The 72,089-nt window shown below is 43.9% G+C and overlaps 1 protein-coding gene across 3 annotated transcripts; it reads right to left on the reverse strand.

Annotated features, from left to right (window-relative positions):
- Positions 1-1,970: 1,970 nt before the first annotated feature.
- On the reverse strand, positions 1,971-32,012 carry LOC135324301 (hsp90 co-chaperone Cdc37-like 1). 3 transcript variants are annotated; one of them, XM_064500287.1, is made up of 7 exons: positions 31,848-32,012; positions 12,284-12,565; positions 11,438-11,531; positions 8,706-8,821; positions 8,271-8,393; positions 7,265-7,423; positions 1,971-6,454 (listed from the first exon to the last, which is right to left on the reverse strand). In XM_064500287.1, exons 1-7 carry the CDS (start codon positions 32,010-32,012, stop codon positions 6,356-6,358), a joined length of 1,038 nt encoding a protein of 345 aa, XP_064356357.1. In that variant the 3' UTR covers positions 1,971-6,355. The 3 variants fall into 3 exon arrangements, with proteins under 3 accessions (XP_064356357.1, XP_064356358.1, XP_064356356.1); XM_064500288.1 differs by having other exon boundaries at positions 8,751-8,821; positions 12,284-12,586; XM_064500286.1 differs by having other exon boundaries at positions 12,284-12,586.
- Between the last annotated feature and the right edge of the window lie 40,077 nt (positions 32,013-72,089).

A 72,089-nucleotide genomic window follows, 5' to 3' on the forward strand; every position in this document is an offset into this window, starting at 1 on the left:
AAAGTTTCATGCCACTGGTTGCTACTGAATTGAGTTCTAATAACTGCTGCTATGCCAGCAATAAGCCATTTCTTGGGCCATTGCTGTTTCAACAAATTGGAAGTGAAAGGTACAGTTAGAGTTGCCACAGTGGCCATGTTAGGACCCTACCTGTTTGCTCAGTCCTGAAAAATCTCTTCTGTTGGCTTTTATGTCATTTTTTGCACAGCAGTCACTGTATGATTGTCACAGACCAGCAGGCAAGAGTCTCATGGATAGCACAGCCCTGACTACAGCAGGGTGTGCTGGTGCATCCCACCAGTTGGCAATCACCTGGGGTGTCTTTGGCCTGAGGCACCACACTGCAGAGCTATGTGGGAATGTGGCAATAAGAAAATGAGATGACACTGCAGAAACTCTCAACTCTGGTAGAACGCTGGGAAAATTAGTGATAAAGAAGTAAAACAAGGGAGTTGTAGGGAACAATGAAACCTGATTGGATAAAAATGCAATTCGGCTTGTGATTGGTTTAAGTTGCTACCTTCGGGGGGAACAATGGGGGGAACTATAAAAGATTAATGCCAGGGGTGGACCCTGCTCCAGACAGCTGGACTGCCCCCCAGGACCCCCACCCAGTGAGAAGGGGACATCTGCACCGTGATTCCTCTGTGACTGACAGGGCATCGAGGGATCAGAATCTGTAAGACAGCAACTCCATTGCGAACCCAAAGTGCATGTAGAATTATATTTTAGTGCTTGGCTATAGCGAATTGGGCTGAAAGATTGCAATGTAGGAGTGACCAATAAATACTTATAATTGACAGCTGTGCTGCACCTGGAGTCCTTGCTCTTTTATGGTTCCCTTTAAGTTAGTGAACACCTGAAAGAATCCCAGGCACAGCGCCATCCTTAGTGCAACGCCACGATATCTCTTTCACAGCCTAACTTCCAACCAAATGGCCATCTAGTTCTATTCCCCGTTTCAGTGTTATCATACAAAGGTCAGGTCAGCCTCTTACTCACCTGCCAGTATTCATGAACCCACTAGAACAATTTTAGACATCCTTTGTTCCCTCATGTACAAAGGTTCTTTCTACATAGTTCCAATATGCAACAATTGTTCTGGAACACAAGTTAGTGAAATTACTACAACCTGATGTTCACAATTGATACCAAGAAAATATTTTTAATTGCTGGACTGTCTTACTTGAAAGTCAATCTCTGACATTCCAGATGAGAAAAAGCTACCATTCATACCTTTTGCTAAGCAGAAATCTTCTCCTTGACTAATTAGAAATTGATTGTAATCTCAATGGAAAATAACAGAAAAGCTATTTAAATAGATACAGAAACCCATGTTTGCTTTTAAACACTATTAGGACATTGATAATATTACTGGGGAGCCACTTGTTCAGCATGACGATAATTAAGAGCCTGTGGGCTTATGATGCACAAACAAAACCTGTTCTACAATATTATCAGTAAGCAGTAAAACTACAGCGCTTCTTTCTGTATTAGGATAGCAAGGAACAAAACCATCTTTCTTCAATTGCAGGGATATTACAACAATGAATGTGGAAATATAAACAGTAGAATGAGAGTGTTTACTGTTTACTGTCACTGTTTACTTGAATAAAAGCTCTTCAGGAGTCAGCTCAGCAAAAGTGCCCTTCGCAACCATAAGAGGCTTTACAAACAGCACGGATTATTCAATATGTTATAGTAAGGTAGCGTTCTGAATAGTGGAGCTGTTTAAAAAAAATCTATTACCCAATTAAACTTTGTTAGTATTAAATTTGTATCTTACTGGCTGTACTGTTAAAAATCTTGTTAAGGGATAAAGGGCCAAGAAGTGACACAAACAAATGAAAAAAATTAATAATGAGGATTAAAATGTGGCTACTCTTAAAAATAGGATTGTGATATGAACAGCTAGCTAGCTATTTGAGAACATGGCCTTTTGCAACACAGAAGGATAACAAATCATCAAGTCTTGTAGAAGCCAAACTTTTATTCAAAGTGCATCTTAAGTTAAAGCTGATCTGGTGTGTAAATAACATGGATAACATTTGAATAATAGTAGATCATCATAGAAAGGCTTGTGGATTCTTATCCCACCGAAATAAATTGATTAGAGATTTTTTTTGGCAACATCCTAAAGTGACTGTCCTTTATTTGTGTTTCCACATCTTCCACCTTCATTCTGTTCTACCAGAAGTGTTCTGTGCATTGAGTATAAGACTAGAAGCTCCATCTTTAAGGAGGTTGCAGAAAAGGATTTTTTTTTTTGGAGGAGGGGGGATTGACAATAGTTTTTCCTGAATTCAATAGCTCTCTGGAGAAAAAAATGCCTCTAACCCCACAGTAAGACATAGGCCTAAACTATTATCATTACTAGTAATAACATACTTTACAAATAAATGCAGTTACTAGAACTACTTCAAAGCAACTTGATTATACTTGGTTCACTTGTTTGAACTGATGCATCCTTGGGTACTTCTCTGATCGTTGAGGTGTGATAACTTCAGTATTTGTCCCATTCAGAATTATTTGGATGGTTATTATTGTATAACACCTGCTCTATCATAGGACTGCCTGTTCCTTATCTTTAGCCTTCATAGCTCATTAATAAATGTTCCATGGGCAATTACCAACTTCATGAACTGATATGGCCACTAGCTCACTTTAAGAAACATAGTAACACATACCTAATTTGAGTTTTTAGTGTTATAGCTGCTCTTGGAACTAAATGACATAACTATTATCATCCCACTTCTGCTAGGGCAACCCTAAAAAGTTAGATGGATATACTGGAGGAAATGGACAACTGATTTCTGTTATACTTTTTCCCTCTTCTTCCTTTCAATTCTCTCGGGATCCTTTCTTTAATGCTGTATTCTTATATTAAATATTACTAATTTCTGTAATAGAATGATTGATTTTAACAAAAGCACTTACTCTTGAGTTTGTATTAATCAGAAAATACTAATTTTAGGCACATATTGAATTGTGGGGAGAAAATACAATCCAGAATACAGCGTCATTACAGACCATTTTGGCTGACCTGTTTATTCGTGAACTGTACTGTGAAGCACTTTACATATTATGTATTAGCATGGGCAGTAGCTATCACTGCAAGTAACTTTCTTTACCCTTCAAAGATAGTTTGACAAAAACTTTGCCAATAACTTTTACTTGAATCTTTGTCTATATGGAAGCTCTAGACTGAAGATACCCTTCCTTTAGAAAGTTGAGCTTAGAACCTGTTAGTTACAACATTCCACCATGAAACCTTGAGCTATTCCATGCTTCTATTTATGGATTTTGATTCATTTTCAGAAAAAAAAAAAGCAGCTGTGCTTGTTTTCTTTATCTACTAGCCTACATAACTTTCAATTAACTTGAGAGGAAAAAAGTCTCCTTAGGATTTGAAGCATCTTTACAACCACTTAAAGCAAATCAGGGGTTCCTAGGCAAAAAGGTTCTACTGCAAATGGTAGTATGATTTGTGAGTTATTTTGCTATAGTGCTCATATTACTGCTGTACTTATGGGGTTCAATCAGAAAGCAAAAGCAAAGCAACTTTAAGTAATATTAAGGAAAGAAATTAAATATTTAGAAACATCACCCAGGCACGTAATGATGGTGTCAGGAAAGCCAAAGCTGAACTGGAGTTGAGACTGGCAAGAATCGTCAAGGGCAACAAGGAGAGCTTCTACCACTACATTATTAGTAAAAGGCTGAACAAGGAAAACCTGGGACCATTGCTGAATGGGGCGGGTGACTTAGAGCAGATGCAGATAAGGTTAAGGTATTCAATGGCTTCTTTGCCTCAGTCTTCACTAGCAAGGTCTCCCAGGCCTCTGTGCTTAGCAAAAGGGTTCAAGGAGGAAAACTATCAGCAGTGGATGAGGATAGAGTCAGGGATTACTTGCGAGAATTTGACCCATACAAGTCCATGAGACCCAATGGGCTGCATCCAAGGGTGCTGAGAAAGCTGGCTGATGTCCTTGCAAGGCCACTCCCTACCATCTTTGAAAAGTCATGGAGATTGGGGGAGGTCCCCCAATGACTAGACAAAGGCAAATGTTGCACCCATCTTCAAAAATGGCCAAAAGGACACTGGAGAACTACAGGCCGGTCAGCATCACTTCAGTCCCTTGGAAACTCATGGAGTGAGTCTTCTTGGAATACATTTCTGGGAACATGATGGAGAAGGCTATTGGGAACAGTCAGCATGGATTTACCAAAGGTAAATCATGCCTGACCAACCCGATTGCTTTCTTTGATTAAAATAATTATGTTTGTGGACATTTACCTCAACTTTAGCAAGTCTTTCAGCACCATCTCCCACCATATTCTTGTATCCAAGTTAGGACATTACAGTCTGGATGGGGGGGGGCAACTAGATGGGTGAAAAACTAGTTGGATGATCGGGCTCAGAGGGTAGTGGTTGATAGGTCAATACTCTACCTGGATGCTGGTAACAAGTGGAGTACTGCAGGGGTCTATCCTGGGATCTGTCCTGCTTAACATCTTTATCAATGACCTGGAGGAGGCAATGGAGTGCATTCTCATCAAGTTTGCAGATGACGCCAAATTTGGTGGAGCAGTCAATACGCTTGAGGTCAGGGCTGCCATTCAGAGGGACTGAGACAGGCTAGAGAATGGACTGATAGGAATATTATGAAATTCTACAAGAACAAATGCCAAGTCCTGCCCCTGGGAAGGAAGAACCCCTTGCAATGATATAGGCTGAAGGCTGGATGGGGAGCAGCTGTGCTGAAAAGGACCTGGGGGTCTTGGTAGACATCCTGGACATGGTGTGTTCTTTCCTCAAATCCTCCTTGTCTGCCTGATAATCAGACAGAACAGCAGATAACCTGAGGATAAAACACAAGTGTTCCAGACAATAGTACTAGGGCCAAGAAAGGAGCTCCCATCAGCTGATCTGCTGATGAATTTTTGCTAATACTTATCCCACTGTATACTACAACAGACTTTTAGACTTCAGTATACCATAATTACAGCCTACAATAAAAAACAGCTAGTGTTGCATAACAGCTAGTTTGCCTGTGTCAGCGACTGAGGGTAGGCTCTGTGAGAACTGGTTATACCAACTTATTTACTTGGGTTAGTCATCAAACTATTATTCTAAATGCATTCCAAGCCCTGTGTGCAATCAGAGCAATGCAGCAAAGGGCCAAGTAAACAATAGATCTGGCCAAATACAAATAATAGTCTCCTGTAAAAACATGCAAAGTGAAAATTTATACTGGTATTTGAGATACAGACGCTCTCCTGGAACAGCCCAGCTACAGAGTAGACAGAGCTGCTATAGAAGCAGTAAGTTTGAAAAGCTTGGTAGAAATTTTGGATTGCAGAGGCTCTGATACCAGGCTTATTCTGGGAACGGCATTTGGACCTAAGGTTCCTAACAAAGAAGGCTTTTAAAGAACTTCCCACTTCTCAGTACTTAAGTTGATAATTTCAGAAGTCATTCATTTATTAAAAAGAGCTTTAGTTTAGCAGTGTATGAAATACCTGCCAAAACCTGACTTACAAGTACTTGGCCCTTGACCGTGATCAAGCTTTTTGTTGAAAGCAGAGTCTCTTCCCACCCATTGTACCTTAAGCTCCCCTCTGTTCCCTTCATCAAATACTTTTCACCCCATAACAGATCTTGCTTTAAAAAATTAGTTTAAATTAACTAAAATTTTTAAACTAAAATGTTAGTCTTAAAAAAGAAAAAGATTCTCAGTGACCATACAACCCAGAGCTCACATGTAAGCAATTGTTTGCAAAATTGCAAAAACAAGATTTTTCTATGAAAGCACAATGTAACATTTAAATCCCCTTATAAGAGGTAGAGAGCCAGTACTATAATTTAAGCCATCCAGATCTGCAATACTGATATCATACTAATTTATTGCTATTAATGATAAAACCAGATTTGAGAGCTATACCAGCAATATAGCAGGAGTATAATTGTGATCTGCAATATTCATGGAACATGCCGATGTCTAAGAAGAGACAATAGCAGATTCCACCAAAAATCTACCACTTTTTGTAAACATTGTATTTGTGCAGATTTCTTTTTCATACTTTAATTCTCAAAATCATGAAAGGCAAATTTAGTAGCATAAAACACATCAATTTTCACATTTGGCAATGAGAACCCCACTCTTCATAGACGACCGAAAAACCTAGCAGCACATTTTCAAACAGTATTACAAGTATTTCTGGATTACCCTCCCTCCAAATCCTCCCTCAAAGCACCAAAAATAAAGTGCAGTACCCATAAAAACATGTCAAGAAAATAGCCATGTTCTTTTCTTTGTAATAAAAAGAGTACTTGGCCTCAGTCTTAACAGTGCTATACTGTGTCCATCATTTTGGGTTCTTCGTCTTTTTGTACCATTGAGTTTAAATTGCAGAAACTTGTGTTTATGCAACCTTGTAGACCATCTGCATTCTGCAACAAATGAAGAATTGAAAGCTTAATCTCAATATACACTTACAGAGAACTAAGTCAAACTCTTTGTCTGTCTTAAGATGAGACAAGTTTGTAATAAAAAAACAAGTTCTTAAAAAATTCACACAGTATTATCATAATATGAATGGCAAAAAGCTTCTTTAAGTTTAGCTAACATACTATCACTTTATTGTGCATTTACTTAGGGTTCAGTTACCAGATCTTACCAAACAGGTACCTTGACCAAATTTATTTCAAAGTACTTTCAATTGTGACTCCTTCCCTAACATACAGCTTTTAAAAATCCTTAAAATTGTCTCTTCAGTCCAAGATGTGACCATCACTAACACTGAAACCAAAGACCCCAGTGTTCCAAGATAAAAATAAGGGTAGAATATTGTAGCAGTGTGAATTTTCCTTAGGCTTGACTACCTGTAGGTTCCCATTAATGGGATTAGTCATTTTCAGCTGAAAGCTCATTTCACCTCCTGTGATACAAAGTATATATAATTCTAGTACCTGAACAGATTTATGGTGTGGTTTTCCATTTAGCATGATTATTCAAGGGCACTGAACTAACATATGCCTTTTGCCTTATGTTCTGATGCTTTCTGAAGTCTAGGAAGCAGAAAAAAAGCTTTGAGAAATAATCTCCCTTGCATATTGATAATAGTGCATGTTAGAACTGACAGTGCTCCAAGTATAAAGAGGATTATTCCTAGATTTCAAAAGGTACATCTTCTCAAGACTGTGGCAAAAATCTAATCCTAATAGAGTTGTTATATTCATTTCTGGAAATAAAAAGCCTACCTGTGACAAAGACTCCAGCCCTTCTACAAAACCAGTATAGTCACTGGGATTCTGTACTGAAATAGCTTCAAAGCCTTGTGACTGTGAATAGATTCTCACTCTTGATTTGAATGCTTCAAGCTCAGTTTTAAAAGCTTCCAAATAGCCTTCTTCTCCTGCCTGTAAAGAGAAAAGTGAAATATTTTTCATTTTAGCCAGATTTACTTCTAGTTGTAAGCATACATACTGCTAAAAAGAAGTCCTGCAGTAATGTATATTATACTCTTTGGAGGATAATGTTTTGGACAAGTCAATAGTATAGATATACTTTTAACTCTTCCTTTATTCCATCTCAGAAGCCCATACCTTTAAGAGAAAAGGTACTCATTGCAGCACTAAATTCAAAAGCAAAACATGAATCAAAGTGGGTGTCAACTTAAGTCCTTCAGAGAGCATTAAGACCAGCATGACTTGACTCTTCAGTCTTGTATAACTTAATATAGAACCTGCATCAAACCACAGCTTCAGTCTTCCCGCATCTCTCTCTCTCTCTCTCTCTCTCTCAGCAATCCAGAGCTAACTATGACTGAGTGAATAGAAATAGATTCCAAATTGGGCCCTGCCATGAACTGCAAGTGAAGTGGAAAATTATGATGATACATAGGACAACTGTAAAAACAGAGAGGCATTATGATAAGCCAAATAGGACACTCAGTCCTTTAAACACATTCATATTTGCTGCTGTAATTTAGATGGTACTTCACTATTCAACACTACTGTAGTATGTATGGTATGTTCTGCTTTTCCTCTGGCCTAACACGAATCCACAGAACTTCCATTCTCAAAATCAGAATTACACAAAACATTTATCCTAGAATGAACTGCTAACAAAGCAACACTTCCCCATAAGCCCGAATTAGTCAGTAACATTCTTAACCTCCAGCTGTCTGAAAGAAAGCTCCTTCAGAACACTGATCCCTTGCAAGGGCACCAAGAGTTTCTCTATGTTACACAAGTTCTGACTTACTTTGGCTTTTTGGAAAAATAGACGAAAACAGCCTCTTGGATCCACATTACAACTTTTGGCCATTTCTATAATAAACTGCATTACAACTGCTTGGTGTGCTATTTGTCCCATCAGAGCTCTTTTCTGAAAAGAGAAATTATATAATTACAGAAAATATCTTGAAAAGCATAATTCTATCTAAAATTCAACATCATCTTCTTTCCATATGATTCTTAAAGTGATGAGAACTGATGGTAACAGAAGCAAAGGGACTGTTAATTAGCTGAGACTAGACCTAATGCAGCAGTGCATTATGGAAGCTTCCTTCAGTAAGATAACATGGGCATGGGAGGAAAGGGAGAAGAGTAATTAAATGGCTCATCAAGTTGGACAGCTTTTCTGTAGTATAAGTGGGAAACTGTATACTTTCAAGCAGTATAAAGGTCTTCCTAATACCTGTTCAGCTTCTAGATGGAAACACCATAAGATGAGATACTTAGCTGTTTCTTCACAAACAAGATATGGGTGGTCAGACAAAAATCTTTGACTGTCATCCCATCTGCCCAGCATACCTGATTAAAAAAACAATGACATGAATTAACACATTCAATACGGAGAAGTGATTGAATGCAGTGAAGATGTTATTCAAATTTATATACTACCACAATCTCCTTCGCACTTCATTATAACCTCAGAAGACCAGCATGCAAATAAAACTGAACTCTTCTTTGTTTTTAGACACTTACCTAATGATGAAAGAGCATTACCAAAAGGTATGCTCAGACTCTAAAGATACTGAAATATAGTTAGCTGCTACTGTTAAGATCTTATTTTTATTGTATCTCTGGCAGTGTTAAAAATAGTTTAACTGTAAACATTTTTCATACACTGTAACAAAGTAGCATCTTTACCTATTTGTTAAGAATTTGATAGTATAACTAAGTTTACGGGTAGAGATTCACATTCAGTGATTTTGACAGACAAGTTATTTAAGTACTTGCAAGTAAGACAAGTAGAAATGAAAACATAGTCATAGTCTAAAATGAATATGCTTCTGACTTGGTTTGCTAGGTTTTAGGAAATACAAAGATATTTTTATAACTAGGTTCAAACATGGAGGTCAAAAGATCAGAGCCAAGTCAGTGTTTGAAAGTTAACTAGAAGAGTGAACTAGGGTTAAGTAGCATGAAGCTACCTTCATGGAAAGAGCTGCAGGTTAAAAGTCAGAACTCAAAATTCAGGCAGTGAAATCACTTTTTTTTCCTTTCATATAACTTAATTGTCCTAATATACATATTAGTGATATTTTACTGGTTGCTAGTAATAGATACAAAGCTTTACCCTTCTATCACCATATACATATATATCGATATATCTTCAAAAATGAAAGATCAGTTCCATCTATTCATACTCTTAATAGTTGTTTTGCAGATATTTACCTTTCATCATTCATTCCCCTCATGACTTAACAGCCAGCAAAAAAACCAGCTGTTACAACTATGGGACCCTCTTCAAGGACTGACTACTGCTTGGTAGAGAGGAGATCCACCTGACAAAATGGGGCAAAAGTATCTTTGCCAACAAGCTGGCCAACCTGGTAAGAAGAGCTTTAAACTAGGAATGATGAGGGAGGAAGAGAATGACCAACAATCAAGTGACAGTGGTGAATGGGGTTGGCAACCAAAGGGTCCGCGGTGATGTAAACACAAGGTACTTCTTAATGAACAAAAAAGGGCTGAAGTGGAATCACCCCAAGTGTATGCACATAAATGCTGGAGAGCAGCTTTGCAGAGAAGGACCTGGGGGTCCCGGTGGACAACAAGTTGACCATGAGCCAGCAATGTGTCCTCATGGCAAAGGCGGCCAACAGCATCTTGGCCTGCATTGGGAAGAGTGTTGCCAGCAGGTTGAGGGAGGTGAGCCTCCCCCTCTACTCAGCCCTGGTGAGGCCACATCTGGAGTCCTGTGTCCTATTTTGGGCTCCCCAGCCCAAGAGAGACATGGAGCTACTGGAGTGAGTCCAGCAAAGGGCCCCAAAGATGATTAAGAGACTGGAGCATCTATCATAGGAGGAGAGGCTGAGAGAGCTGGGACTGTTCAGCCTGGAAAAGAGAAAGCTCGGGGGGATCTTATCAATGCGTTTAAATATCTGAAGGGAGGGTGTAGAAAGGATGGGGCCAGACTCTTTTCAGTGGTGCCCAGTGGCAGAACGAGAGGCAATGGGCACAAATTGAAACACAGGAAGTTCCGTCTGAAGATAAGAAAACACTTCTTCACTGTGAGGGTGGTGGAACACTGGAACAGGTTGCCCAGAGAGCATGTGGAGTCTCCATCCTTGGAGATATTCAAAACTTGGCTGGACACAGTCCCGAGTAACCTGCTCTAGGTGACCCTGCTTGAGCAGGAGGGTTGGACTAGATGATGTCCAGAGGTCCCTTCCAGCCCCAACTATTCTGTGTTTCTATAATAGGAGACAGGTACAGAGTCCCAGGCACTTTTACCCACAGGAATTGCGTCTCCATTAATGTCCCTATCATTTCTCATGGAAGAGCAGAAAAAGTTTCTATAATTCTAATTTTCAGGACTTAAAAACCTTTTTTTAGTACTCTGTTTATCTCAATAAGTTATCATTGATCATAGGAACCAACAGGCTTCTGCAATTTACAGTTTCTTTTACTTTGAAATGGTTATGATTGTGGTTGTTATGATGCCACATCACCTGTCCTGAGAAACAAGAATCTAGATACTCTGCTAGCCAGATGTTTCATCTGTTAGAATCCACTTTGTACAATAATAATAATAATAATGAAAAAAACACTTCTGGTAGAACAGAATGAAGGTGGAAGATGTGGAAACACAAATAAAGGACAGTCACTTTAGGATGTTGCCAAAAAAAATCTCTAATCAATTTATTTCGGTGGGATAAGAATCCACAAGCCTTTCTATGATGATCTACTATTATTCAAATGTTATCCATGTTATTTACACACCAGATCAGCTTCTGATCAGGTGATGCCACATCACCTGTCCTGAGAAACAAGAATCTAGATACTCTGCTAGCCAGATGTTTCATCTGTTAGAATCCACTTTGTACAATAATAATAATAATAATAATGAAAAAAAAGAAATAGACCTACACAAATTCTGCAAGACATTAAACTGCAAAATGTTGGAAGCAGCATACTTACCAAAGTATCTAATCTTTTGTTCATGCTTCTGCATAAATGATTTAGATATGTCTTCATCTTCTACTTCTTTTCTTTTATTTTGACTAATAAAACTCTAAATAAGAGAAAAAACTATCATGAAATCTCCACACATACCTTTTTTGAACTATAGAACTATTTTAATTCATTACTATTTAAAGGGCAATGTTCTAGTTTTAGGCCCAGCCCAACAAACACATATGTATACACTTAATGCACCCAAAAAGGTTATTTACCAAAGAACAGCTTGTCTAATTAAGAGTGAAAAATGTCTTATCGTAGTATTCTTCTGAGTAATAATCTATCTCCGAGTTCTATCCTCTAGTAGGAACTTACTGATCTATAAACAATGAGAATCATCTACACCATCTAGCCCTGATGCAGCTAATTGAGTGGAACTATGAAAAAAGATGTGTTAACAGTTCATATTCAAGTTAAATTCCAAAACTGGAATTTAGTATGAAGACAGTTTGTGCTAAAATAATTTGTATTAAGATATTCATATTATTAGAGGCAAACTGCATGTGTTTCAAATGTGAGAATTTAGCATGACAAAGAAGCAGACTTCCTGTGAAGAACTTGTTCAGCCTTGCTTTTGGCAGTAATTGCTATGTGGGACAAATACAAGTTCTAATTCTCACTTAAAAGAGAAGTGCCATATATGTTTGTTATCAGTGCAGCACATCCCCTTTAATAGGGCAAAATAAGAAAAAAAAACATTCAACACATTATGATAAGCATACTAGATACAGAAGACACTCAAGACTAGAAATAAGTGGAATAAAAAAGGCTTATACTTATTATCATACACAGTTATATAGGTCATACCTTATTAAATACCTCCTTACTAACAGAATCTGTATTCCATAGATTCTGTCTTTCCCTCTGTATTAGCGCTTCTTCTTTTCTTCTCCACTCTTCCTCTCTCTCTCTCAGTTCTGAAGCTTCAGTCTGTGCTTTGGCATATTCCTGATCCATGGATTCCGAATTATGCAGTGCTAAACTACTAAGTTTCTGCTGGGCTTCCACTAGATTCCATTTGGATTCTACAGAGCTCTTCACAAACTCTTTTTGTTTTTGACAAATTAATTCAACCCCTTGACCATGGGTCTGTGTGGAAAACAAAATATGCTGTTTATGGAGAGAAAAATGATAGAATCTATGAAATATATAGAAACAGATGGGTTTAACTCCCAAATAGAACACTGAGATGGAAGACATATTAAAAGCAATATTATATTCAGAACAGTGACTGAACATGATACTGTGCAGCTAGATGATTTTTAAATGAGATTTCTACTTCAAGCTTTCTAAATTTAATTAAAAGATATTTACAAAATCATGGATCAAGTATTGCCACCAGTAATACAATCTCCAGACTGCATATCATAAAAAAAATTTATAGATAAAAGGATTTTCCTCACTTCCCTCTGGCTAGCTTTATTCTGCAATACTAACAATAGCCAAAATAGCAGAATACTTGGAAGACACAGTTCTGAGAAGAAAGCATCTGTTTTATGATGTCAAATCACAACAGTAACTATTACTGCTTGCTTTCTTTCATAGATTAATATTATCTCAATACATGTCCTAGCATCTTAGCTTGGACTGACAGTGAAATTGGAATTTAAGCTATGAAGTAGTTGAGGCGCAACATAAGCAATATCTCAATAGGGTCACTAACAGCTGGGAGATAGAAGTGACCTCTTAAGCTACAGCATTTATATTGCCTACAGATGTACACTAGAAACTCAGCAATTTAAGAAATTATTCTCTCTCTAAACCATCTGCCCTGCCTTCCCACCACAAGTGGGAAACAAACATAAGCATGTATTAGCATCTCAGCCTTCCAATACAATATTCTGAAATTAGTGATGATGACAATCTTTGGCAGAGGGATGGGAAGGACACTATAAGTTGTGAGAGCTTATCTGGAGGAAACTTCAATGCAGATTAGTCAAAGATCTCATGCCAACTTTGTTTCAGAATCACAGCAAATCTCTTTTTAAAGAACAATTGATTACTTGCGATTTGGAAAAATAATGACAACTTCTTATGAACTTCCTAATGATCTACTTGCACTATTTATAGCTATATAAAAAGAGGGACAGCTATAGGCAATGCTCAAATGAGTGGTGGATGGAGACTCCTAAGATGGGGTAAACAGAAGGAACAGAAGGAAGGTTGGGAAGTGTGGTTCACAGATGGTTCGAGTTACCACTAACAGTGTAAAGCCTTCACCGGGTATGCAGCCATCAGACCTGAGGATGGATATAGCCTGCAAGGAAGAGTCACCCCACATTCAGCACAGGCAGCCGAAGTGCAAGCTATCCTAAAAGTGTTCTACAACAAGCCAAATCAAACAGTAAAGTGGCTATCTGGACCAATTCCAATTGGGTTGCTCAAGCAGTAGCTTTTTGGGCTCCAGTGTGGGAATGCAATAGTCTATGTACTTTGGATGGAAAACCTGTTGCCTACCATGATGCTTGGGCAGCTATTATATCAGAAATTAGAAATAAACAATTGAAGGTAACAATAACACACACTGAAGGCCATAATAAGCAAAAGACCCCGGAAGTCTATTGGAATGGGAAATCAGATGAAATTGCGAAAAAAGCAGCAAAGGATGAGCAGGTGATGCCAGAAAAAGTGACAGCTATCATGAGATCAGTGACGCAGAAAAAGAATGCTTGGGTGCTGGGAGATTTAGTACTTATACAACAAGATGATCCATAGATTACAGAATGGATGAAGAAAGGAGCAATTAGCAAGCATAATGTGTTTAAAGACACTGATGGAGTAGTGTGGGCCTAGCAAGAGAAGGACCATAAACAATGAGTAGTCCCTGCAGCATGCCCTGGGGATTTCATCCAATTTGTTCATGATAAAGGTCATTTTGGAGTGGCAAGAACTACAGAAGGAGTAACACGAGTAGGCTGGTGGCCTACTCTGAAAAAAGATGTTAAGCAACGGGTAAAAAAAAAAGTCTAACTTGTGCTATGGTAAATGCTCCTAATACATTAATCAAACTCCCTCTATAACATCAGAGGATAACAGATCCATGGTCCTGTATACAAATTGATTTTATAGGTCTTTTACAGGACCTATCCTTTTCAGATAAATGGATTAATGAGCTGTGTGACACCATAGTAAAAATCCATTTAAGAGCAGCAGAAGCCCTTGGGCAGTGAAAACAAGAAATGGACAGAAGAAATTCACCATCTAGTAAATGGGTAGACTGGAATGTAGGGGATTCTGTCCTATACAGGAACTTTCATTTGAAATCACAGAACTTAGGAGCCAAGTGGGCAGGAGCTGGAATCATCTCTAATCAAGCTAGTCCAGTGGCTTTCCAAGTTCAGCTTGAATCAGGAGAAACAAAGTGGTTTCACCGGTCACAGTTGAAACTTTGGAAAAAAGGCAAAAACAAAGAGTGCCAGAATCAACCCTCAAGGAGTGTCTCTCTCTCTCTCTCAAGCAGAATGTTAACAGTTGATTGAATTGGTAAAGGAAAACTCTGTAAATGGGTCCCCTGCTTTCAATTAAAAATGTTTATGTCTATGATAAACATCTAACATGGGAGGTATGCTCCCCTTATTTTATTTGTATTTCAGAATCAAGAGAAACTGCAACTTCATAAGAAACAAATTGAAAAGATTGTGGTATCATTCAATAAAACAAAATTATCCATCAACTCTATCCAAGAGGAACTGGCCTCCATAGCTGAAGAAATTCGCACTGTATCAAGTAACCTCTGGTAGGACAGATTATTGTATAGCCCCACAGCACAGAACACATTACAAGTGTTTTTACATCCTATTGTGATAATGATTATTTTGTTTTATAACACTTGGAAATGCCTTATGCTTTTGCGAAAATGTGTCACAAAATAATCAGGACTACATAAGGTTAATTAAACACAATACATAAAGATTAAGGTTAACCTTCGAAAGGGGGATATATTCCACAAGTGGGTGTCCTATTCAGAGGAACTGTGATTTGTATTATGGGAACAATTATTGTTAAATTAACATAGCTTGTGTATGTATTAGATTTACTTATATACTATAAACTTATGACTCTTAAGTAGCAATATTTCTACTTATGTAACTCTAATAGGTGTTTAGCTTACTGTTTTATACTTTTCTATAGAGCCCTGTCATTCTATGAGCAAAAAACTGTCAACAACAGAAACTCTGAGGCAAGCCCAAGGAGCTGAGATACACAGCCTGCCAGAAGAACCTTGCTTGGTAGCAGTTGCTAGCCTTGAACTACAGGTGCGTATGGCTCACTATTGGACTCAGAGGATGATGAAGGAAGAAATATGTTCCCCATCCCCAAACTTGCTCTATACATTAAAATAGTAATTTAGCAATTATAATAGTTTGTGTTTTCTTTTATGAATTATGTGAAGCACTTAACAAAGCAAGTAATGGCTATATAAAGCTACAGACTACCCTCAGACCTACACAGGTCATCACGAGGCAAGACCAGATAGGAAAGAGCAAACGCCTCCAAGAAGATCCTTTACTTAGTGCTGATTGGGAGCCTTGAGTCAAAGGAGGATTTGCAACATCCTTGCTGGACTTGCGAGTGATAGCCTGCAATTTGTGAACTATCAAAATGGGGGAATTGTAACCATGTAGCCCTGTAATACGGTATTGCCATTGCTAGTAACAGGCCATAAGCTTTGTACTGAGCTTGCAAGGCCTCGGAACTGAGGCTTGTCAGGCCTGCGCTGTCTGAAGTTTTCTTGACCTGCCTGCAGCTTTGTTTTACTTGGTTTAGCTGTGACAGCAATTTCTAATTGACTGGGTGTCTATGGCTCATTTGTTCTACTTTTGTTTATCTTTGTGTGGTACAACCATAGTTTTATATAAATAGCAGTGACAAGCAGTTGTTCTATGTGGAATGAGATATTTATGACACTAACACAATGACATAGTGCAGAGAAATACAGGCCTGGTACGATAGCAGAGGCCTTGAGAAGGGGAGACACAGGATGCGGCATAGAGGAGGAGGACAGGCATGGGATGATGGGGCACAGGCTTGGCATTGGAGACCTCCATGGCTATATACATCTCACTAACGGTCAGTTAAAAAAACACAGACCTGAAGCTGGACAAAACCGGCTTTAGGGGCAACAAAGAGAACAAAGAAATAGCATCTAACACACATGAAGGGCACCATATATAGTAAATTTGGCTGTAACCTGGAGCTGCAGACTAATGAAGAAAGAGAAAGGTGTAAAAGCATGTTAGCAAACATATAAAAATGACCCTAAGTGGATCCTAGAGTGAGGAAGAAGAAACCATCAACATGAACATCATATTCCTCCTGGCAAAGGATTCCAGATGCTGACAACCCGCCATAACACCCCCATTGCCAACACCATAGTGAAACTACTGACCTTAGGACCCAGAGGAGCAGCGGAAGGGTGAACATAACACCAGGGGCCTATCTCAATTGCCTATATACAAATGCATGCAGCATGGGAAACAAACAGGAGGAATCAGATGTTCAAAAGCCATCTGGACAGGGTCCTGGGCAACCTGCTCTAGATGATCTCCAAAGGTTCCTTCCAACCTTAACTATCCTGTGATTCTGTGAAAGCCTCTGACACAGTCTCCCATAGTCTCCTTATATCCAAATTGGTGATATATGGACTAGATAAGTGGACAATAAGGTTTGTGGAAAATTGGCTGGACTGCTAGGCTCAAAAGGTGGTGATTAGTGGTACCAAGTCCAACCATTGGCTACTTACCAGTGGCATCCTTCAGGGGTTGATACTGTATAACATTTTTATTAACAAACTGGACGATGGAACAGAGTACACAACAAGTTTGTGGATTATACCAAATTGGAGGGCCAGGCTGCTATTCAGAGGGACCTGGACAGGCTGAAGAAATGAGCTGAGAGGGACCCCATGAAGTTAAACAAGGACAAATGCAAAGTTCTGCATCTGGGCTGGAATAACCCCATGCACCAGTACAAGCTGGAGGCCAACTGGCTAGAGAGCAGCTTTGCAGAGAAGGACCTGGGCATCCTGGTGGACAACAAGTTGAACAAGAGTTCCCACAAGTTTGTGGGATCTCCATCTGTGGAGATATTCAGAACTCAACTGGAGAAGGCCCTAAGCAACCTGATCTAGTTGGACCTGCTTTGAGCAGGAGGTTGGACTTGAGACCTCCAAAGGTCCCTTCCAATCTAAATTGTTCTGTGACTATAATCTTATTTAGAGTGTAATGATCCTATCCAGAAGACTATTGTACATCGAGGAGCTAGTCAGCCACATAATAGCTGACCTGACTAGGCGCAGGCTTGTGCTGTGCTGCATGTATAGCTTGGCCTTCAGACCTGTATTGTGCTGTGTGTATCCCTTGGCCGCAGGATAAACTTAGCCAGCTAACTGTAATGAGGGAGCCTGTAGGCAGCTCCCACTTGGCACCAGCAATTACGCCACCTGAGTGTCCTTGTCTTTATCTAAAAGTGCAGCAACAAGTTCTCATGGGAACATCCTTTTTGTTTGACAGTAGAAATGATGAATAGAATTGTTTTCTTCTAAGAAAATTCTATAAGAGCTCAAAAGACCAAAATGTCAGGTAACCTTTCCACAGATGGGAGCTGCACAATGTGCTGTGCCCTAACTGGAGGCCCATTCGATGCTGCACAACTTGGGGTTCCCAGCATCTGAAGGGATGTAAGATTATCTATACTAATCCTCTTTTTCCTTATAGTGTTAGCTCTAATAACTGGCATTTAAAGCAATACTTTACAGAGTCTGAGTGCCTTTCTTACTGGGATCATAATGAACCAGCACCTCCTGGTGCAAAAAATCACGTACAGAGAAATGCACTATGCCCATGCTTATTTTTCAACCATGAGGATGTTTGAGTAACTCCTTCCACACTCCAGCTCTTGTTAAATGCTCAACTGTTACTGTGGAGGTGTAATGGATATAAATTTTCAGGGTTTGAGTAGCAGGGGGCTGCAGGGGTGACCTGTATGGGAGGAGGTCATGGAGGTCATAAACTGCCCTGTGCCAGTCACAGCTGGGTCCAGCCAGCTCTGAAACGAATATCAACAACCCATTGCGTGCCAAAACTTCAACCAGTCAGAGGAGCACATGGAGTCTCTGCTCAAACATATCTAAGAAAGAGTGGCAGCCACTGGGGGAAGAGAAATGGAGGAGACGCATGGAAGGAGACTTTGTTAGGGACACGGATGGAGATGCACACTTGGAAGGAGGCACTCTGTGCTGGAGCAGGTACACCCCAAAAGGAACCGTGTCCTGTGGAGTAAGAAGCAAGGAGCCGCAGAAAGAAACTGTTATACAATGACCTCAACCTCCTGTGCCACCTGTCAGCTCACAGAAGGAATTGGGAGGGACTGAGTCTAACGCATGACAGAAACAAGGGAAGTTGAGACTAGGAAGCAGGGAAGGAGAGGTGTTTGAATGAAGTTGAGCCTGGGGAAGGGGGAAGAAAGGTGTTTCGCTAAGTTTTTGTTTAACGGTTTATGTTTTCTTTTTTCCTCAATACCTGAATCTGTAATTAAATTTGTGTTAATTGGCAATAAATTAAATAAAGTAAAATTCCTCGAGTTGAGACTGTTTTGCCCATGACAGTAATTGGTAGAGAATGCAGGCAACACCCAGACCTGGTATGGCCTAGGACTGGAAAGATTGGAGTGACTTTGAAACTCCAGAAGGAGCCTTGATTCTGGTACTAGGAATTTGTGGTGTGGTGTCATGGTGTAAGTGGTGCACCCATTATGTCAGGGCAGGTGCGTGTGCACGAACAGTGGGTAAACAGGTAGGAAACAGAGTCCACGGGGACCCAAGAAAACTCTTGTCAGATAGGAAGAATTGGGACAGGTCCTGCTTCAAGCCCATGCCCTGGTGGCCTGGAGCCTGGCCCATCTCCCCATGCAGGATTCAAGAAAACTAGCCTGGGAGCTGTAGAGAGTCTGTGGCGCCTGTGAAGCCCCTGGAAAAAAAATGTGTTGCTCTGCTGTGGGGATGTGCTGGGGCCTGCTGAACAAGTGCTCAGCGTAAAAGGGAGTCCTCTGGTCAGAAGTTAGCCAAATTGCAAGCTGTGCGCTGAGCCACTCAGGCTGCTGCAGGAACAGCAAGCAAGCTTAAAGTTACTGCCCTGGAGGGGAACCCTAAAACCTCGGGTGGGGAAATTGAGGACTCTGATGACAAATTAAGAATGGAGCCGGTTCAGGCAGCTCCAGTTCCAGTGATTAAGCAGACCTACAAAAACAGGAGCATTGCTTTCCAGAATGCAAGCACTCAGCAGTCCTTTACTTGGAATGAAATTACGAAAATGAGGGACACCTACAGCTGCTGCTCCAGGGAGATGCCCCTGCAGTGGCTATGGTGGTGCTGGGAAACTGGAATCACTGGGATACAACTGATGGCTCAAGAGAGCAGAGCTCTGGGGAGTTTGGGGCCTATGCCACTTGTAAACACAGACCTGTGCAAAGGAGGAGAGCTTTGGGACCAGCTGATGGAGGGGTATGTTGAGCAGTGGCCTGATCCTGCAAACAAAATTTCCCAGTCCCTTCATGGGGATGAAGGGGGCAATCAATTGCAGTTGCTTGGGCTACTGGAGTATGTTTCCAGGTGAGAGGGGAGGGACCCCAAAAAGGGGGTGATCACTGATGCCATCTCCCAAAAGCTCTGATGGCTAGGCACAGTTATTAACTCCCCTCTAGTATCACCTGATAATGTGATGGGACGCCCTGTTGATCAAGGAGTGACCTATATGTATCATACTGGAGGGAGCATGCCGGAAGAATGGCACAAGATTAGCAGCGTAGCCAAGGATAATAATACTGAGGATCTAGTAGTATGGTCAACCTTGGGAAAAACATCAGGAAAGAATGAGAATTCTGCATGCCTCCCTCCTACACACTGGGACTTATGGATGTCCTTGAAAGAAAAAGGACAGGATATGACAGAGTGGGATGGAAGGCCCTTTAGAGATCTAGCACTGCGAGCTAAGGAATTGCAAGCATGGGTGAGAGGTTGGAGCTTAGTTAAACGATTGCCTTCTCCCTGCCCCTATCTCTGGACCACATACTGTTCTGACAACTGATTTGAATTTACTGCATTAGGGGGGCCCTGCTGCTGGCCTGGCAGTGATTGGGGATAACTGAATTTATTGGACTATCTAGGTAAGGTGGCCAGGCACCCTTCTGTCTCAGCAACATCGTGTCCTAATGGATATTGGCACTCAATGCACCTTATTCCCTTCATTGTGTAGCAGTGATAAATGAGCAGTCATTCATGGAGTAACTGGAGGAAAGACATGCTTAGGTCTAGTGGAAGGGAGCCTCAGTTTGAATAGATGGGATTGGTACCCCCTATCTGTTGCCACTGGCCCTACTGCCCCTGCCATCCTCAGGACTGACTTTCTTGACCACTACAGAAAGATGGATGGGACAAGAAGGCTTTGGGTTTTTGGAATAGGAAGTGTGGTTTGCACAGAAGGGAACCAGCTACAGGATTCTCCAGGACTCTCTACTGACCCCAATGTTGTGGCACATGCTCAGATAGACCCAGTTGTCATTCCCTTGGCAACCTAAGTAATTTTCCAAAAGCAGTATCAAACTGACCAAGGGGCCACTGGTGAAATTCGAAAATTAATTGACTCCCTGGAAAAACAAGAGGAGGGGGTCTTGAAGATGGAGTCACCTTACAACAGTCCTGATTGGCCTGTAAGGAAGCTTACTGGAGAATGGCAGTTAACAACAGACTTTAGAGCTTTGAATGAAGTCACACTCCCATTAGCTGCTGCAGTTCCAGACACGTTGCAGCTCGTGTATGAGCTAGAAGCCAAAGGATATACCTGGTACGTTACAACTGATGTTGCAAATACTTTCTTTTTAATCCCTCTGGCTGAAGAAGCAAGACCCCAATTGGCCTTCACCAGGAATGGTGTGCGGAATACCTGGAACTGGCTGCCCCAGGGGTGGAAACACAGCCCTACCATCTGCCATGGCATCATTCACCAAACTTTAAAGCAACAGATCTCAAGAAATTTCTTCCACTACATTGATGATATATTGATTGGAGGAACAACTCCAGAAGAAGTACTAAGTAAAGGGCAACAGGTAATCATTATCTTTCTCAATGCCGAATTTGCCATTAAGCGCTCCAAAGTAAAAGGGCCTACTCAAGAAATACAGTTTTTAAGTGTGCAATGGCAAGATGGATGGAAACACGTTCTGGCTGACCAAATTGCTCACATAAGTGCTATGGATCCCTCCACGCAATAAACAAGAAACCCAAGCCTTCATGGCTATTACTAGATTTTGGCATATGCACATCCCCAGTTACAGACAATTGATCAAAGCCTTCTAGCAAGTGACCTGAAAAAAAAAAAAGAGTCATTTTGAGTGGGAAGAGGAACAGCAGCAAGCTTTCGAGCAGCTCAAGCAGAAGATAGCCTGTGCAATGGCATTGGGACCAATCTGGGAAGGTAGTAATGTTAAAAATTTGTTATATACCAGTTCAGGAAAGAATAGCACTGCATGGAGTTTGTGGCAACGAGCCTCTCAAGAGATGAGAGGAAGGCCATTGGATTCTGGAGTCAGAGCTACAAAGGAGCAGAAAATAACTACGCCCCTCTGGAACCAGAGATCCTGGCAGCATATGAAAATGATCCATGTGCCACTGAAGTGTTAGGCACAGCAGCCACTGTGGTTATGCCCTAGACTACCTATCCTGAATTTTATGTTATTATTGATTTGCTGGCCACTGACTAATATGAGGAAGACTGAACTCCTCAGGCTAGCCCTAGCGTGTGATGATTTGAGTGCTGAAGATAAACAATGGAGTTTGTTTACTGATGGATCCTGTAAAATCGTAGCAGGAAACAGGAGGTGATGAGCTGCTGCTTGGAACCCCTCTACAGGAGAAGCTGCCACCTGCAAAGGGACTGGAAGCGCCAGTCAGTTTGCAGAAGTAAGGGCCTTGAAAGTAGCCTTGGAACATGCTCAGGCGCATCAGTGGCCCTGAGCATATGTATATACAGACTCCTGGATGGTGGCTAATGCAGTGTGGCAATGTCTCAAAGAATGGAATCATGACAACTGGCAGTGGCAAGGAAAACCAATTTGGGCAGTGGCAAAACAGAAAGTAATACAACAGCTACTTGAAGAAAGACCCACTTTAAAACATCATGTTAATGTGCATCTCCCAAATTCAAAGGCAACTCAAAAAGAGAAACACAATAACCAGGCCAACCAGCTGGCCCAACTTGCCAGCATAGATTTGGGATGGGAGCATAAAGGAAAACTATTTTACCTAGGTGGGCCCATGAAACTGCCGGGAGGGATCAGACTTACTACTGGGGCAGAGAATGCAGCTTAGACTTGTCTCAGGAAGCCATAATGCAAGCAATTAGTCAGTGTGAGATCTGTGGAATAATATGACACACTTGTAAAGTACAAATGATGAAACAGTGTGCACAACAGGAGAAATGAATGTTTGGAGAAGCCTGGCAAGCAGATTATATAGGTCCCCTTCCCATCAGCAACAGTGGCAAGTGCTATGTTCTCCCAATGGTAGAGCTATCACAAAGGTGGCCAAAAGCTTTCCCCACTCAGAAAAGCAAATGAGAGTAGCACCCTAAAAGGAATAAACAAACAGATTTGTTGGCACCGTGGAATGCTGCTTAGGCTAAAACTGGATAACAGAAGTCATTTCAAAACACAACCATCCAAGAATGGGCTGAAGATCATGGAGTAGAGGACAAGGTCTGAAGTTTGTGATAGATATATGTTGAGATTGGTATGATGCTAACCTCTGTAATCTGGTACCTGGGGTGAGGGGTGGATTTTTAATGAGTGTATGTACACATTATTAGTGTCAATCCCTACTGTCTGGGACAGATGGTAGAGTTTATAATACATGTATATTAAGATTGTGATGATGTTAAAAGTAGAGTTTATAATGGATGCATGTTCAAACAGTTCTTAAATATGTGTTTTGCAGAGGTGAGGGGTAGAATGTATTGGGCATAAATTGCAGGGTTTCAGTAGCAGGGGGCTGCAGGGGTGACCTGTGTGGGAGGAGGTCATGAACTGCCATGTGCCAGTCACAGCCAGTTCCAGCTGGCTCTGAAACCTATGAAAACAATCCATTGCATGCCAAAACTTGGTGCACGCAGCACCTCTGCTCAAACATAAGAAAGAATGTCAGCTGCTGGGGGGAGGAGAAATGGAGGAGATATGGAAGGAGACACTATAGGTACACAGCTGAAGATGCACTCTCAGAAGGAGGCACTCCACACCGGAGCAGGAACATCCCCAAAGGGACTGCGGCCCATGGAGGAACCCATGCTGGAGCAGAGGAAAATGAATAAGAAGCAAGGAGCAGTGGAGAAAAATGAGTAAGAAGCAAGAAGTGGCAGAATGAAACCATTACACAGATGACCCCAACCTCCTGCGCTGCTTGTCACCTCACCAAAGGAACTGGGAGGGACTGAGTGTAACCCAGCAAAAACAAGAGGAGTTGAGACTAGAAAGGGGGGAGGAAAGATGTTGGACTGAAGTTGACCCTGGGGAAGGGGGAGGAAAGGTGTTTCCCAAAGTTTTTATTTAATGGTTTATGGTATTTTTTCCCCTCAATACCTGAATCTGTAATTAAGTTTGTGTTAATTGGCAATAAATAAAATGAAGTAAAAATCCCTGATTTGAGACTGTTTTGCCTGTGACAGCAGGCTGATGACAAATTCCAATATTAGCTATAGCATTAGTACATGAGTCTTTCCTGACACATCCAAGGATAGCTCTGGGGGGATGCTCCCAGCTTCCCCCCTGCCAATCTGGTGCCAGTTACAAGCAGTTTGCATTCCTGTGCTTCACACTCCCAAAGGGAGGATGTCAAAGCTGTGAAATAGGGCCTGCTTGGGCACCAGGACCCTGGGAAACAAAGCCTCCTCTCACTGCTGGGGCAGTGTTAATTAGGGTGGTCTGGACTATCTCCTCCTCCTCAGGACCTTGGGAGATAACACCTACCTTCACTGCTGGGGCAATGTTAATCATTGGGGACTGGAATTAACTCCTTCCTACCCGAGCTATGGGATCTCTCCTTGGGACCACCCCTGCAAGAGTAAAGCAGTCATTCGCAGTCACTCAAACTCCTTTCTGCAGTGCTGAAGAGTCCTTGAGGCAGCTAGCCTGTCCTTGGGGGTGTTCGGCTATCCCCCCACCCCCACCCCATGACTGTGGGGGCGATCCTCATAACAACGACGGAGGAGAGCTGAACCCTGCAGCAGCCAAGAGCTAGGGACTGCAACTGCGTGAAGAGACCTGCAAGTGGCCTTGCGACTCCCCCTCCACCTTCCCCTGAAGGGTATAAATAGGTTGGCCCCGGAGGCTGTCTTTGGCTCTTTGTGGCTGACAGTGGGTCTGCCAACTTGCGGATCCCCTCAGGACGGGGACGCCCTCCTGCAGTTACTTCCCTGGGATTGAGTGTACATTGGCCGCTCAGGCAACGCGTGGGTAAGATCAATTAGAATTGGACAATAAGTATTCTAGTTGAACTAAGTTTCTGTGGATAAGAATTGTTGCTTTGTACTGTTGTAACTTGTGTAGTAAATGTAGATCTTGAAAATAAGTTGTGGAGTCACGCAGTACATCTCCTTCCTCCCCTCCTCCCCTCCCTCGTGCCACACGAAACCCTCATGGTCCGGGACTGTAAAGATAGTCGGTTGTCCTGCGACATTACTGGTACCAGGAGTGGGGTGTGGTTTGACGAGATGGGGACTTTGGAAGGATATTTACCGAGGCATGGCATCCCTAAGAACCCAGAGTTCGACCAGCAGTGGGTCGAGAGTAATTGGGATCAAGAAGAAGAGATCGTGCGTCATTTAGAGGCTGCACGAGGTAAGATGAAAGATGGAAAGGGTAAAGGCATTGTGTGTAAGATGCTTACCTCTTGTTTGCTAGCGGGAGGTGCTGAGAAGAGGTGTTTGCTGAATCAGTTAGATGAGAAAGAAAAGTGCATCAAGGATTTAAAGGCACACCTCACCATGTTGGAGACTCAGTTGCAGTCTCAGAAAATGACTGCGCAGAATGATGCAGTTAGAATTCAGCAGTTGGAGACTCGGGTCGAGAGTATGTTAACTCGACAGCTAGCGTCTGGGAAGATGTTCTGGGAAGAACCCCAGATCCTTTAAAAGTTAGGGCCCTAGTCCGAGCTGGTCCCGGGGATTGGGACGGAGATATTTGGTTTGACTCTGATCCGTCCGAACCCTCGGACGATGAGAACTCTGTGAGTGAGACCATTCCAGTGAGACCTGTGCTGAAGTGGGAAACCATGGGTGGGCGAGGGGCTTCACCTCGCACAGTCATGAAGACTACTAGCTATGATCCGGAGGCATTGGTTAGGATAGCTGATCGGTATAGCCGTAAGACTGGGGAAACCCCTCTAGAATACGTGACTTGCGTGTCAGAGGATGGGGGTGATCACATTCTTCTCTTAGGTTCAGAGGCCTCAGGGAACTGGGGGCCAGGGGTTTTTCTGTCTGGCGCCCAGCGGGATCCTGCATCCCTCACCCGCAGCGTAGCAGTTTGGTGTAGTGGCGTGCCTCGTTTAGAGAGAGGCAAGGCAGCCCGTCTGCCAGCAGGAACAGTAGGAGAATTAACCCCAGGATTTCTAAGAGCTGCCGTGGAGCAGTTGTGTGAGCTTGGAGGATTTGGCTGGGGCCCTTTGGGGAACATTCCCCTGGATTCCCCTATGGAAGCCCATGCCGATCTGGTCCGAATGGGACCCTTAATGAGGGGTGCTACACCCGCTGTAAAGCTTGCATTGATTAGTGTCAAGAATGAGCTTCAGAATGTGCCGTTGACATGGGGAGAGGTGAGTCATGGGGCTCTGACCTTAGTTCGGGAAATGGGGGCAGAGAGTGAAGCTCCCCGTGGACCAAAGCCAGTCTGGGCAGTGACTGCCCGCACTGTTAAATCAAAAGAAAAGAATAGAGAAACGCCTCAGTCCCGGAATGCAGAGGCAGTTAAACACAGAAATGATCTGTGGAGGCAGGCTCTTAAGACAGGTATTCCTAGGCTGGTTATACATGGAATGCCTACTCCACAGCTGCAGGCACTGGTGGAGGCCTTTCTGAAGACAGAACAGGGTTGCCCTGACCCAGGTGGGTCCCTGTCTGCTCCCCCAGTAGGGGTGGACCAGCAGAATCATTTTTCCAGTAGTCCACATAATGAAGTTCGGGAGGAATTGCGTTGGATAACTGGGGTGGATTCAGGAAATTAGGTCTGCCTGAGTCTCGGACAATGGTCCCCGTCTGGAGGCTACAGGCATTTCAGTGGGATAATAAAGGGGGGGCCTCATGTAGTATTGTCCACTGGAGTGATGTGTGTTCCAGTGCGATTTTTAATAGATACAGAGGCTCAAATTTCTTTAATCACAGCTGATGTGTGGCGTCAGATTGGAGGACGGAAATTACATAATCAAGCAGTTTGGATTCAGGGTATCAAACCCTGTTGAATTCCATTAGTGCAAATCCATCTCACCCTTCCCGGTGAGAAAAGATCCAGAAAGTGCGTTATAGGAGTAGGAGAAGAAAATTTGTTAGGAATAGACATTTGAGTTGGGCACAGATGGGTGACCCCTCAGGGACATGTGTGGGTATTTGGGGACACCAGCATCCCCCAGAATAACACCTCACCTATGGTAAGCAACATTCGGCTCCTGAGGAAGGCACCCCTTCTCCCTCCTAGCAAAGTAGTTAAGGTGAGGCAATACCCCATCGCCCCCATAGCACGAGCAGCCGTAACCGAAGCAATAAAAGATTTAGAGCAGAGGGGTATTATAGTCCAAACTTATTCACCATATAATTCACCAGTTTGGAGCTCAAATCAGAACAATAGATACAGAATTTTGGAGACTCAGCGAGTGGCTCCATAATAAGAGGGGACACTCTGGGGCAGAAGACCTCTGGCGAGCAGCAACTGCTCGAGGATGGCCTTTAAGTAAGTTGGTAGAACGGGATATTGTAGCCAGGTGCCCAGAATGCGAAGTTAGAACTCAAGATCATATTAACTTGCTTGCTCAGCCACTAAAGCTTAAGGACGGAAAAGGGTTATGGTCTACCTGGCAGGTAGATTACATCGGACCTCTCCCTCGGACAGTCCAGGGGTGGAAATATATCTTGGTAGGAGTGGAAGTCTGCTCAGGTCTAATATGTGTACATCCCTGTTCCCATGCCACTGGACGAGAAACCAGTCAAGGCCTAACCTGATGGTTTGCTAGTCTGCCTACACCAGAGACCATACAAAGCGATAATGGCACTCACTTCCGTAATGAGCTACTCAAAGAATGGGCCAAAATGAATGGAGTGCAATGGGTCTTCCATGCTCCGGGGTACCCTCAGGCCAATGGAATGGTAGAGCGAGCGAACGGATTGCTAAAGCGGCAGCTTCGTTTGCAGAATGCCCGATGGGGCGATAGGCTCTGGACAGCTGTTAGAATCCTGAACCAGTGACTTGGGCCTGCTGGTAGCCCCTTGTCACGGGCTTTTCCACCTGTGACAGAACAGCTCTTTCCCCAAAGAAACTCGTTAGAGCTTGCCACCTGCTTAGCACCTGATGCCAAAGTACAAGTCCGACTCCTGACTGTGGGGACTGTTGAAGGTCTTTTAAAGAGACCTAAGGGTCCTCGATCCTGGATGATAGCCCTCGAAGGAGGGAAGGAAATTCATGTTCCACAGGCTTGGGTGCGCCTCCCCAAGACCTAGTTTCTTTTGTTTTTCAGGTCTCATGTTCGAGCTCAAGAAGAAAGGTCGCTGGCACCATCCCCTTCACAAACATGATTAGGACTCCGAATGCTGATGCCAGGATGGGAATGGGTACTACTGGTTGCTCTGGTAATTCCAGCAATGTGTGTGCTGGGCCTCGAATGTTGCTTCTCAAAATTAACACACTGATGTGTCTGGCGGCTGTGTTGTCAAACGGAACCAGCCGAGCCAGTGAACCTACCACCCAACATCTTGAAAATAATTTAATCCTACAACAAATTCATAAATTTGGCCAGCTAATTAATGAACCCGCCATAACAGCCTGCCTGCATACACCTGGGTCAGTGGATGAGGCAGCACTGAAAATCCATGCATACCCGCCTTCTGATTGGGGAGAATGCCTCCGGGAGAAGGCTGGCTCATTTATCTTTACTACTTACGCAGCTGACTGCAAATATTCCTGGCCTGCACACTGCTGGAATGACACTGCCATTTGTACTGATGCTTGTCTTAGTAACAAGGTTTCTAGACCTTGTTATTCCCTTCCTTGGGGGTTAGCAGCTGTCCCGATCCAATATCGGGAAGGTTTTGTTACGATCCCAAGGATGAGATTAAGAGAACGCCTCCTCAGCCTCTGGAAGAAGGCTGGCTCATTTGTCTTTACTACTTACACAGCTAACAGTAACTATTCCTGGCCTGCACACCGCTGGAATGACACTGCCCTTTGTACTGATGATTATCTTAGTAGCAAGGTTTCTAGACCTTGTTCTTCCCTTCCTTGGGGGTTAGCAGCTGACACTACTGATTCGGACCGAGGAGATCATTCTGTCCTGTGGTCAACAATGCCAGATAGCATACCTGGGTGTATAGAGCGACCTTCCAAGTTCGGCTCAAATTGTGAAAGTGCATGCCATTACCAGTATAACAATGGTACCTACCCTGGAGACCCTCGAACAATGAACTTCAACAAAAACTGTGGTACCGATTGCATCTGGGGAAATGAGTTTGGTTGTGCATTTCATTCCTGTGCATGGTTCGTCTCTAACAATCCCAAAGGATCTCCGTGGAAACCCCTGACCTCGTGGATATTCCCAGAGGAAACTCGTACCTGGAACTGTTTGGTTAATTTTGACACCCCTTCACCCCAAGACCATTACCTTCTACGTTATCCTCCAGTTCCACGGGCTGTATTCCAAGGTCGATTGTGTTTTAACTATTCAATGCCACATACTCCGTGTCTGTATCACATTGATGATTACCCTGATTTAGGTAAAAAGACGGTCTCTGGCCCACTACCAATACCCAATTGTAATGTTGCTGATGTCCCTGCCCCGAAAGGCATGGCCTGGGCTTGTAACAATCAACATCTTTATAGCATTCTCCCTGCCTCGTTAGGAGGAGTCCAATGTACCCTAGTAGTACCGCTTTTGTGTCCTGAAAGCTACTATCCAGGGCTACCATCTGCTCCTTTAGTTATGGGAGTTCATTCCAAACAGGCACCTACCCCTCTTTGGCACGACCTCTCTCGAGGAGAACAAATAAAAAAGAAAATAGCATGGGTATTTGAGGGACTTTTTGTTTGGTATTATGGTATTACTAGAAACCGTATATCAGTAGCTGAGCTATCAGACCAACTCGAGCTCTTAGCGAATGCTTCCACTCAGGCAGATGAGCTCCTCAACGAACAATTACAAGCCACCACTAAAATGACTATTGCAAATAGATTAGCCTTAGATTCAATGTTATTGCGACATGGTGGATTATGTATGTATGTAAACATGTCAGCAGAACAATGCTGCATCTATCTATCCCAAATGTAACTGAACCACTTTCTAACCAAATCAAAATCATGCGTAAGGTTGCAACTGATTCAGCCCGTTCCCCGGGGAAGCCTATATGATTCCTGGTTTGGACGCTTAATGGAATGGATAGGACTAAATTTTCAAGGATGGTTGAATAGTTTACTGCAATTTATATTCTCTGTGTTGCTACTATCTATTGCAATTTGCATTGCTTTTGGATGTATTCGTCGTATTATTGAACGTTCAGTATTACAAATTAAATGTGTGTGCCTAAAATCAACAGGCCACGTACCTGAAACCCTAGAAAGTGACACTGTTACAACTATCTATACCCCTGTGTAAGAAAGAGGTGTTCTCACTGCAACTACACAGTATGGAAGGTGTCGATGGAGTCGAGGGGTGGGAATGTGGGGGGATGCTCCCAGCTTCCCCCCTCATCTAGTGCCAGTTACAAGCAGTCTGCATTCCTGTGCTTCACTCTCTGAAAGGGAGGATGTCAAGGCTTTGAGATAAGGCTTGCTTGGGCACCAGGACCCTGGGAAACAAAGCCTCCTCTCACTGCTGGGGCAGTGTTAATTAGGGTGGTCTGGACTATCTCTTCCTCGCCATCAGGACCTTGGGAGATAACACCTGCTTTCACTGCTGGGGCAGTGTTAATCATTGGGGACTGGAATTAACTCCTCCTTACCCCAGCTATGGGATCTCTCCTTGGGACCACCCCTGCAAGAGTAAAGCAGTCATTCGCAGTCACTCAAACTCCTTTCTGCAGTGCTGAAGAGTGCTCAAGGCAGCTAGCCTGCCCTTGGGGGTGTTCGGCTATCCCCACCCCCCCACCCCATGACTGTGGGGGCGATCGTCATAACAACGACAGAGGAGAGTTGAACTCTGCAACAGCCAGGAGCTAGGGACTGGGATTGCGTGAAGAGACCTGCAACTGGCCTTGCGACTCCACCTCCCCCTTCCCCTGAAGGGGATAAATAGGTTGGCCCCGGAGGCTGTCTTTGGCTCTTCGCAGGTGACAGCGGGTCTGCCAACTTGTGGATCCCCTCGGGACAGGGACGCCCTCCTGCAGTTACTTCCCTGGGATTGAGTGTACGTTGACCGCTCAGGCAACGCGTGGGTAAGATCAATTAGAATTGGACGATAAGTATTCTAGTTGAACTAAGTTTCTGTGGATAAGAATTGTTGCTTTGTACTGTTGCAACTTGTGTAGTAAATTTAGATCTTGAAAATAAGTTGTGGAGTCAGGCAGTAAATCTCCTTCCTCCCCTCCTCCCCTCCCTCGTGCCACACGAAACCCTCATGGTCCGGGACTGTAAAGATAGTCAGTTGTCCTGCAATAATAGCCAAACAGATACAGGATAAGCATGCACTTATGCATACCTGTTTACACCCTCACCCTCAATGCACCAGACTCATTTAAGAAAAAATATTTTGTGACTTCTCAGACTCACACCTTTGCACCTCTCCAATAGTTTCATTTTATATTTTATGCCACACAGTGCAAAGAAGTGCATGTGTATGAGCCTGAAACAGATCTGGGTCTCTGTAAACTGACAGTCAAAAGCCCTTCCCAGAGAGCCTGGAGAGCTGACAACAGGCACAAGCCCTGCAGGTGCAGGCACTGGCAACGTAGAACACCCCAGCGGTGTGGGTCGCACATGCCTCCACCTGAGGTTCGGTCAAGCAAGGGCAACCTGCGCCACTGGCACATGCGGCCAAAGACCCCCGCCGGAGGAGAGGAGGAGCACACTGAGCCCCGTACAAGCTCAGCAGAACCAGGGAGCGGCACGAGCGGTATGGGGAGGGACAGGGATGTACCTGAGTTTCTGACAGGCGCTGCAAAGATGTAAGAGTCAGTCCCTGTTTCTCATCCTCCTCAGCCGAGCCAAGATCCTGAGAGCAAGACCACAGCGCCATCCTCACTACAAACTGCACAATACCAACTCCAGCCCCGAACCGGATATTCCTGTTGCCTGAGGTCATTACAAGCCTTCCCGGAAATGACACTGCACACTACATCCAACAACAGACGTAGGGCTTATTTTTCTCCCCCCCCCCCTTACGTCATCCCACACTGGCCCAGGTCACATGGGTAGAGGCAGCCCTGCCTCTTCCGCGCTAGGGGTGTCTTAACTCCAGTGTGACATGGGAGACTGTGGGATGTGTGGTCTGTTTATCATTGAGCTTGCTTTGGTTGGGTCAGTGGCTCTGAAAACTTTTTTGGGGAAAGAGCCTTGCTGAAGTCATCGCTGGGTGGAAGGTGATCAGTTGTGATCTGTTTGCAAGCGGCAAAAGGAAGGCCTTCAATGCAGAAATACCAGGAGCAGCTCAGTCTGCTCCACCTAGTCCCTGCCTCCTGAGCTGGTATATGAGTAGCTCAGATCTGCTTCACAGTCACAGGTTTGGATGTTGTCATGGAGCACCAGGTAATCATTGCATCAGTGTGGGAAATGGTTCTTTATGCTGAATCATTTTTGTAACATATGCAGATCAATGTTTAGTTTTTGCTAAAAAGGAGATGTTTCCGTGTTTTCTTTTTCAGAGTTCCATGGAAATCTTCTGCAAAGTCAACAGTCTTTGCTGCCTCCTCATCTCCTTCATCTAGAGGCTACTCCAGGAATTTCTCAAATATGCATATGTGCACAGGTCTGCTCTAGTGTTGTAACATGTGTGTGCAGTTTCTTTGAAGGTATATGCATGTACCCAAATTGCCTGTGCAGACACCACTGCTAGACACATTATACACATCACACTGAGCTGGCAGACGTCCAAGTTTATGTACATCTCCCTCTCCTTGGCCACTGCTAGCAGTGCTCAGTGAGAGCTCCCTGCCCCGTGTGTCTATTCACACCAAGCTGCAAAACCTGTGCACCGGCCGCTGTGGCATTCTGGCATGGAATGTTTGAGTCTCCATAGCAACACAATGCTTCCCCATGAGATGCTTCAGCGGCTGCAGTGACAGCTCCGTGAGCCAGGTGCAGGGGCTGGAGAAAGGCTGGGCTGAGAGCGGCTGGGGAGGGGTTTGTTTTTTGCGTCCCCTCCTATATCCTGGTCCCTCTGAGTTGCCAGGCCCTTCTTCCCCCTGTGGCTGGCAGCGGGGCCAAGATGCCTTTGAAGTCGATAGTAGAGCTGCAGATTCACGCCATGAGGCAGAAGCAGGGTCCAAGAGAAGGAGCAGGGAGGGCACGGACAAAGTTCAGGGATGGAGGGAGAAGCTGGGAGGATGCCTGAAAATTCTGCCTCCAATACAGGTATGGTAAGGTCATAGAAATCTGCTACCTTCAGTAGTGCAGATCCCTGAAATGCAACACTCCTGTGAAATGCAAGAATATATACACAGATCTATACATATATAAATAGATGTGTGCACATATATATATGTATGCACATGTGCATTATATACATTATATATGCATCCTGCATCAATACAAATAGACTAAATGCCTTCCCTTGCCTCCCCCTCCCCTCCTGTTTCATGAGATGTGATTTGAAAAGGTGATTTTCACTTGCTATATGCTTTGGGCTAGAGGGTCTAATGCCTCAAGCCTTGTATAGTCTGTAACTTATGTGTAAACTACCACTTGTGTACAGCTGGTAGATAATTTTTGCTTAGTATTATTTCACACACATTTCATGTGCAACTTGCTGAAGAATTAGACCCACTTCTATCAAGGAACAGATTTTAACATTTCTTTAAGATTTTCGTGGTCTTGAGTTTTTATTGATAGCAGTGGTTACAGGAGGACATCTCTCACACAGACAATCTCGTATAATCTCAGAAATGACAATAATGTATAAGGATACTTGCTCTGGATTTATTCTGTTTCAAATTTATTTTTGTGGAAAAAAAATCTGTTCTAATATGGCTATCATCTGTTCAAGATTTGTATGATAACAGCAGGCATGTGACTTAAAGATCCAAATAAATGACTAATGCTTTTACCAACATTTTACATGCCATATTAATATGTGAAATCAGTGAGAACATGAGGCTTCAGATTGATTATTCCTGTGCTGTATGCTCATTAGCTATAATTCTGATGAGTGGTGATTTATGTTTTAAAATTGTTTTGAAAAAATAGTTTAGCACAATATGGCTTTGTCTCTAGTGGTTAGCAGAACCATGCTAAAGCCATTACAAAACAGGAATAGACAAGATTTAGAACTGTGTATTTTTCTCCTTATTTATTTCTTACTGACTCTTCCTCTGCTCCATTATGAGAATCCCTTCTTTTTGCATACCACTTGCTGAGTGGCTCTGTTTCTCTAAAACTCTTTCCACATTGCTCACAATATTCCTTTTTCTGGGGAATGTGGTCACTTTCCCTTTTCCTCCTGAGGCCTGTGGTTACTATTGCAGGTTGAGGATGAGTCAGTAGACATAGTGACCTTGTTTCTAATAAACAAACATATCTTTTTATATCAGGCTAGCTAACCTAAGGCACTGAATACAAGGTACATATTAATGAAGAGAAATTGGTTACAGTTTTAAAGGTGCTAGTAGGTGAAGGTAATTTCACCTATCCTTCATTTTGACCTCCTAACACATGTGAAAACTACAAACTGTCATCTTCATTTGGACTTTACTACATTTTAGGGTGAATTTAGCTGTGATCTTACAGCATTTCAGCTCCTCTACAATAAATACTCATATGCACATTCTGACCATGAATTCGAAGTGATTTAGCCCACTTTTATGGAGGAATAGTCTATCTTACATTCGCCAAGTGGTAAGAGTAGGAGTACGGGTGTTAGGGCTACAGGCAAATGACTAAGCTGCTGACTAGGCCCTGAAGCCACTGGGCCCTAGGCTAACTGAACAGGATGTAGAAAACTACTGGATGTGACATGAGAAATTGCTGGATGTGACAGATAACAGAGGGAGAATCTGACAAAAGTTACAGGCAATGTCGTGAAGGAAGGCTGGATTGCACAGGTGGTTAAGGGGGAGTGATGCGAGAAACAGCCAGACTTCACAGACACCTGACAGGGAGCATTGGGACAGGGAGCATTGGGGACCTTTTGGGGACCAGAACTATGCAAGGCCAGCAGTGCCTGGGTAACCGTATCAGTAATAGCATATAAGGCCAAGAGTGCCTAGGGACTGGTATCAGAAATACCAAATTTGGGTACGAATGTAGCAAAAATGGGACCACTGGGGAAAAAGTAATTAGGGGCAGGTCGTTTATTTGGGAGGAGACTGCGGTAGAAAAAGGGAGGGACAAGGGTGGCAAAAAGGAAGGTCAATAGCAGGACCAGGCCTAGCTATACAGTTACTGGACTCATGAACCTGTTGGTACCTCCAACAGTGGTGTTAATCTTTGCTCATATGCTAATCATTTGCTTGTATGCTAAGGTATAGTGAATAACTTAAACTGATATGATGTTCTTGGTTATGTGTTTTGCAGGGACAAGGCCTGAAGTGTTTAATAAGTATTTAGATTGTTACAGTGTTAACCCCTATAGTCTAGTTTGCAGGGGCAAGCGGTAGAGTTTGTAATAGATAAAAGTTCAGATTGTGATGATGTTAACCCCTGTAATATGGTTTGCAGGGGTGAGGGGTAGACTTTTAATGAGTTTATGTACACATTGTTACAATGTTAACCCCTTATCGTCTGGTCTGCAGGGACAAAGGGTAGAGTTTATAATGAATTAATATTGTGATGATGTTGAAAGTAGAGTTTATAATGGATGTATGTTCGACCAGTTCTCAAATATTTATTTTGCAGAGGCGAAGCATGGAATGTATTGGACATAAATTGCAGGGTTTGGGTAGCAGGGGGCTGCAGGGGTGCCCTATGTGGGAGGAGGTCATGAACTGCCCTGTGCCAGTCGCAGCTGGTTCCAGCCAGCTCTGAAACCGATGTCAACAACCTATCGCGCACCACAACTTCAGCCAGTCAGAGGAGCACGTGGTGCCCCCACTTAAACATATTTAAGAAAGAGTGGCAGCTTCTAGGGGTAGGAGATGCTCTTGGAGACACATGGCTGTAGACACGCTGCTGAGGAGACTGCTAAAGACACAGCCGGAGACACACTCTTGGAAGGAGGCACTCCATGCCAAAGGAGGCACACCTCTGAGGGGACTGCAGCCCATGGGTGACCCATGCTGGAGCAGGGACACTAAGAAACAGAGCAGCAGCAGAAAACTAGTAAGAAGCAAAGAGCAGCAGAAATAAACCAATATGCACATGACCCCCCCCCCCCAACCTCCTATGCCACCCTTTGCCTCAGCAGAGGAATTGGGAGGGACTGAGTGTAACCCAAGGGGAAAATAAGCTTAAGTTGAGTCTGGGGAAGGGGGAGAATGGTGTTTACTTAAGTGTTTGTTTGATTGTTCTCTTTTTTTCCCTCAATACCTGAATCAGTGATCAGTTTGTGTTAATTGGCAGTAAATTAAATTAAGTAAAAATTCCCTGAATCAAGACTGTTTTGCCCATGACAAGGTAATAGGCAAGTAAATATTTTTCCACATAGTAGTTAACTTGACATTGAAAAGGATATCAGTGGATGTTAATTTTATACCTTGTCTCTCAACTTTCTTCCCCTTTCCTTCTTTCTCACTTCCTCACACATTTTTGAGTACACACTTGCTAAGAAAAAATACATTTTCTGATTAGTGATTTACTGAATAATTTGTTAGGATAATTCATATCACTTGAATTTATTTCCCCTTATTTTCTCATTTCTGGCACTATTTTAGATTGCCAGTGATGTTTAAATGAAACACGAATAATAACGTAGAGTTCATCTTAGCAGATAATAGCATTGGCCTTATACGGACTTTGTATTTGGATTTTTATAGGCAGGAAAAAGCAAATGGACACAATGTGGCAGATGAGTCTTGCTGTTAAGGTCACTGATCATGGAGCATTTGTGTATATTGTAAAATCACATGTAGTATTTACTTTGTAAAAAAAATTTGCTGTTGCTCCACTGCTTGACTGTGGCAAACTAAAAATGGACTTTGTTCTGTGTATAAAAAAAATCCTGTGTACATTTTGTATTTACTTTTTCACAATTTTTCTTTGGGTTCATCTTTCCCCTTCTGTTTTGCATTTTGTTTTTAAGGATTGATACTCATTGATACGGGAAAAGGAAAATGCAGAGAATCAAACAGGAGACTGTCATTGCCTCTATAGAAAAGCCTAAGCATGGCCAAAAAAACCTATAGACTGTCTTAGTCTAGAGATTGTTAACATTATCTTCTCACATGGCTGCTTCCATGCATGCTTTGTGGATGTCAGGCTTGCATGTGGCTATGTGTATTATATAAGGCTTGCCTGTCCCCTGGGAGCAGCAGACTTTCTCTGTATCTGTTAAAGAAAATTGTCTGTTCAGTGATATCTCTAAAAGGGGGGAGGCTGTATTAAGAAGTGCTAAAAGATTTAATAATCTTATGAACATCTTTGGACCATGCAGAGTACCTGCTCTTCCTTCTGGACAGTACTTGCATCTCTTTCATGATTCAAACTTAAGCTAGGGTTGTTGTTGTTGTTGATCTCTTTTACCTCTGAAAAAATATGCAGTTAATCTTTGTTCATTTGTTTTTTAACAATGGGAAATGTCTTCATTTTTCATCTTTATTTAAAAATTCCTCAAAAAAAAAAAGCAAATTTAGTCCAATTTAGTCCTCACAAAAGAAACGAGTGCCAACCTCTGCCTTTATTACACCAGAACAGAGATCAGTCCCAGTGCAACTGATTATTGTCTTGGTTTTCTTTTCTAATATAATAAAGGCCCATGAAGGAGTTCATTGACAAGCTCAATCAATTTGAAAAGACAGTCCTTACAAACAATCTGGCTAGAAAGGATAAAACTTTGAATAGGATCAAAAGTGTTATTATTCTTTACTGAAATTTTCATTCTTTAGGACCAATCTTTTCCTAGAAGTCCCCAAATTGCAGATTTTGTCTTTAGTCTTATTAGAAGTGAGCAAGTGTCCTTATACCTGAAAAGATAGATACATAACCCATCCAACTAAAGGCAGTAGCAACTTTTGCAGCATGAAATCAGAACATGCCATTATGGTGTGACAACCTAGAGGGTGATTTCAGGAAGCTAGAGCTCTTGTTACAATTTCTAAACAGGGCTCTTGGTAGTGTACCTTATAGTTAATCTCCTGTAACGTACCAGAGTAGAAGCAGTTGCTTACCAAAGTATCTTCTGTCTCTGGTGCTTTTGCAAAGCAGTGCTGACCTCCTTTCTTCTCATTCAGAGCTCACTCAGTGTCATGGGCTTCTGAAGGAAGAGAACTAGAGGCCAGTGAAGTATGTGAGTACTTATGCCCTCAGTCAGCAGGACACTGGTCTCAGATTCCATGAGTGGATGGCCAAATTATGTGGTGCCTACAATGTGACTAGCTCTATGGAGGGAATACTTTTAAAGAGCAATAGTGACTGTGGTAAATGACCCCTTTCAACACCGTTTTGTGATGATAGTTTTGCTGAACAAACATCAGGATGTAGTGCTATTGTATAATTTCATTTCAAACTTTTTATTTTATTCTTGTGGGATACTGATTGGATTAATTAGTTGCTTGCTCAGTGAGGCAACTCCTGGACCTACTGAAAACATTGAGAAAGCCTCCACTTTAATCAATTGGACTGAGATTTAGCCTGTCATGTATAAACATATAGATTATATGTACTCTGTAAAAATGAAATCTTGAGGAAGACGTTCTTCCTCTAATCTCACCAATAGAAACGCTGGCACTCATTTCCCCTACAGTTGAGCTGTCATATAGAAAAAGCAAGGATCAGATTTTAATTTGGGGTCACAGCTTTGGACATTTCCTACAGTATAACTAGGTAGTCTGTCCACAAGGCTTGCAGTCATTCCCATCCCCAAAATAGTTTGGGATACTCGCGACAGACAGAACATTAAGGATAGCATCAAACTCTCTTGTTGCTATGCTAAGCCAAGTCCTTCATAACCAATAAAAAACATAAACAGTCTCTTTCCCTTTTGCCTCCTTCATTTCACTTTCATAAGAAAGACACTAATCAGAAGCAGCATTGAAAATAAGGCTAACAAGTCATCTGACTGAAAAGTAATTATTTTCTCAGTTCAGCATACTAGAAATCTGATGTTGCTGAAGTCTTTCTCACATATAAATACAAACCCAAATGGTTTGGGATCACTATTTATGTGGTTTTCTTTGCATTGGCCATCAGGAATGCAAATGGAAAGGTTCTCTTTTATGACATGGAGGAGGGCAATATACTGAAAAGGAACCACTGTCCTGAACACTTTCTACCGCATACATTTTCAAAGCACGTTGAGGGGGTGCCATTGTTTCCCTATGACATTCTTTCTGGTCCACAGATGTCCCAACCACCAACTATTACTGACATTCACACCTTACTAAGTTCACGGTGTGATTATTTTTTTCATTAAATGTTCATGAAAATGACCCTAGCAACTATTTTCATGTGTTTTTGCTCTTTCAGCAGGGGATGATCTTGCATTTTATAACGAGACTACTGAAGATTTTCTGTTCCCAGAGCCCAAGCTGACTCCCGAATTCCCTGGTGTGGACAGAGAATTGCTAATGAAAACATCCCCTCATTTCCCGGTAAGTTGTCTGTAAGTGGTATTTGCAAATTGTGTGTGAAGGAGGAAGAAGCTCAGCTACTTAGTAGCAACTCTGTGAGGTATGCAGTTTGAACATTTGATCCTCTTGAACAGAGAGAGATGCTAAAGTGCCCACCTGACTCTGGAAGTATCTCAGAGAATGTGCCAGACATCTGCTAGCCAGTTACATCTATTAACCACAGACCAATAAGAAAAATCTGTGTGGGGGGATGGGATAGAGTACCTAGCAGCAAAGTCTGATGTTCTCTCCTTTATGTCCATTTTTCAAAATCTGTGAAGGGACCAGGTGCTTATAGGATTTTCAGGTTTTGTGGCACTGATTGTATTTGGGGATGTATTACTATATTCTTGTACAGCTCCTTTTGTTGCCATTCTTATTTTTTCCCATTATAGTCTATGTGACATTTCAGGTTTATCTAAATACTTTTATTGGGTGTCTGCGCTGTCTGACTGTTTCTGTTAATTCAGTGTAACATTTTTTCAGTGCAGTTATCTTGTTTTTTCAGGCTCAATTTTATGCTCTTTATAATTCTTTGCAGAGTACATTGCATTCATACTTAAATTGTGACATTATTTACTGCATTAGTCTAGATTTTAAGTGTTGTACAGATGACATACATACTACTAACACAACACTCATCTTCAGTGGCCTTCTCTCAATCTCCTTTACATTTTTGACATGATGGTTTGTTGAGTTACAAAATTAGATGACTAAATCATTTGCATCATGGCAAAACAAAATTCATATGTACTCTGTTGGGCCATATCAATGATTTTTAAAATGCTAAGTTTAAGTTTGTGATAAATCTTATATTATGAGCCCAATTGACTGAAAATTCCGGTTCATAATCTGAGTGGGTTTGAATGATCTTCAGTTTATTTTCAGATGGCTAACATACATTACCTCAAGATACAGTTTGAAGTTTGACAATCCCACTAAAAGAGTTACAACCACTAATCTTAGCTTTTTTTTTCCTTTTTTATTCTATTTCATACAGTTCACTTTTATAGGAGTTTCTATCAGCAAATGGATCTGTTGCTTGCTTTGAACAGAATCTACATATCATGAGATTTCTGATCTCACACTGGCTTTATGCTGATGTAAATCTGTTGATTTCAATATTTTTATATCTGTTTTCCACCACTACAGATGTCATAGAAGAATGTTCACTGAATTAATCAAACTGACTCTGTGCATAAGGTTTGGCTCTATTGATAACAGAGCTTATAACAAAAGTAAGCATCTTTCTATAAGCTTAACTGTTCTTATGGTTTCCTGAACATGGATCTTTGTCCTAGGCAGAACTAAGTCTATGCAATAAGTCTTTTCAAAGACAGGAAAAAAATAGAATATTCAGTAATATTTATGGTAAATTTCCATGTGGGTTTCTAGAAATCTGGAACAGAATTAGGATGAAGCAAATGGAAAGATGTCCACTGACTTCTGATGCTTTGAATTAGGCTTATGCAGAAATGAGTGAGAGCTTCATTTAATTTTTTCAAGGTTCCTATCAGGGAAGTTTTCTTTCTTGTTCCTCTTCAAGTCAGTAGAGAAGAACCTGTTAGGATTGGAAGGCTTTTACATGGGAGTAATTGTGCCCTGGGGTGTGTTTTCCTGCTTATTTGTATGTGGGTTTGTTGTTGGCCTAAAATCCACAGTAATGCTATTGAACAACAATTGTTTCCATCAAGAGCTATATGCCCTGAAATACTGGTGACTTGGTTGCTAAAAGCTTTGTTAAATGTGCTTGTAGCCTGTCATTTGTTGTGTATTTCATGGTATTTAAGTGCAATTTTAGAGGTAACTACTGCCATAGATTTTCTTTTGCTTCCTCACCTAGGTAAAAAGGTCTAGCAGACAGTCAGTTCGTATATTGCTATTATGGCCAGTTCTATTTTTATCATTAAGCCACTGTGCAGAATAAAAATGTTGAATCTATATGAACAGTGTTTTCTCTGGCCTCCTGACTGTGAAACTCAATGACTGCTTCAAGCAGACAGTTTTCTGATGTAGCAAAGAAATATCATCAAATTTGGCAACCTTTGAGAGCTCCAAGGTGTTTCAGCTGGTAGTGAGCAGCAGGTTGGCACTGTAGAGATACTGAACCTTAAAATAAGGGTGACTGCCTATACTTTGCAGTCAAAGGACCATCTCATTGTGCTAGTTTAATTATTGTGCCATTAACTTATTTTCTTGTTATTGTTCAGATCCAGCTGAAATAATTTTAGTTAAGATAAAAGATGTGATTGAATCTCAAGAGACAAAGCACAGCTCAGTTTTCCAACATATTAGTTTTATTAGTTTTCAAGTAGAATGTCTTGCTAATGTATTGCTTAGGGATAAAGCATCCTGCTTAGAAGACAAAATGATGATGGGGAAAGGGGAGAAATACATATCTCAGGCTTTTGGGCAAATCAGATGAATAGCAGGACTAGCTGCTACATATTTAGAAAGATACAAGTAGCCCATCACACAGAGTTCTCTTGCTCTTATTTAGTTTTGTACAGGGGAGGATCCTGGCCTACCTTCCTTCTATTCAGGCATTATTCTTTTGGGGTAGACAGCCTGGTAGGAGTTGATAGAGAACTCACTGATGCTTCCTCATCCCTGTTGACTCTGTTGTCCCTACCTCAGTGCACAAGGGTAGGGGCAAGTATAGTTTGCAGGTACTGCTCTGAGATTTCAATGGTACTCTTCTAGAAGAAAGAGAAACTGCAGTAAATGTACAATTCAAAGTTGATGGCAAGTAAACAGATTGTATTTTTAATTACAGATTTTAATTGCCTTTCACAGTATTTGTCATGGCATTACCTGCCTTGAAATTAAAACTGACATTCCTTTTTCACAGCAGTTTGAAAGGTGTCATTTGGAGCACTCTGATCTATTAGGAAGATTGTTGCTTAGTAAATGCAGCTGTTAACCAAACAGTAAAGAGCTATACATCCCTTCTGTGGTCAAAAGGATGCAACTCACATTTCCTCACAACACTGGCTTTATGAGAAAATGCTCTGGGGCCTGTGCTAGTGTCTCATCTATATGTTTTGATCTTGCCAGTCTTGTGCCTCATGCTTCCCCTTTTGCAAGGTTTATGGCCATTAAGAGGGTCTGTTACCTCCCTGCCCAATGCCATGTCATCTGGATGTGCAGCCTAAGATCACATTGCTGCAGTTCATGGCCAGTTATGTCCCTTCCTTGTTAGTGAGTTGCCATAGGTCTGTTTTAGCTGCAGTGCCTCCTTTAGTCACTTCTGATTCTGCAGTAGCAATGAAGAACCTACAGGAAATGTCAGTGTACTTGAAATACTCTGAACCGGGGGGGGCATGGTGATCTATTTTTAATCCTTTCCTCTTGCTATTATTTTTAAGGAAATATCACCAAAAATAGACCTCCACAAGAACAACCATTACAAAGCTTCCACTTCTGTACAGAAGGAAGAATTACATAAATATTTTATATTAAAGATGTAGACCTGATGAGAATTTACCAACATTTGATTTAATCTACTCTTGTTTTGTATTGCTGTCACTCTTGCATCTAAATGTCTTACACAGCTGTGGTAATAGGACATAGGGCCATGACAAGGGTCCTAGATTCTGTCATAGTAATAGCAAATCTGACTAACTCTGAGCTCAACCTCCTCCCTCTCTGTTTGTCATCTACTATCCCAAATACTCTCATTTGTTAATTTTTGCTGTCCAAGGCAGCATTGTAGATCATTCTAGAGAAAGTAAAGACAAACAAACAGATCTTTTATTGTTTCCTAAAAAAGGCAAGGTTTGAGCTGAGCGTGATCTCTGGTTTGATGGTGTTTCACTGCCTCTTGGCCTTTGTTAACAGTGGTTTGTGTCTAGCTTTTAGAAGTGTTTCTGTTCACATATGTCCCGATCCAATATCGGGAGGGTTTCGTTACGATCCCAAGGACGAGATTAAGACGCTAAAACTGGTCAAATATCGTACAACCTTTTAACTTTATTTTCCACGAAGTGGGGAGAAAAGGTGGGGGGGAAAAGTGAAGGGGAGGCAAAGGGAAGAGGGGAACAGAACAAGGGTAAGGGGAAAAGATAGAGAAAGTTGGAAAAGGAGAAAAGCTAGCTACCACTGTTACAAGACAACCCTGAGAAGCTCAGAAAGAATGTTTGAAGTAGGTAGATTTGGATAACTTCTATCTTAGATAGAATTTGCTTAGCATGAGTAGCCGCACACTTGCTTAGCATGAGTAGCTAAATTTGCTGAAGCCTTAGGCCGCACTCCTAGTTCGGTAAGAAAGGGCCTCAGAGCTGGTGCAGGCTGGAAAGATAAGGGAGTTACAAGCAGTCTGCATTCCTGTGCCCCACTCTCCAAAAGGGAGGATGTCAAGGCTGAGAAATAAGGCCTGTTTGGGCGCCAGGACCTTGGGAAGCAAAGCCTCCTCTCACTGTTGAAACAGTGCTGATAAAGGGGTCTGGATTATGTCTTCTTCCTCAGGACCTTGGGAGATAACACCTACTGACCTATCTGGGGCAGTGTTAATTGATCAGGACCTTGAGGAGCAGGGGCGGGATCCAGGGAATGAAGAAATCACTAACCAATCAGTGTAAAAGGGAAAGTCGCAAATCTGGCAATTTGTGTGTATAAATGCTACTTGAAAAGTTGGGGGGGTGTGTGCTCGATTTGTGGGAAACCACCGAGCACCCAGGCTTGCGCAACTCTGAAATAAATAAACAAATGTCTCTCCTGAGTGTGTAATTATTGGCTTATTGCACACCGGGCAACGAATCTGCTTTTCGGACAACACCACCACTCCGAGGCCGATGATGTTCTGCTGACTCCGTTCGAATCACAGCTCAAGCTGGGTGCCTCTGACGAGGGACGAGGGGGGGAGAGAGAGCGAGAGAGGGCCAAACAAAGAAATCCCTCGGCAATTATAGATTTTTCAAATTAAGTTTTCCCACCCCTCACGTGGTAGTTCAGACCAATAGTAATATTTGGGTCTGGGGTCTCCTGCTCCTTATTGGGTCTCATCACTGTCCCTAGGTAGGCTGTTTACTGTTGCCATTTCTGCTGACAGGTGTCTCCATTCTTGGGTCCAGCCATTATCTCTCAAGGTCCTGACAAAGAAGGTGATAACTCCAGCAATTAGCAGTTTCAGCAGTGCACAGGAATGTAAATTGCTGGTAACGCCCTTATCATTCCCGCCTGCAGCAGCTCTGGGCCCTTTCTCACTGTACTAGGGAGTGTGGCCTAAGGCTTCAGCAAATTTAGCCACTCATGCCAAGCAGGTTTTATAGAAGTTGTGCTAAAAACGGACAATAATTTACAGTCCAGATCCCAAAGTCTCTGCCCGATTGTGGTCTCGTTCAGTGCAGGCTCGGTGTGTCCCGGGTGGTCGCAGGGAGACCATCTCGGGGGTCGCAGCAGCCCAGTCCTGTTTCCGCCAGGGACAGATGGCTTGTTCGGGGTTGTGGCCTGCCTGCACCCCATGCACCAAGAAATGTTTAAGGCAAAAAATTGATTCATCTGTCCGCCACAACATACTATTCCTTAGTGGATTCTTCTTTCCCCCGCTTACCACTACAGTCTTTTATCCAGACTGAACTGTAACCAGTTAGTCCCTCTCTGAGACAGTACTCCCAGTGCCTTCTGTGCTTCTGCAGTGGCAGAGTTAGACATAATGGATACGCTATCAGATAATTATCCTCTGGGAATCAAATTCTGCCCTTCCTTCTGGAATAAAACACAGGAGTTAAAGTAATTCTGCCTGAGTAACAACTGCTGAATTTGCTTCACACACATTGTCTCTTGTCCTGAGATACTTACAGAGTTTACCCTAATAAGCTTCTGCTGAAGTCAGGATGGTAGTAGTATAAGGACAACTTTTATCCAAGATGAGAAGCGACAGGTGCCCTGCCCCCAACTTCTGGTGGAAGCCCTGCCCCCTACTGGCAGTCACATGTCCCACTTGCCCCAGAACTCCCTCCCTGCTTCCAATCACATGGTCTGTGTACTCCACCTCTTTTTGCCCCTGGGGGTCACCCTTTTGTAAAATGTCATAACCCACGTGTTTTCATTCTGCTCTGTGATTGGCTGACAGCCATTTCTTGACACCATCTTACCCTGCATGTTTTCAGGCAGCCCTGTGATTGGGTGGCAGGTCAGCCACCCCTTCCTGTCTATCCTAGAAGGATGTCAAAGCAGGAAGTCCTTTCCCACTAAGTACACAGGGGCTGTCATTTTGTAAAACGTCATTACCTGGAAGTATGTCACAAGAGGAAGCCCCTGCTTACCACATGCACGCAGGCTGTCATTTTTGACTATGTCTTACCTCAAGTGTTTTCATAGTGCTCTGTGATTGGCTGATTGCCTTTTTCGAAGCCGTTATACCCATGTGGTCTCAGATCCCCCACTGATTGGCTGCCTGCTTCCTTTGCACCAGGAAGTGCTCAGATAGAAAAATATATACATTTATATACAATTTATACATATATAGAAATATATATATATAAAGGAGTGTACAAATATATATAAATATATAATTAATTTATACATAGATACACTATCATATATTTATATGTGTGTATATATAGCATATATATACATTTATAAAGATACATAAATTATATATATATATCCATAAAAGCATAGGTATAAAATGGATAAAACATTCTTTAATAAGAGCTAATGGAATGAATAGTTAAAGTTTGAATGTGAATAGAAAATAGTTAAACAAAAGTAAAAGGCAGGTTCGGGGTTGTAAGGGTGAGGCGGGGGCACTGCCTGGACTCCCGGCAGGGATGGATACACAAACACAAGGCATACGATGGTCGATATGGAGCATTTATTACCTCTGCGTCTGAGTGGGGGTTCCCCAGCGTTTTCCCGATCAAGGCAATAATGGAGCAGGGGATCCCTGGCACCACTGAGCGTCGGTCCAGGGTGAGGAACACCGAGGGGGGGACACTAGATGAAGTTTTTATGTACTATATACATGCACAGTAAGCATGTTGAACTCATTGTTATTCCCGATTCAAAGCCCAGGTGCAGCGCCACCCTGGCACAGGCTCAACTACGTGACTATGGGTCAACATGCCCTGTTGATGCTCCTTTTCCCACGGAACGGTCTGGCTAGCTTCCATCGTCTATCTCCTCAACATTCTTCCGCACTTTCCCATACACTCCACCCCCGCGATGGAAAGCTAGTTACAGGCCATCCCAATCCTCAGAAGGGCATGGGGTATGATGGCAAGGGAGTTTACAAAGTAATGAAATCAAAACATAACATAATACAAAGCAAGAGATAGACAAGAGTCCTCCTTGTATGAGGTGGCTGATATTCTCAAGAGATGCCGATTCATCGGAGATGTTGAAACAGCACATCTTGGTGAAGTCATGATGTCTGTGGTTATCTCGCAGTAGGAGGCAGTCGATCCCTAGGTGGTTTTGCAGTGTTCCTTGCTGCACTGCTCCCAACTCCCTATTTGAAGAGGCAATGGCTCTAGATGTCCAATTTAAGCTTTGAGCCAAAGCACAGGTAACATGCTCTAACTGTTTACAATTATGTGCCACCACCCCCGGGATCCCAGCTAGGCTCAACAACAGGCCTAGAGCTTCTGCATGAGAAAATAAACTTATATGGCAGTTACAAGCAGCGTCTTAGGATATGCTACAGGGTCCTCCGCCGCTCTGTCATAAAGGGAGGAATGCTTAAAGTAACACGACCTACAGTGCATGGGCCACCTGTGGCGTCAGCCGGCACATATGTATATGCTGTAGGGCCACACAGAAGGAACCATCCTAATGGTAGTATGAGGTGAGCAGGCGCATAGGTAATATCCATAGTGTCATTACAAATTAACTGCATATCAGTTACATTCTGCAGAACAGAGGCAGCATTTACAAAGCGAAAGCAAGTATCTGCTTTAGATATGTTAGCTATATGAAAAGACTAAGCCCAAGGTGTCAGCTTTTGGGAAACAATACCCAAATCGTAGAAATTCATGGGAGTAACAGAAATATCTTTTTTTTTTTTTTTTGTATAACTCTGCAATACCTCGAGTGGAGCTGGTACACCTATGTCACACATAGCTAAGACATCATCCACTGATCGTCCTCCTGCAATACAGAAAGCAGAGAGGTTAGCTGATCTTTGTGCAAGCCAAATCCATGTATTTACATGGGAAGCTGGATGGTCTTGTAGATCAAGGGCATCTGTTGTGGTCAGCAAGAGGCAACATTCCAACAGCAACTTAGAGATGCCGGCGTGATAACCTGTTGATGGGAAGATAGAAAGGCATGGTATCGCCATCAGGAAGGACTAGAGCAGTGGCTCCTGGACCATCTGCTAAAACAGTGCCAGGCTGTTTTTTCTTTTGAGGCGTCAGTATCCACACGCTGGCTAAAGAGTGCACTGAGGGTGTTTGCTGAACTTGAGGCACTCCGGCACTGTGGGTCAGAATTCCTCGCAGTATTGGTGCTCCCTGTGAGACATTCACTGGCGTGGATGCGGATACCTGGAAAGTTCAATCTTGAGAAGAGGTCAATAAGAGTGGGGCTATTTTAACAGGTATCAAAGGTGTAAACAGCCATACACACTGTGAAGGGCAGTCCAGTCTTAAATGTAAGCTTATAACTCTTCGTTCAGTAATCATAAGTTGCTCAGATGGATAGAATTCTACCTGCCCAGAGGCGAGTACGCGGGGTGGGGGCAATCCCCCCGCTTCCATTACAGATATCCAAGCAGGGATTGCTAGGGTTGGTTTGGCTTGTACTCGCTCAGGAGATAACGTCCCAAAAGGAGGGGCCTCTTGGACAGGCAATGGCTCTATTGGGGGAGCAAGGGGCGGGGGCAGCCCCTCTGGCTCAGACAATAGGGGCATTTTCTCAAATGTACTTCCCCTAACAAGGTTGCATGTGGGGTACTCATGTTCTTTCTCCCGCCTTAAACCGGGCTTGTAGACAGTGTTTCCATTTCCACTGAGTTGCAGCTTGGGCCACCCCGACATGGGCCCTGACTGTATCATCCGTCACCCATGCCTGAATGGGGATGGGGGTGTGTACAGTCACCGGGTCACGTCCTGTAACTCGTTCGATATCCTGCAAAGCCCACACCACAGCCAAAAGCTGTTTCTCCAGAGGTGTGTAGTTTGCTGTGGCCCCTTGCAGGGAACGGGACCAGAAACCTATAGGTTCCCACCTTGCATGGGCACATTGCTGCCACAACCCCCAAGACACTGTATCCCCCACAACTGTAACTTCTAATTCAAAGGGTTGACCTTTATAGGGTGTAAACAGTTCAGAGTGTTGGACCACTGCTTCCTTGCACAAATCAAAAGCCTGCTGGTGCCCTTTGGTCCACCGCCATTGACTGCTTTTCTTTGTTAAATGCTGCAAGGGCCGCATCAAGTATGCTAAATGAGGTATAAAAGTTCACCAAAATCCTAGGAGACCTAGGAAAGCTTGCAGCTGTTTTGCAGTCATAGGGACAGGGTATTGTTGAATAGTATTACGCACTTTTTCAGGAATGGCTGAATTGTCTGTCCTCTCCACACTACTCCCAGAAATTGGACACTAATATCTGGTCCTTGCACCTTTTTGGGGTTCACAGCCCATCCCCTATGCTGGAGAGCATGCGTCAGTGCCATTAGCTGCTCTTTCACCTGCTCTTCAGACGGTCCCATTATCAAAACATCATCGCTATAATGATGAATAGTGCATTCTGGGAGAAGTGTTGGGAGGTCGGCAGCGACCATTTGATGACATATAGTGGGACTATGCCTATATCCCTGAGGAAGGACCTGGAATGTATACTGCTTCCCCTTCCAAGTGAAGGCAAATTGGTCCTGTGAGGCTGGGGATATAGCAAAAGAGAAAAAGGCGTTTGCCAGATCCACCACAGCCTTCCACTCTTGCAAATTTTTGCCCACTCCTTCTAACAGAGTCACCATGTCAGGTACTACGGCTGCTAATGGTGGGGCAATTTTATTTAGCTCCCTATAATCCACAGTCATATGCCATGAGCCATCTGACTTTTTCACCGGCCATATCGGGCTATTAAAGGCCGACAGGGCAGGGTGTATTATCTGTGCATGTAGCAGAGCATCTACTGTTTCTTGAATTTCTGTTTCTCCTCCCGGTATTCTGTACTGTTTGATTTGCACAACGGTAGGTGGTACAGGCAAATCTACGGGGTCCCATTTTGGGTACCCTCTGATTAGAGTGATTACTCGCACTTGTGGCAGCGAGGGACTCCTCCCAAAAGAGAATAATCCTTGCACTGTATGTATATCTCCACCTAGTAACACATCAATTCCTAAAATATATTCATGAATGGGTGCCAATAAAACTGGAGTGGAGAAGGGAGGGTTTTTCCCAATCGCTAAGGTAACTATCGCCTGTATGGCGGGGGTGGCAGAGCCGCCCAAACCGCAGATGTGCGTTTTTGCCTTCTCAGGGTTTACAGCACTATGCAATACTGTAACCTCTGCTCCTGTATCTACTAAAGCAAGCACAGCTACTTCCCCTCCCGAGCGCCACCTAATTCGCAGGGGTATGTATGGACGTCGGTCCCCCATATGATACGCTGCAATCGACGCTCGGATTTCGGGGGACCCGCCTCCCCTTCATTGTTTCTTAGCAGGCAGCTTCCAGGGAGCACTGGGTGCAGGTGGGGCGGTGGGTTTAACTCAGTTCTGTTGATTGGCAGGCAAACGCTGCCAGCGCTTGAAGAAATCAGCAGTGGACAAGCCATCGATCTCATCCCACGATACCCCCGCCTGCCGCAAGTCAGCCCACATCTGCTTTCGTGTGACTTTTCCACTCACTTTAGTCACCCCTCCCTGTCTCTTTGCTCTAACTTTCTGAGCCACCCGTACCTGTTTAGAATCTGGTCCACCCAGCAGAGCCAGGTCTCGCAAATTATTCACCAGCGCCCCCACTGTACCAGTAGCGGGCATCACCGTCCCTAACAGGAGTGGTCTCAAGGCACTTGGGGCCCCTTTCAATAGCTGCATCTTCATTTGCCGTTATCTCTATGCCATCTGGACCGTTACCGTCTGCTAATCCGATGGCTACCCCCAGCTGTCGCAGCATGTTTATGGCCTCTTCCACGGTACGCCATGCCCCTACTGTGGCGGCCAGCTCATCCATGGATGGGTAAGCCCCTACCACTGCGGCACATAACCACTGGTACAGCGAAGGAGCAACTACAGGGTTACCGGAGCTATCTCGCGCAGACATAAGCTGGGAGAGAGACTACTGCACTTGAGCGTCTGTGGACAACGGGCTCATTAAATTCAGCTCCTCTCTTAACAACGTTAATGATCCAGCCCCATTATCCCAGGCTCTCACCATCCACGCTAGTAATGACTCCCCTGGTTGCTGCTGGAATGTGGTCAAAAACTCACATAACTCCTTTGGTGTATAAGTCCTTTTCTGCTCTACGGTATCCCTATCTATTTGTCGCTCCCCCCAAATCTGAAGAAGCGGCCGCACCTGAGCGTTAGCGGGTTCTTGCTCAATATCAAACTCAATTTCTGAGTCAGATGAGGTACTCCAAATATTACCATCCCACTCCTCTGGATCCCAGGAGGGTCGGGCTATAATCGCCCGCACCTTAGAAACAGTAGCGGGCACCTTCCCATAACGCCCATGGTGCCTATTAGCCATCCGCAAAGCTAGCCACTCCATCTTGTGGGCTAAATCTTGGGCTTTCTCAGCTTGTGCTGTAATCACTTCTTGGGCTATCGCCTTTGCATCTCGCAAATCCCCCACCTCCTTTTCCAAATCTTTCACTCGTTGCTGCAAAGAGGATATCTTGTTATCTAAGGCTCAAATGCCTGTCAGCAGTGCCCACCCTAATCATCCGGCCAGCTTCCGAGCTGCTTCTGAAGCGCCGTGGAAGGGCATAACCTGTAAAGCAGATTCAACCACCTTTGGGGTAACACTTTCCCCCTGTGCCAACTCTGGCCAGTCCTCGGGGACTGCCAGCATGGCAAGCAATGCAGCTGCCGGCCCCCATGGCTCAGTCTGGGGCCATCCTGGCAGCCGCAGGCGAGCAGTCCCTTCTTGACTCTCGCCTTCCCCCTTCGCCCTCCTCGGCCACGGCATTGTCGTTTGTGTATCCTGCCGACTATGCCAAGTGTAAGGGTGAGGCGGGGGCACTGCCTGGACTCCCGGCAGGGACGGATACACAAACACAAGGCATACGATGGTCGATATGGAGCATTTATTACCTCTGCGTCTGAGCGGGGGTTCCCCGGCGTTTTCCCGATCGAGGCAATAATGGAGCGGGGGATCCCTGGTACTGCCGAGTGTCGGTCCAGGGTGAGGAACCCTGGGGTGGGCGGGGGCACTAGATGACGTTTTTATGTACCATACACATGCGCAGTAAGCATGTTGAGCTCATTGTTATTCCCGATTCAAAGCCCAGGTGCAGCGCCACCCTGGCACAGGCTCAACCACGTGACTATGGGTCAACATGCCGTGTTGATGCTCCTTTTCCCACGGAACGGTCTGGCTAGCTTCCATTGTCTATCTCCTCGACATTCTTCCACACTTTCCCATACAGGGGTCCTCCACTTTACAAGGCTGCTTAACAAGCTCTAACATGTCTGGGGTTGGGGAGGAAGTTCAGGAGGGCAGAAGGGCACCAAATGGGGGGGGAGCAGGGGCACAAACAAGTTGGAACATGCTGGAGGGCTACAGACCCCTCCTAAGAGGCCCACCAAGAGACCCCCTGCACAAACCCTGTCACATGCAAAGTAGAGACCAGTCCTGTGAGCTGGACTGAGAGGCCCCTGCATCTGGTTCCAGCCCAACAGGATGACCATGCAGTGTTACTGGGGCAGAATTTAGGCTTTGCACGGGGCTGCAAGACACAGGCAACACTGTCTGTGAAAATGGAAAACCAGAACAAAATGCCAACTTCAGAAGAACATGTGCATGGGGACAATAAGAAAAGGACCCTAAGGGATTCCCCAAAAAGACCCTGCAAACCAGAAGAACCAACCAATGGGCCCATGAATCAGAAACTATATTTTGAGGTAAGTTTCACACAGAGAGGGCAGGTGGTGGTGGGGGAGCTCCCTTTGCCCATGGTTGTGAGGGATCTTACAGCTATCTGTAAGACCATTATGCAGGCTGGTGCTATGTGTTTCCTTATCCTTAGGTTGATGACTTTATAGGAAGTTTCAAAAAGCTCTGGCTGACTGACTGAGGAGGGAGCAGACAGAAGTGTGCCATGATCTGTTTGCATTCCTGTCCAGGCCTGCAGCAGCCAAAGAAAGGAGAACAAGCATGCAAAGGACAGCAGTGTTCAAGGAAAAAGGCTGGAGAAGCCTGACCAGCAACCAACTCCCCTCATACCCTATTAATAAAGTTTCTCTGTACTTGAGTTAAATTGATTGTCCGGTGTTTCATTTTGTACATGTGTGTAGTAGCAGTGTGTTGGTAGACATACCTTTGCCACCACTTCTGTTGAAAGACATTTACTATGCTCCTGGGGAAGTGGGAAGCTTTGGGAGTATAAAACCCCTTTTTGAAGCTGCTAAAAGGTGAATTGCTGATCTGAAAAGAAGCCAAGTGACAACCTGGCTTGGAAACCAGGACACTTACAGCTTACACAAGGCAGCAAGAAAGTGCTTTAAAAGAAACAAGGGGATTGTGGTGGAGGTGGATGCACAATGGCAGGCAGACTTGCTGGATATGGAACAGTTTTCCAACTCTCCCCAAACTGGCTTAGCTTTACTAATTAATGGCCTTGTTTGGGGCTTGAGGCTTCCTGTTCTGACATACTTTCGGATAATCATATTTTACAAAATGGTGGTGCATGTGATGGTGACCTCCGTGCATGTAGTAAGCAGGGGCTTCCTCTTCTGACATACTTATAGTATGTGCTTACATCATACACTACATGATCACATATGAAGAATTTCCAGGAAGTGATTTCTCCCTTGAGTAGAATACTCCTTTGAAGAAAAGGGGATCTTGATTTCTTTGTTCTTCACAGACAGATATTGTCATTGTTTGTGCAATTACTTACAATTTCTGTCCAGAATTCTTTTTTCTAAAGGTCCTCATCCAAAGTCCATTCAAGTAAATAGAGATACTTCTGTTACCTTTAAGGGGGTTGGATGAATCCCTTTCTCAGTATGAAGTTATATCAATTTTTCATTCTTCATCTGTACTGACTTATGTCATAGGCAAAATATTCATAATCTAATCAGCATATTGGAAAATGTCAATAAAGCCATATAATCAAGAGAGAGTCTGTGCATTTTTGTTCTGAAAAATTAGAGTATGAATACATCCTCATTACTCATATATGTTTCTTTAGGGTATCCAGAAATTTAAGAAGTATTGTGTGTTTAAAGAATGATTTCATAGTGGTAGTTCCTCCAAATCAAAAGGAGCTGTTCTTATGGCTGTATTTCACAAGTCTGCAGAAAATATAACTGACAAAGAGCATTCCCCATAAGGACTATTTTTTAATCATGTGATTTATTTTTCAGTTTAATGCTAATGTATTGATGTACAGTGACAGTAATGATGTAAGATTAATTGCTAATAATCACTCACTGAAATGTTTTGTTTAGCTTTATCTTTCAATAACTGTGACGCACCAAATACCTTAGTTAAGAAAATTTTTAAAATAAAAAGTGAAAAATTACATCTCTTCTGTTACTACTTTAATATAGATATTCTAATGAAATTAAGTAATTCATAGCATCATAGAACAATGTAGCCCATTGCTTTCTTCAAAGGTCTTTTTTTCGTTGTTTTGTTTTTATACTCTATGTTGGGCTGAGCCACATATACACCCCCATGCTGGTCTGGCTAACTCAGGAAAATATTTGCACTCTTCGGATTGACTTGGAGACAAACATTTACACAACCAGTTGATTTGCTCAACTGATATATCCAGTTGATCCACTCAGCTGATATCTCCATTTATCCAAAGCAAAGGCCACCCTCTGGTCCCCCTTGTGATGAGATAAGTTCAGCTTTCTTTGCAACAGCTGTGGTCAGTCACTCCCCACATTCTTCCCTGAGCTTCATGAACACATCACCCTTGCCTAGCTCCTCAGAGCCTTCTTCCACTGCAGGGGTTCATTGATCAGTCGCAAGAGCCTAGGTAATAGATTAATAAACCTGAATGTTATTTAGTTCCAAGTTATAATTGGTTTACTTACATTTTTTAATTGATGCAATACATCCCATGAAAAGCTTAGAGGGCTTTTATAATTGAAACAAGGGTCACCAAACATAAAATAATATAGGAATTTTGACTGATAAATTGACTAGTCACTTGGTCTTGCTTCCAAATTTACTCTCAGGTCCCTGGAAAATGTACAGAGAACTAACAACGGGCAAGGTGCCTGGTCTCCTTTTGTTATCAAAATGTGTAAGCAAAGGATGAATGAGGCCCATACACTGCCCCACTGAAATCAGTCATTTTTTTTCCCCTCTGTTTACTTCTGAATGCTACAGGGAGGGGGAGAGGAGTCACATGCTGTCTTGGCCTACTGAGCTGACATCACTTGAATAATTAGACTGATTTTGGAGGCTCACAGTTGCTATGTAGTTGTTAGGGATGTAAATTTTGTTAGATAAAGCACAATTAGGCAGGTGTTATGAAAAAGTACGTAATTGGTAGAAGTAACAGAACTAAACTTATACAAGAATATTTGACCAGCGACTCGCTACACCAATTGATTAGAGTGGTCCACCAGCCAGTAAAGATCAAACAGATGCTCTCTACCTCATAAAACTCATCCACCTCAGCCCAAAGGGGGCAGCACGACTCTACCTTTGGGGATGCCTGACCGTGGAGGACCTCCGGGGACACCTGGGACCAAGGTTGCAGGGCCGAACTACCATGTTTAACACCCTACTCCTCCTGAACTCTGACAACCACCTCTCTTGTCAGCAAGGAAAGGGGAAGCAGAGATAACCACTTTTCTGTAACTTTGTAGTGTTCTATGCATTAATAATCACTCTTTCACAGAGGCAATAAATATCCAAACTCCTTCACACAGATCCAATTATTGCACAGCAATTAATGTGTGTATTTAGTCTGTCCTGACCTAAACCACAACATTAATAAATTGGTGTCAGAAGTGGGATCCAAAGGAGGTTTTGGACTGGTAAAAGAGGATTGTACAGCTGTAGTGACATCCAGTGAATTTCCGCAAGGCCAGGACCACCTATAGTTGCCAAGTCAGTTCACCCAGGTGTAATCTTGTGGAGCCAGGGGGTGGGCACTTGGGGGTAGGGGTCTGGTGGGAAGTGCACTTGGTACTCCTACTCAAGGTAGTGTGTTAATAGTATATATAACACTAACTTCTTGAAACACGTTCAAGCATAATACAGTAACAAATGAGATGTAATTCTTTTACCTTCCCTGGTATATTTTCTGTAATCACCCAACAGCTCCCAGTGTATAGTCCAGTGAATCCTCCCTATGCTGTCTAGGGCATCCTTGGTATAAGACCTTCTTGGGGTGAGCAGGGAGCTGAGAGATTGTGTGCTCCTTGAGGAGCAGTGGGAGGAAACAGGAATCAAGGTTGTGTGGCTGTGCTCCGAGCAGCATATTTAACTCTTCCTCTCCTGGCATCCAAGTGAAGAGGTTGTTTCTTGCAGCAGTTTCTACCATCTGGGAGAGGGGCTGAGAATAGTCATGCAAAACACTAGTGATGTAAGAAACTGAAAATGAGACCCTTAAACAGTGCTGAATTGTGAAACCTAAAGACTGATTTTAAACAAGTAGAGGAAAACCTACTAACCTAGCTATTACGATGCTGGGATGCAGAGATCAGCGGTGTCGCGGGACAACCGACTATCTTTACAGTCCCGGACCATGAGGGTTTCGTGTGGCGCAAGGGAGGGGAGGAGGGGAGAAGATTTACTGCATGACTCCACAACTTATTTTCAAGATCTAAATTTACTACACAAGTTACAACAGTACAAAGCAACAATTGTTATCCACAGAAACTTAGTTCAACTAGAATACTTATTGTCCAATTCTAATTGATCTTACCTACGCATTGCCTGAGCAGCCAACATACACTCAATCCCAGGGAAGTAACTGCGGGAGGGCATCCCCATCCCGAGGGGATCCACAAGTTGGCAGACCCACTGTCAGCCACAAAGAGCCAAAGACAGCCTCCAGGACCAACCTATTTATACCCTTCAGGGGAAGGGGGAGGGGGAGTCACGAGGCCAGTTGCAGTTCTCTTCCGCGCAGTCGCAGTCCCTAGCTCTTGGCTGTTGCAGGGTTCAACTCTCCTCCACAGTCATGGGGTGGGGGGGGGATGGTCGAACACCCCCAAGGGCAGGCTAGCTGCCTTGCGCACTCTTCAGCACTGCAGAAAGGAGTTTGAGTGACTGCAAATGACTGCTTTACTCTTGCAGGGGTGGTCCCAAGGAGAGATCCCATAGCTTGGGTAAGGAGGAGTTAATTCCAGTCCCCAATGATTAACACTGCCCCAGCAGTGAAAGCAGGTGTTATCTCCAAAGGTCCTGAGAAGGAAGAGATAGTCCAGACCCCCCCTAATTAACACTGCCCCAGCAGTGAGAGGAGGCTTTGTTTCCCAGGGTCCTGGTGCCCAAGCAGGCCTTATCTCAAAGCCTTGACATCCTCCCTTTTGGAGTGTGGAGCACAGGAATGCAGACTGCTTGTAACTGGCACCAGATGAGGGGGGGGATCTGGGAGCATTCCCCCCACAAGCGGCTTAAAGCTAGATAACCAGGAATCATATTGGCTGGGGTCTCTGTTAAATGATGGAACCATGGATAGTGTTGGCCACCTGGATACATGAACTCAAGCAGCAATGAAGGACACTGTCAGGGCCCTGGAGTGCACTAATAGGCCATAATGGCCCTGACCAACTTCACCTGAGGCCTCAACCCATCTGCTCATGGGCCCAGGAGCCCATTTAAGCTCAGGCCTGGCCTTACACTCCCTGTCTAAGCTATGTCATAGTTATAACTGTCTGCAGTGCTATCACAGTCATGCTTGTGCCTGGTTATGAACATTGTTGATCCAGACCCTGACCCCTGGACTGACTTCCTGGTGTGACCTTGGACCTGCCTTGGCACTATGTACCTGTCTGGCAATCACTGGACTATATCTGTCCCTGGTTACCCTCACTGGACCTGATCCTGACTCAGTTTCCCAGCTTGACCTCATATCTGCCTTATCACCATGGACTTGCCTGAGGATGTAGACTCTCAGTTGAACCTGGCTACCACCTCTAGGTCTGTCCTGTTTGCCTTGCTTGGGTACTGTAGGACCGGGCCCTGCTGTAGAGGCCTCTGCCCTGCTGGCCTTGTTACCATACTGGTCTCCCAGGCCCTCACTCCTTAGGGAGCAGCTAGCCCTCGCTGCTCCCCAACAGACATCTGCTAAGCCACAACAGGCTGATGAAGGCCTCACACCATCAGCCCCACTAGCAGAAGATTTCTCCTATTCCCCTCTCCTAGAAGAACTGGCTCCGATAAACCTCCAATAGGGAGGCTCTACCCCCAACCAGGTGGGGGAGAGGGATGATGAAGACCTTAAAGAAGATAACCAAATTTACTGACTGTGTGTGTCCTGTGGCCTGATATATACCACTCCACAGAACATCAAACCTTGGTGGGCACAGGAGCTTAATGCATCCCTATTCCCTTCCACCCTGAGTGGAAAGACACCAGTCATCATCAAAGGAGTCACCAGAGGCCAGCAGGAGCTGTATGTAGTAGAAGCTGAACTCAGTCTTACTAAAAGAAACTGGAAACACCACAAAGTGGTAACGGGACCTGACACCCCTTGCAACTTGGGCATTGACTTTTTAAGGAATGGACATTTTAAGGACTCACAAGGACATTGATGGACATCTGGCATTGCTGCTGTGGAGATGAGTAAGGACACCCCTTTGCTGCCCCAACTGCCTGGCCTCTCAGGACAGTCAGTAGTAGGATTGCTACAGACATCACCTGGATTGGTGCTGATTGCAACTTGAATGGTACACCAATGACAATATTGGACCAACAGAGATTTGCTCAGTCCCATACACAGTCTTATCAAAGAGCTGGAAAGTCAAGGGGTGGTTACTTGAACCCGTTCACCCTTCAACAGCCCCATCTGGTCGATGTGAAAACCCAATGGGGATTGGAGATTAAACACAGACTATTGAGGTTTAAATGAGGGAACACCACCTCTGAGTGCAGCAGTACCAGATATGCTAGAACTATAGTATGAACTCGAAGCAAAGAATGCTGCCTGGTATGTGACCATCAACACAGCTAATGCATTTTTCTCCATTCCCTTGGCCCCTGAGCATAAACTGCAGTTTGCCTTTACCTGGGGAAGAGTACAATACACCTGGAACCGTCTGCCACAAGGATGAAAGCATAGCCCCACCATCTGTCATGGGCTTATACAAAAGGTTTTGGAGGTGAGCAATGCCTCAGATCACTTACAGTATATCAATAACATCAGAGTATGGGGAAACGCCACCTAAGAGGTGTATAACAAAGGCAAACAGATTATTGCAAATCTTCCGTTTAGAAAAAATTCCAATTAAGAGGAATAAGGTAAAGGGACCTGTGCAAGAAATACAGTTTCTGGGTGTCAAATGGCAAGATGGGTGCCGTCACATTCCTACTGACATGATTGATGAGATTGTGGCAGTGGTGCCACTGACCAATGAAAAAGAAGCACAAGTTTTTCTTGGAATGGTGGGACTTTGGTGAATGCACATCCCTGGATACAGTCAGCTCGTGAACCCCCTGTACCAAGTCACCAGGAGGAAGAACTCATTTGAGCGCGGACTCAAACAAGAAGCCTTTGACCAGGTAAAACAAGAAATAGCACGTGCGGTTGCCCCGGGCCCTGTCAGAACAGGTCCAAATGTCTGAAACATACTATACACATCAGCAGGGGACTGGTCAATCCAATGGAGTTCATGGCACAAGCACCAGGAGAGACCAGAGGAAGACCCCTTGGATTCTGGAGCCAAGGATCTGAGGAAAACTATATCCTGACAGAAAAAGAAATATTAGCTGCCTATGAGGGAATCCAGGCAGCATTTGAAGTCATGGGGTCAGAATAGCAACTTCTGCTGGCCCCCTGGCTGCTGATACTTCACTGGATGCTAAAAGGAGAAATGTACTTGACTCATCATGTGGCAAGTGCTACCTGGAGTAGCCAGCCCTGATTACCCAGTGGGCTCAGATGGGGAAACAGGACGTCTGGGCCTGGTAGAAGAGCTGATGGAATGGCCCAAAAATCATGACTTTTGGGGCCTTGTCTGAGGTATTACCCTGTGCTCAAGAAGCCCCGGAGTATGACAAACTATCTGAGGAAGAGCAACAACATTCTCTGTTCACTGATGATTCTTGTCAAATTATTAGCAATCGGAGAAGATGGAAAGCTGCTGTTTGGAATCCTGTCCAACAGGTGTTAAAAAACAGCCAACAGGCTCTGGGAATTCTAAATTTCCCAGTTGGATCGGTCCCTTTTATTCGTTGAGTTGCAGGAGCACTATCTAGACTCCTCAGCCCATTATCACCTTGTTACATCCTTCAGGGCGTTTTCCCTCCTAGGGTTTTGCAACTCTTTGTGCATATGGTCCTTTGTCACATTTGGATTATCAGGTGGTTACTGGGGAGGAGGATGATAGATGTGTGATTACAGCATGAGGCAATATTAGCCTAGAGTTGCCTTACATTTCCACCCCTTGCTTATGTGACTCAACAGGGGAAAGGGTGGTCATCTTGTCAGGGCTGTGTAAAGCCAGGACGTCAATGCCACCCACCTCCCTGTGGGCATTAAGCTAGGAAGGGTGCCCAATTATAAAGTTGGTTGGGTGGTGAAGAGCTGGGTTGAGTCAAGGTAGTTAACAAAGTGGCATGCCAAGAGACTATTAAAATAGTGAAAGCTAAAAATCAAGTACGAATATACAATATAACAATTTAAACAAGCAAAAGTCCACACAAAACAAGGATGATAACTAGGGGAGGAAGCAGGATATTTAGTATCCCTGTTGCAGTGGGAGACTATCCTAGGAGAGATTGCTGACAACTGTGGCTGGTGATTTTTCTGGACACATTCTAGTATTTGTTTGATTTAGTGAGTGGTGAATTGGGAAAGATAGTTGAAGGAGTAAGAGACACAGCCGTTGTGGCCGTGGGAGGGAAAGTGGGAGATGGACTTGGAAGTAAGGGGTTGATTTTAAACTTGAAGGAGAGGCCTACTGGGTCTTTCATCCAAAGGCAGACAATTTCAACAGGGTGGGAAAGTGTAAAAGTTATACCAGAAAGGGGTTGGCATAGACAGATGACACATTGACTAGTGGTCCTCTGCTGGGCTGGTCCTTTGACTGATATGTGAGTGTTCCCCATAAAATCGTTGACGACCCTGCAACTTAGTGATGTTTCATCCTTGGGGTATTTACGTATAATATTGTCTTAAAGAAGGAACCCATACTGGGGTACTATGGGGTTCTCCTACCCGTATTAGCATGGTGAGGTTCCGTGTGCCAGGGTTTCCCATTTGTCCTGTAAATTTAGTAAACCAGGAGTCACCAGAGGTATGGATTTCCTGGTGGGAGTGTGAATGAAGGTTATGGGGGTCCATGCCTTGTTAAGGGATTAGTTTAACCATTAGGCCTGGAGTCAAGGGCCAGGAAGCTTTACAGATATATTTGAGAACACACACATCTTTCAAAGTGTGGTGCCCCATGTCCCCGTCCATGTACACTGGGGAGTTATGGGTTTCCAATACAGGAATGTGAGTGTGAGTACAGCCCTTGAAGGGATAATGACAGCATGTGAAGGAACATACATACGGTCAGTAGAAGGGTTGGTTGACGGTAGGTCCTGCTGTGCTAAATATGTAAGAGGCACAAGTATTGTCCCAATACAATTCTTCAAAATAACAAGGCAGTAGGAGAGTCAATCTGTATAAGAGAAAACAAAATGCATTCCATCTAGGCTACAAGCCAAGCGGCAGGCAAGGTTATCTGAGGTCCTCCCTTTAAAATTCCCTGATCCAAATTTGGTCCTAATACACCTGTAATTAGAACTGTGGTTGTTGGTAGGGGGAATGTGTGCTCAGACTATGGTGCCTATGAGAGTTTCTGAGGGTGTTAGATTTTCATGTGGGGGTTCTCTGGGTGTGGAATGGGCCAGTACGTGAGTTCTATGGGACTTCCCATTGGTCCCCTTCTGTAGTTCAAGAAGGCTGTTGCTTGGGGTAACAACATGTCCCAGGGCTGCTGAGGAGAGGTTGCTTCCCTAAGTGTGTTTAGTTCAGCCTTCAACAATCCATTCATCTGCTCCGCTAGGCCATTGGCCCGTGGGTTGTAGGGGTGATGGAACACCCATCTCACTTCATGCTTGTTGGGCCAGGCCTGAACATCATGATTCTTGAAGTGTGACCTGTTATCTGATTCAGTTGTTACTGGTAATGGGAATACAGCAAACCATGAGGTTAATGCTGGCACCACCATTGCCCCAGTTTGTCGTACGTGATCAGCCATGAGTATCAGTGTGGTGCAACGATTAGCAATTACCAGAATGAATCATTTACGTTGGAGAGTAGCTGGTAGAGGGCCAATATAATCAATGTGCCAGCATTCCCACAGTGCAGGTCATGGGCGACTGATCGCTGCATGAGACCAGTTCTTCCCCATCTGGGTACAAACTTCGCAGGCTTGTACAATGCCTCATGCAAGGTCTAGGGAAAGATGCATTCCATGGTGAGCTGCAACCCTGACCAAAGCTTTAGCAGCATGGTGGCCCCAGTGTTCATGTAACCAGCAGGCTACTGCAGCAATTCTGCGGTCCAGGCTGGGGGTTTGAGCTAGAGCATTCTCAGTTTCAGCTGCTACTACTGGGCTGCAATCAGCTTTGTCATGGATCTCATCATCCACTACCACCTCCACCCCTCTGATCACAGCAGCGGCATCTGCATGGGTGTTCCACACAGCTTCCACTGTGGGGTGGGTAGAGTGAGAATCAATATGGTCTACAGTTAAGGTGTGGGAATGAGCATAGTTCCAGCTTTCTTCCCAGAGGAGGTGGCCCCAAATTTCCCCAGTGCGGGTTTGGAAGGAATGTGCCTTCCAAGAGGAAAGCCAATGGGTGCACCCAGCAAAAACAGCCCAGGAGTCTGTATATTCAGCGCGGGCAGAAGAACGAATGGCTAAACAGAGGGCTAAGAGTTCAGCCATCTGGGCACTACCTTGGCCATCGGCCGTAATGACCTGGCCGTCCGTGGTGTGGACAGCAGCAGCACACCCAAACCAAACGTTATTGAGGAAAATTGCAGAGCCATCAGTAAACCAAATATTCTCATGCAGGGTGGTGAATGGGGAGGCTTCTTTAATAGGTGAGTCTGGGGGCTCATCATCTAAAACAGGGTAAGGAAAAGATAGTGGAGTGAGGATAAAATAGTTGGGACCTAGAGGGCAAACTCGGTCAGTGATGGCAGAGCTACCGAGGACCCAGTATTGAACTGTGATGGGTTGTGCACATCCCTCCGGAAAGGGAACATTGTAAAGGACATCGTGGAGAATGGGATGCAGAACTTTAAGCGTGAGAAGACGATCCCCAATGAGTTTGTCATGTCAGAATGGGCAAGAAAAGTGGCGAGTAAGGCATGCTCCCATTCTTAGTATGAGGCTTGAGCACTCTGCCCCTCCTTGCTACCAAAATGGATTGGTTTAGGGGTGGGATCTTTAGGGCCTCTTTCCTGGAATCGGCCCCACCAGGCTCCATGCTCACTATATCTGCCAGTAGGGGTGAGAGGGCCTAAATAATGGTACTGTTGAATGTTTTTTAAGAGTAAGGTTAGAGCTTGTTGGTGAGTGTCATTCCAGTTCCAGGTGGAGCGCTTACGCAGTAGGGAATACAAAGGACAGACTAGTTGGCTAAAACCAGGGACACGGGAATGCCAGAAATTTAAAGTACTGAGGAGGCTCTGCAGGTCATGGTTGGAGGAGGGAGCAGGTAAAGATAAGACAGACTGTAAAACATTTTCAGAGATACCTTTGGTACTGGCACACAGGGAAACCCCTAAGAAGACTACATTCTGGGTGGGGCCTTGACATTTGTCGGGGGAATGGCAAGATCCCAGCATTCCTTAAGGATTGAAATCAACAGGGTCATATCTCGTGTAACAGATTTGTGCATTGGGCCACCCAATAGGATATCATCAATGTACTGGTGATCAGAGACGTCAGGAGTGGGGAGAATTTCGGCTAATGCTGCAGCTAAGAGGTTGTGAGCGATGATAGGACTGTGGCAATGGCCTCAAGGCAAACGAGTAAAGGTGTATTGAATGGCATCCCAAGTAAAAGCAAAACAAGCCTGGTCGTCTGGGTGGATTGGGCATTGGAAAAACATATCTTTAACATCTAACACTGCCATCCACATATAAGAAGCAAGCCGGATGCCATTAAGTACCTCTGCAGCTATGGGAACTGCTGTGTGGAGAGAAGAGGCAGAATTTACACTTCGGTAGTCAACAGTCAGGTGCCAAGAGCCATTGGGTTTGTATATGGGCCACATGGGACTATTAAAAGGGGAGTAGGTACAGATGATTACTTCCTGCTTCTCTAATTCTTAGAGGAGGGAAGTGACTGGTTTCTGGGCTTGCAGGTTTACAGGGTATTGTTGCAGATTAACAACATGGGTCATAGAAGGTAGGGGAGGTGCTTCTTGGAGTACCCAGACTAGTGGGAGGTTTGGTTCAGAGGCACCATACATTCCCTTGAGCATAATGGAAAGTTTGGCCTCTAAGTAAGTTCATACCTGGGATGTTGGAGTCTCCCAAAACTGCAGTTCCTTGGACCATACGTCCATTAGGGAAGTCACACTTTGTAACTACAGGAGAGGTTGAGGGGGGGGTCCCATGAACCTGCAGACCACAACAGAGCATGAAGGAAGTGGTCCCTACCAGTGTAACTTGTTATTAACAGAAATTTGGGTGCCCATATCAATGAGGCAGCGTAGATGTAACTTGTCATTAATGGTGATATCTATTTCTGGATCAGAAGACACTATAAGCCTGTCGTGGGACGACCGACTATCTTTACAGTCCCGGACCGTGAGGGTTTCATGTGGCGCAAGGGAGGGGAGGAGGGGAGAAGATTTACTGCATGACTCCACAACTTATCTTAAAGATCTAAATTTAATACACAAGTTACAACAGTACAAAGCAACAATTGTTATCAACAGAAACTTAGTTCAACTAGAATACTTATTGTCCAATGCTAATTGATCTTACCCACGCGTTGCCTGAGCGGTCAACGTACACTCAATCCCAGGGAAGTAACTGTGGGAGGGCGTCCCCATCCCGAGGGGATCCACAAGTTGGCAGACCCGCTGTCACCCACGAAGAGCCAAAGACGGCCTCCTTCATCTTGGGAAATTTCCCCTCAGACATATGCTAACAATGCCTGAAAGATAGAATTAATGTGTCCCCCTGGAGCCTGTAGCCATATTCCTGACCCCAGTGTGAAGGTCCGAGCTTCTGATTCTGAAATTTGGACTGTGCCTCCTCCCTCACACAACAGGCTAGCAAGCCAGGTTAAATAATTGGAGGTAACAGGTTTGCGATAATGTTCACTCAATTTAGCTAAGTTTATGTTAGTGCAAGAGTGTGTGGATGTGCCCACTATGCCTCCAGTGGCATTGTATTCATTTTTAACAATTGGTCAGATCCGTAAGTCTGGCCTGGACTCAGGGATAGTGGGCTAAGACATATGCTCACCTGAATCGGAGTCAGACCAGCTATTTCCATCCCAGTCTTCTGGATCAACATACAAAGCTCTACGAATTTTTGTTTCTGAGATCCCCTTTTCTGCAGCCTCTAACTGCTGGTCAAGCTTATCCCGAGTGGATACATCCACTAGAGGGACCATGCAGCGCTCCAATTGCTCCACATTTGCCTGGAGTCTCTTAACACAGGCAGCAGCCAGGGCCTTGTCTTTGATTGCAGCTTGAGCATCCTGATGGACCTGAGCTAATTCTTTCTGCAGGGAGGCAACTTGGGCTTTGGACGCATTCAGCCAGTGCTCAGCATCTTTAAGACAGTGAGCTAAGAGGAATAAACAAGGCAACTTCCCGTTCATGTTTTTGTCTTTCTAGCTTTCTCTAATCAAGGTAGCTAAGGAAAGAAAACAGGCAGTCACTTCAGCCAAAGAGTCTGATGTCCACGGGCGGGGTAAGACCCTGAAACAATCAATTAAGGCAGTTATCAGTGGGTCAGGGCTAGTCATGGTGTTGTATATCATATCCCACTTCTGACACCAAAAAAACATACGGAAAGTTTTAGTTGCAATATTGGTTCAGGATGCGATAACAGACACCGAGACTAGCAGTTTAAGGCTAACTAGTTTACTGTGAAATTACAGAATAATTTATAAAGGCAAACAAATATTATTGCGATTCCAGTCAAAACAACAATAAACCCAGCTATCCAATAATACCGAGCTAGGGTTAATATCTAGGCGTGCAAGTACGTACAAAACCACAGATACTAAGCAAGCATGCAGGAACCAGAGAATGGTTTCTTCGGGTGAGCAACCCAGACCAGCCGACAGGCTCAGGGAATTCTAAATTTCTCAGTTGGATCGGTCCCTTTTATTCATTGAGTTGTAGAAGCACTATCTAGACTCCTCAGCCCATTAACACCTTATTACATCCTTTGGGGCACTTTTTCCTTCCTGGGTTTTTTCCAACTCTTTGTGCATATGGTCCTTTATCACATTTTGGTTATCAGGTGGTTCCTGGGGGGGAGGATTAGATGTGTGATTACAGCATGAGGCAATATTAGCCTAGAGTTGCCTTACAGACCATGGCTCTCATTTAAAAAATGAAATGATAAAGTTATGGACAGATGAACATGGAGTTGACTGGATATACCATATCCCCTATTATCGCAAGGCCTTGAGAAAGGTAGAACAGTATAATGGACTCCCCAAAACCATGCTATGAGCCCTGGGAAAAGGGGATGTGAGAAACTGGGATATTAATTTGGCAGAAGCCACTTGGCTTCTGAACACTCGAGGGGCATCATCCTGACCTGGCCCAGGCTAAACCTGTCAGAACAGTAGATGGAGATAAAGTTCCTGTTGTGACAGGCCATGATTGGATGGGAACAAAGGTTTGGGCTGTCACCCCCTTTAGGGAAAGGGAAACCACAGAGAGGGAGTAGTATTTGTACATGGACTGGGACATATAGCATGGGTAATGTTACAAAAAGGAGAAATTAGATGTTTATCTACACACACACACACACACACACACATGTTGGCTGTAATTAACCCTTTGTGAACATTGTTATATACAGGAAGATAAACCCTATTTTGGTATGGACAGCAGTCTGGACTCTCACCATAACAGTGGCACAAACAACCCCCCAATGCTGGCCACAAGCTACCATGCCACCGCAGAATGAGAGTGAATAATATGAAACAAACTGTAACAAACTATTAGAAGATTTGCGGTATGGTGGGAAATTGAAGGGGAGTGTATTGCCATATATGGGGCAGGGATGCATTGGATAATAGTCCCTAAAGGTAATACAACCCAGTTAACTTTAGCTAGGAATAGCAGCCAGAGTGGAGCAGGTAAAAATGGAGATGGGTATGTAGAATATATTAGTGAACATAAAGGACTTCTCACTGGTATAATGACTAGACTTAATTGGACCACCAACTTCAAGTATTTATAAATGGACCCAAAACAATCTAAGATTAGAATTTAAATATAATGAGACCCTAAGGGAAGAAACACAAACCAAACTAGTGAACTAACTATGGTATAATCTTCGCAAAGAACACAATCTGTAACACCACCCTCCATTATGTTTGACCATAGGAAAGTAGCAGACTTTATTTGGGATAACCCAATAAGAGAGAATACCACATCAGGTGGGATTGGAATGTAAGTTGACACAATGCCGCCTGTACCCCTTTTATTATCAGGGTTCAACGTGCCATGTTCCCTGAACACAACATTCACAAAAGAACTAAAAGAGACATATTGGGAATGCTAGGACTTGGAGGAGCTGCCTTAAACACCATGGATATCCAAGCCCTCCAATCCCAGCTGCAACGAGTTGGGCAACTAACCTCTTAGCACTTTGAGGAGTTAGCCAAAGCTGATAAGAAATACCCGACCTCCAATTTCACTCAATAGAAAGAAAGACCTGGGAAGTAGTGAGAAACTGATCTAAGATTATTTCTACTGGTGTCCAGAATGCCTCTTTGGCTGCTACCTGCCAGAGCATGCAACTGGCCACTTTACTAGTAATGAAAAAAGAATGGTTAGTCTGTGAAGGAAAACATCGGGATAGTGTAGCCTGTTGTTTTGCACCAGGAGGTGCTGGTTCATTATGATCCCAGTAAGAAAGGCACTCAGACTCTGTAAAGTATTGCTTTAAATGCCAGTTATTAGAGCTAACACTATAAGGAAAAAGAGGATTAGTATAGATAATCTTACATCCCTTCAGATGCTGGGAACCCCAAGTTGTGCAGCATCGAATGGGCCTCCAGTTAGGGCACAGCACATTGTGCAGCTCCCATCTGTGGAAAGGTTACCTGACATTTTGGTCTTTTGAGCTCTTATAGAATTTTCTTAGAAGAAAACAATTCTATTCATCATTTCTACTGTCAAACAAAAAGGATGTTCCCATGAGAACTTGTTGCTGCACTTTTAGATAAAGACAAGGACACTCAGGTGGCGTAATTGCTGGTGCCAAGTGGGAGCTGCCTACAGGCTCCCTCATTACAGTTAGCTGGCTAAGTTTATCCTGCGGCCAAGGGATACACACAGCACAATACAGGCCAGAAGGCCAAGCTATATGTGCAGCACAACACAGCACAGCACAAGCCTGCACCTACTCAGGTTAACTGTTGTGGATCACTAACTCCTTGATGTACAATGGTCTTCCGGTTAGGATCACTATATTCCACCCCTTGATCCACATACAGTTGACTCCTCCTGAAGATATTGGAAGTTGCAGATTGTATCAGTAAACTTTTTGGCTACTAGAAAGATTCTTCTGTATAAAGTGATTACTACAGTTAATAATACAAGAGTAATGACAAATAAAGCAAATATTGTTTGCGAGAACAAGTGTAGAAAAGCAGTGACATTAGAGCTAGGACCCCCAAAGATGTCCTGCCATCGGGCTCCACCCCTAGTCCCATGTCCTGTAAGACAATGGTGGTGCAAACTCCACCAAACAGTCCAGTTGCTTATGCCATGTAGTAGATAAGGAGGAGCTTCGGTGTGGCTGGAGGGCAGGGATGTTTGGTACTTCATGTTCACTGATACATAGCATGCAGAGAACAAAAGCAATAGTATGAGGCTCCACATAGTGATCCTGCATGAGATAAAACAAATACATTATTTTACATACAGCATATGTTAAGGCACATAACAAGGGGTGTCTGCCTCTTTCAGGATTAAGTACTGCTTGTTACAGGATTAAGTACATGGCTCCTTGTCCATGTACCAGGATTTCTGCATGGATCGGTTTCCCTTGAGGGGTCCAGTACATGCACTTGTCTCCAACTCTCAGTGAGTCATTGGGCTCTGTCAGCATCCCAAGCTGTACCTCATAGTGCTGATGTTCCAACAGAAGCTGATAGGAGGTGTATCCTTGGAAGTGTGCTTTACTATTCAAGTTCATTACAGCCTGTGATAGCACTGCTGGCCAATTATGCCAAGTGTGAGAGGGGAACAGTACATGTAATTGTTCCTTCAGTAAGTCACTGATCCGTTCGACTAGGCCAGCTCCTCTGGGGTGATAGGGTATACGATATACCCAGCGTACTTCATGTTCAGCAGCCCACTGTCGGACCATTTGGCCTGTAAAATGAGACCCATTGTCCGACTGGATACAGGCAGATGGACCTATCCGCTGGCTAAGTAATCACAGGCCTTTCAGTGTGCCTTTCTGGTCGGTATGTGTAGTTGGGGACACAGCAACATAACTGGTATATGTGTCTACCATTACCAATATGTACTGTAGTCCCTGTGCTTTTGATAAAGGGTATAATCTATTTGCCAGGTATGGCCAGGAACAGGGCCTCATTGAAGCTGCCCATAAGGCTGCTGAGGTAACTTTTTAGCTTTTAGTACTGCACAAACTGCATGCTGCTGCAGTTTCCTGAACGGCTTCCTGAGTACAAGGAATGCCCTGGCTTCGAGCCCATTTACACATGCCATCAACACCCAGGTGTCCGGACTTCTCATGGTCCATTTAGCAAGGGCTTCCTCATCAGGAGATTAAGTATCAGGAAATAGAACACTATTAATTTGAGCTAACTGATCTGCTGTGCCATTGTGCTCCCTCTCTTCCCTGACACCTTGGGTGACATGAACATCAACATGCCAAACCCACAGGTTTAAATTCACGCATTTCTGGGTTAGCTGCTTCCATAAGGCCTTACCCTGCAATGGTTTACCATGTATTGTCCAGCTGTCTGCTCACCACTTACTGACCCATATGGTTAATCCCTTATACAATGCCCAGGAGTCAGTATATATGTACAACTCGGGAGTGTGAGGGGTCTCTTCTAGTATCATGAATACAGCCTTTAGTTCTGCATACTGACTGCCACCCCCCTTGCCTTGCTGGGTCAAAGAGCTTTGCTTGGTAGGATTAAAGGCAGCAGCCTTCCACCACCTCTCCCCCTTAACATATTTTGCTGACCCAGCTGTGAACCAGGCACACTGTCGCTGCTCAGGGGTGAGATGTTCATATGGCAGGGCTTCCCGAGCCCAGGCAGGGACTAGTGGCTCCAGACTAGGCTGAGGTCGCATCTGTCAATTCTATTTGGGCTATTTTTTTCCTTCAAGGCGCTGATTTTGTGGGGACCTGGCTTTGCCTGCATGGAAATATACCATTTCCATTTTATAGTGCTGGATTGTCATGCTTTTCCAATTTTGTAGTCGGTATCATTAGACAAAACCCATTGCAATATAGGCAAGCCCACAATCAGAGTAACAGTCTCTCCCCCAGTCATTTGTTCAGTTTCTACCAAAGCCCAATATGCAGCCAGTAATTGTTTTCCAAAAGGCACATAGTTCTGCGCAGAGGGAAGGAGACACCATGACCAGATGCCAAATGGGATTCGCCTCTCTCCACCTCTTTGCCACAAACTCCAATGTGCTACATCGCCCCCTGAAACTAGGCCTTCCAGTTCAAAAGGTTTGTGAGGTTGCCTGGGACCTAATTCAACAACATGGGAGACAGCATGTTTAGCCTGTTCAAAAGCTCTTTTTTTCATCTTCCTCCCATACAAATTGGTTCTTCTTTTTTGCTACATTATACAGGGATCTTAAAATCTGTGCTTAGTGTGGGATAAATTGGCACCAGTACCCTAGTAATCCCACAAAGCGCTGCACATCAGCTTTATTTTGGGGCTCAGCTATATGAAGTATTGTTTGCTTTGCAGTTTCAGGCATAATCCAGCAGGGTCCCTGCCAGATGATGCCTAAAAGCATTGCTCCAGTTGCTAGCCCTTGTGCTTTCTGCAGATTAATTTCCCAGCCATGCTCTCTCATAGTGTCCACAACATTACTCTGTCTCTCTCCAACATCCTGTTCAGTAGGTTCAGTCAGCAGAATGTCATCAATGTAATGGGACAGCTTACACTTTGGGGACAGATTACACTCCTGGAAGTGCTGAGCCACGTCATCACAAATTGTGGGACTGTGCAGGTATGCCTGAGGCAGCACCATAAATGTATACTGCTGACCTTCCCAGGAAAAAGCAAACTGTTCCTGTGACTCTAGCAATAAGGATACTGAAGAAGGCATTTGCCAAGTCAATAACAGCATGTCAGGTGCTTGCCTCCGCCTCTAACCGCTCTAACAGGGTGACAATATCAGGAGCCATTGCAGCCAGGGGAGGGGTGGCTGTGTTCAAAAGCCTATAATCTATGGTCATACACCAGGACCCATTCAGTTTCTTTACAGGCCAAATAAGGCTATTAAATAATGCCAAATAACCTCTGCTTCTAACAACTGTTTAATGATCTGAGAGATTTCAGCATGCCGCCCCCCCCCCCCCCCCCAGGCAGCCAATACTGCTTTGAGGATATAGGCGGGGGGGGGGGTAGCATAATGGAGGTGCCCACAGTTCTCCCCACTATGAGCGCCCCGATCCAAAGTGATTGTATTCTGAAGGAATATTTTCCCCCAGTGGTATTAGAAATCTTTCCTGCTAACAGATCATGACCTATGATATATTTGAGCACTCTCGTAATCCATACTTGAGCTGTAAATGGTGGATAGCCTTCTAGTTGCAAGGTTAGAAAAAACTTCTTGAGCAGGTTCTTCTGCCCCCTCCCCCAATGCATTAATATTCATCACAGTTTATTATTGGGGTAATGGGATGAATTTCCATGAACTAGGGTTACTTCTGCCCTGGTAGAAGAGGAGCCATAACCCATTGTTTATTATGTTGGCTCCAATGTATT

The sequence above is a fragment of the Dromaius novaehollandiae genome, chromosome W (genome assembly GCF_036370855.1).
Source record: "Dromaius novaehollandiae isolate bDroNov1 chromosome W, bDroNov1.hap1, whole genome shotgun sequence".
Lineage (NCBI taxonomy): Eukaryota > Metazoa > Chordata > Aves > Casuariiformes > Dromaiidae > Dromaius > Dromaius novaehollandiae.

Coding starts and splice junctions, on each gene's coding strand:
- LOC135324301 (XM_064500286.1), bottom strand. CDS start 32,012: ATGACCTCAGGCAACAGGAATATCCGGTTCGGGGCTGGAGTTGGTATT. Junction 12,587..31,847: donor AGCGCCTGTCAGAAACTCAG/GTACATCCCTGT, acceptor CTCCATAAACAG/CATATTTTGTTTTCCACACA. Junction 8,394..8,705: donor TCCATCTAGAAGCTGAACAG/GTATTAGGAAGA, acceptor TTCTCTTTTCAG/AAAAGAGCTCTGATGGGACA.